The 72,089-nt window shown below is 31.2% G+C and overlaps 3 protein-coding genes and 1 long non-coding RNA gene across 6 annotated transcripts; 1 reads left to right on the forward strand and 3 right to left on the reverse strand.

The window, feature by feature from the left end:
• Positions 1-1,093: 1,093 nt before the first annotated feature.
• LOC139527834 (uncharacterized) lies at positions 1,094-10,575 on the reverse strand. Its single transcript, XM_071323511.1, has 9 exons — positions 10,479-10,575; positions 9,199-9,384; positions 7,873-7,908; positions 6,202-6,362; positions 5,369-5,827; positions 4,627-4,693; positions 3,266-3,418; positions 2,288-2,448; positions 1,094-1,318 (listed from the first exon to the last, which is right to left on the reverse strand). The coding sequence occupies exons 1-9, from the start codon at positions 10,537-10,539 to the stop codon at positions 1,214-1,216; spliced, it is 1,389 nt and encodes a 462-aa protein (XP_071179612.1). The 5' UTR covers positions 10,540-10,575; the 3' UTR covers positions 1,094-1,213.
• A 6,318-nt stretch (positions 10,576-16,893) lies between these two features.
• LOC139527835 (macrophage migration inhibitory factor-like) lies at positions 16,894-22,875 on the reverse strand. Its single transcript, XM_071323512.1, has 3 exons — positions 22,714-22,875; positions 20,723-20,892; positions 16,894-17,314 (listed from the first exon to the last, which is right to left on the reverse strand). The coding sequence occupies exons 1-3, from the start codon at positions 22,819-22,821 to the stop codon at positions 17,245-17,247; spliced, it is 348 nt and encodes a 115-aa protein (XP_071179613.1). The 5' UTR covers positions 22,822-22,875; the 3' UTR covers positions 16,894-17,244.
• A 130-nt stretch (positions 22,876-23,005) lies between these two features.
• LOC139527836 (transmembrane protein 134-like) lies at positions 23,006-41,157 on the forward strand. Of its 3 annotated transcripts, none has more exons than XM_071323513.1 (7): positions 23,006-23,292; positions 25,186-25,241; positions 28,718-28,801; positions 34,953-35,029; positions 36,262-36,306; positions 36,904-36,957; positions 37,971-41,157. In XM_071323513.1, exons 1-7 carry the CDS (start codon positions 23,128-23,130, stop codon positions 38,048-38,050), a joined length of 561 nt encoding a protein of 186 aa, XP_071179614.1. In that variant the 5' UTR covers positions 23,006-23,127; the 3' UTR covers positions 38,051-41,157. The 3 variants fall into 3 exon arrangements, with proteins under 3 accessions (XP_071179614.1, XP_071179615.1, XP_071179617.1); XM_071323514.1 differs by lacking the exon at positions 28,718-28,801 and adding an exon at positions 28,088-28,108 and having other exon boundaries at positions 23,025-23,292; XM_071323516.1 differs by lacking the exon at positions 28,718-28,801 and having other exon boundaries at positions 23,026-23,292.
• Positions 41,158-67,199: 26,042 nt separating this feature from the next.
• On the reverse strand, positions 67,200-68,575 carry LOC139526114 (uncharacterized). Its single transcript, XR_011665137.1, has 3 exons — positions 68,316-68,575; positions 67,881-67,959; positions 67,200-67,318 (listed from the first exon to the last, which is right to left on the reverse strand). It is a non-coding gene; the product is annotated as an uncharacterized lncRNA (long non-coding RNA).
• Positions 68,576-72,089: the final 3,514 nt, after the last annotated feature.

Raw genomic sequence — 72,089 nt, forward strand, 5'->3', positions numbered from 1 at the left:
AAACAAAGTAAATTACAAACAAATTCAAAAATATCTCAGTATATGTTTTAATTTTGAACCAAACATTAATTTGACCTCAGTTTACATGTCCTCTTAAAATGCTTTTGTATGCTTCGTCTGCGATAAAAGAATGACTGTTGTTTCTTTTGGTATCTGTGTGCGTCTGCTTTCCTTTCCGTACCAGTTTGTAGGTAACCTTGTAGTCACGTGAGTACAAATATTCATCAGAATATATATGCGAAATTACGATTTTGACCGAGATTTTCGCGGTTAACTATTATAAACGTAAACAGATTAAATTTTGGCTGTAGGCAATTACAATGACATTGATGAAGTTGTAGTCTCATCAACTGTAAGCTCAGTACACATGTGGGCAATGTTAATGATATGACATGTTTTGAATATATGATATATTAGGGATTTGGCCCTAGTAAAGCTTCACAGTAAAATGAACATGAGACCTGATATGATTAAGCTTTAATCTGAAATTATTATTTTGAGATATTCTAAACGGGCGAGAGTCGCACCATCCACAGCTGATTAACTTATTAAATTGAAAACAAAATATGTCATGTGCCCTCCACTGCCTGGTTTTTCCATGTACACCCTCTTAAATTACTAGTAATTTGTTCTGCTGGTATGACCTTTAATCTTCTCCTTTAAATTTTCAAGTTATAGGCAGTAAGGCTAGATTTTGTAATATCGTTAAGCCTGTTCAGGTATAGTCATATAGAAGAAATAAAACAGCTATTCCAACTACAAATGTATGTCTACACGAGTTTTAGGTTCAATCAAACATTTTCTACTTATATATTAAGAAAATGCCTGTACCAAGTAAGGAATATTACATTTGTTATTCATTCGTTTGATGTGTTTCAACTTTTGATTTTGGCATGTGATAAGGGACTTTCCGTTTTGAATTTAAGTGTTTTGGGGTTTTTACTTTTTGTATGTTTATGATGTATCCAAGTTGAAAAATCATATATAAATTTTACAGTCAGTAGATTGCTTATTTTATTACCTCCAGGCAGATCTACCTCACATTTTCTTTATTGATACTAGAAATTGTGTGCCGATAATTGAACACTCTCCCGATAACAATCCAATTTATTATTTTTATATACATGAATAGTTAAATATGAGAAATGTCCTTCGTTTTATTTACTTAGTAAACGTTCGTTCCAGGAATACTTCTAAATTATGATGATGTATTTTATTCGCTAGTGCAGTTTTTTGGTTGCAATGTAACAGACACTCCAAAATGATCCGATAAAGGAATATCCTGTCCATTCACATCAATGAATTTGTCAAATACTCTCTGAAAATAATAGAAATTATATCCAATTATTAACTAATTAGCATGTACATAGTTCCGTTCTTTTTTAATTGAGGAAGACTTTTTGCATTTTCTTGTTATACAACATGTCGGTGTTTGAAATTAAATTGGTTAGATGTGCCTATGTACTGTGGATTCTTTTAAATTCGTGGGATACCAAATTTTGTGGAATTCGTTATTGATGGAGATCCACGAAATTAAATTTTCAACGAATTAAAAATTTCCTATAGTCTTATATGCAGACTTTGGCAAAACCACGAAATCATTTATCCACGAAAATGCAAATTTTCCTTAATCCACGAAAATGGGTACCCACGAAAATAAATGAATCCACAGTATATATGTTAATCAGAAGGCAACAGTAGTTTACATATGTTCAAATCTTATAAATCAATACACATCATATAATAAAAATATAAAGATTGAAACTCGCATTTTATTTAATGTTTATTAATATGATTGAAAATGAATTGCAAAAACAATTAAACTAGACAAAGTGGTATAATAACAAAAATCTAAGCCTTGTTTTATAATGAGACCGGATAAAAAAAATCCCACTAATTAGGTCGTTTTTTATGAATAAGTATAATACACATCATTTATGATTTTGTAATTTCCCCTTACTGGTCTTTATATAACAATACATTAGTTTGATTCTAGCATCCTTTGTGAGTTTTATAAGGACGAAACGCGCGTCTGTCTTTCCATAAGTAAGCCTGATGCTGATGAGTCTATACGCGCTTGTCTTTTTGGTCTCTGCTTGATAGTTGTCTCTTTGTCAATCATACTATATCTCATTTTCTATATGATGCCAAATCTATCTGTTTTATTAAAATATATATGAACTGAGTTTTTTGTTTTGTTTATAGTAACATGATATTTTTCAAAAACAATTAATATAATGCAATATAACACAGTCTCTCTAAGTATTTACAAAAAAATATTAATTACCTCTGATGACTGGAAATTAAAACCTTTGTAAAAGATATGGTCCAGAATCCTATTTCTGTTAAGATTATTGGAGAAAATATTACCAGGTACCAAAGTTGGAAGGCCGATATGATCAACGTAAGGGTCAGAAAATCCATTTGTCATGAATTCTTTATAATTGTCTACAAAAATTGGATTTAAAAGGATTAAAATAAATTCAAACAGATGTGTTGCAAGTTTGAAACCATAATGAACGTCTTTACGAATTTGAAATCACTACTAAATTTGGTATTTCTTTTTTTTTTTTTTTTTTTTGATCACTCTTATTTTGCTTTGTTTTTGGTTTTTCTTCATGATTTTAATCTGTAGTTTCTTTTTTGTTTTTATCATTGTTTCTGTTTCATAATCTGTATTTGCTTTATTTTTGTTTCTCGTGTTTAGTGTAAAGAAAACAGCTCTGACTTCTGTTAACAATTGCAAATCTTCCATACGTTCGTACAATACTTTATACTTCGATTCTTCAGTGAGTCACTATTTGCAAACGGTTTCTGCTTCACGTTCATTTTATTGTCGTTCGCCTTTTCATGATATGTAAACCAATGGACACTGAAACGCATTCCTGATTTTGATGCTGTTCCTAACACGGGAGGTGTTTAAGCAAACAGTAAGGACATCTTCAAAAATGCAGTTACTTGTGAAAAGAATGTTTAAGAAAACTTTTGTTATAAAATTCAGGTAAAATAATGTTAATAATTTGGCATTAACATATGAATATATCTGAATACTGAATAATTAACTAGATCCGGAAACAAGCTGTTAACTTATATAAATGAAATTGCTAGTGTTTCTACCTAAAATTCGTAGCCGACTCCATGTTTTAATGAGATCATAAACTTAATCGACTCTATATCGAATCGATTTTGTCAAAATACTGTTTCATATTTGTCGCAAAATTAATAATATTTTAAATTTAATATTGATGATAACTCATAATGTTACCTGCATGAGAAGGTGCGATATGTGCCCGAAGTGGGGACTGATTGAAATCTCCCATCAGTATCAATTGCTTTTCCGTTTTAAAATATTCCAAAATTTGAAAAGTATTGTTCAAATTTTCCTCTTCGAAGCTTGAAAACAAAGGTGGCACAACAGCTATTAAAAAAAGGAGATTGTATTTATATAATAATTTCGTATTATTTATACATTTATATAATAGTCTTCAACCAAGACTACTGTTTCGCAAAGCTTCACAAAACAGGAATACGCGTAGTGTCGTGATAGACATAACCTTGCCCGTAATTAAAAAAATCGAGAGAGAAATTGTGGATGGGTAAGAGATATCTAACAAAGTAACGAGTTGTTACAACACATTACTGCAAAGCTACTGAAAAAGTATAAGTGTATTCAACATTTCGAAAAGTTCGGCAACTTTAATTGACATAATTATTGACAATCAACACTGCTGACAGTAGGTGTAACACCACTAAGTCGGGCCGGCCAGAAAGCACATACCAGAAAGTAGTACATATTTAACACAAAATAGTTCCTACGCATGAGTGTAACTTTCAAAATATGTAGAATATATAAGGTATTTTGGTATCAAATGAAAGCTGAAGGACTGGTGATCATTGTTGAACACTTTTGGACTTTTAATTTTGAATGTTAAAAAACTGCACAAAAATAAAAACAGAGGGTACATTTGTCTGGTTTTTTTCTTCAGATCTGAAGTACCTGTTTTAGTACATCCGAAGTTCCGGGAACCAGTTCTTTCTTATAATCCATTAAAGGTATTCTGATTTTTTCAGTACAAGACGCCATAAAGTGTAGTCGAAGTAAGGCGTCAAAGAAAAAAATTACAATAGCCTTTCAAGACGTCATAATTATTTGGACTTTCATTTCCATTAGAGAAATGTGATAAAGTACCTACTGAACAAACAGTGTTTCTAGTTTATCCTGCATAATGGCGATCACTACCACGCTTGATGAACATTAATGGCGTAGGGATACAGGCGATCCCCTCTATCTGGTAAATGACGACATAAAGGCGCGCTTAATTGACGAGGTTTTTTCCATTGAAGGACGAACTCGAATGTGGTCTATTGACAAACTTTTCCGATGAAGGACATAACTCGAAAGTGGTATATTAGATTATAATATGAGTCTTGACGTGCATTTAGGATGACGTGAGATCGATTCGCTCATTATATATATTTTATTGAAACTGAACTTTTGCCAGTATTGGATATAAAGATCCTAACCTTTTCGTGACACACTAGTTGCTCCTGATTATTCGACGGGCTTATGATTTTCAATAATATTTTTAATTAGAAAACACTTATACATCGTTCATGTAAACTTACGGTCAACGTAGGTAATCGAAAGCTCTGCTGTAAGATGAGTACACGCAATTTTGCCCACTTTTTCAACCTAGAAGTACATATTTTATAATTGCAGAACAATATTAACAAAATAAAAACATATAATTGTTTTTTGTTTTTTGTTTAATCTAAGGATTGGTATCGCTCTGTTTAGTATATTTCGTTTTTATGACAAGATAGATGAAATTAAGACTTACACTTAACAACCCAGAAACTAATACCTGTTGTTTGTAACGAACGTAGACAAGAAATACTTTTTTAATGGCGTACAATTGAAAATTAACTGTTCACAAAACTTTCATTTTTTTAAATACTATGGCTTTTCGTCCTCAGGAAAAGATTTCTTAACCTATTTTTGACAACACTTTTAGGAATTTTTGGTCCTCAAAGCTCTTCAACTTTGTACTTTATTTGGCCTTAATAATTTGTTTTGATTCGAGCGTCACCAGTGAGTCTGGCGCAAATAAAAAATATCAATCCTGGTATCTATTATAAGTTTATTTGGTTTGTTTTCTATTATATTTAGAAAGAGTCCAAAGTAGTGTTGTTTGGCTTCTGTCTTATTTAAGCATTTCTTATTAACGTAGACATAATTTCGTTTGATTTTTTTTTAAAGTAAAGTTGAGGGATAACGGCTATTTTTTTTTTTTATCTTAACGAAATCCTGAAACAAAACCCTAATCCATACATCGCAATACGCTATCATACGTATAACAAATATTACCTCAGCCGAAAGCACCCATCTAGGAACAAGTCGTTTAACACCAGGTAACAGGTTCTGGGTATTCCTTTGAGTCAACGGTAGTTTGCTGAATAATGCAAGTCCAGGTAGATTGATTGCATTGAATTTTCTAGATGGAGGTGGATTAACACATTTTGCCAAAACATCAGTAGTGTTGGTGCTGCTTAACAGAACACATGTTAAACATTCCTCAGAAAGTAAACGAGCTCCATTGCAGTTTTGCAAAAAACACCAAGCTTGGTCTCCCCTACTACTAGATGTATTACATTGAGTAAGAAAACATTTAAAAACTGTTTGGAAAGTAATAGAAATACACGGAGGTTTGGTTAATGTCTGTTGTTCCATTATGATGGAAGTGTCATTGTGAACTGCGCTGAAAGAGTGCGGAAACTTACTCTGTAAGGCTTGTTGTATCATAACTAAATCATCAACATACCATACCTGAAGTTAAAAATGTCTTATTGATTTTTTTATTCTTAAAAAGAAGAATATTTTAAAGCTAATAGTTAATATAGTTTATCAACCACTCATGATGACGAATTTTGAGACATTTTTATTCCAAAGATTTATATTGAAGATAAGCACTCAACGAGCTGTTACTCTAATAAGGTGTTACAATTTAAATAATGTTTAATTTTAAGTCTTACTTTGATTTGTGATATACATGGCAACCAAAGAGTTAACACATTTTAAATGAAGAGTTGTTTGTTTTCGTTTTTTTTTTAAATTTTTACTACATATTCAGACATACATCAATGTATGCCTTTAAATGAGATTGAAGATAATTTGGATTTTAGCACAACGATTCGACATACTTCATTTAAACACAAGACATCTCCTTCAGACTTTAGTAAAGCATCGACGATTAGGTTTCTCCGTTGTTCATAAAAGTGCACTGATGTTGCGAGTGCTGTATTAAATGTGACGAAATTTGTTGCAGTTATATTCTCATTATCTATGTTTCTGCAATCACCATCTGTATATGATAGAAAAACACAGAGATTTAGTTAACTTGCTCAGAACTACACACGTATTTATTATCTTTACCTTAAATGTAGTTCCGATACGAGATATATCATTCAACTGAATAGAATATTTCAATATATTATATGAATAAACAATGTGTCTGTATTCCAAAAGTGTTATTTGATGGTATTTTTGTCATAAACTTTAAGGAGTTTATAATAAATGGAATATAAGAAACCGTCAGAAGTATCTGATTCCATACCAACATTATGTTATTTATTTCAAGAGTAGTACATAGTCTTAGCCAATTCATAAAGACATTCAAACTTATGCATATAAACTCATCATAGATACAAATGTACCAGGATTGAAAATTTTATATTTGCGCCAGTTGCGCGTTTCGTCTTCTAAAGACTCATCAATGACGCTGGAATAAAACATGTTGATAAGGCCAATATTTATGTTTCTGACGAATGTTACATTGTGTCATGGACGTTTTAGACATCATACTTGGTCCTGTATACCAGTAAAATATAATATCTACAGTTATTGTGGTTTTGCATGGTTTTATTTTGGATTGTTTTGACCTAAGATAGGATTTATGAGTACTGACTAGGGCTGTGGGACGACAACCCTGCCAGCTAGTCCAAAAACGGAATTTCATGCATCTTGGTGATGATTTTACACCAGTCCTGTGCTTCTAAGAAAAGTTAGACCTTAACCCCAAGCATTAATGTTTCTTCTTCTTTTACTTGTCCAGTCTCCCATCTGAATAAAGATGATTTTTAACTGGTGCATAACTGGCCTATTTATGTAAAACAAGTTAATATAAAGTTATATACAAAAACAAAAGAGTGCAGAGAACAGACATAGTGATTAAAACTATGTACAGGATATCAATCTATGAAAATGAGAGTGGAGAATACAACATAACTATGTTAGCTGCTTTCTGGAATAGTCGAGTGTCTGTGTATTAACAACTGTTGTTGGTAATAGATTTCATTGTGTTATTGTGAATGAAAAGATATGAAAATCGGACGAGTCTTTGGATGCATAAATATGTTTGAAGGTGTTTTAAAAAAGTAAAATCACAGAAATACTGAACTGAGAGGAATATTCAATCGGAAAGCCCCTAATCAAAAGGCAAAATCAAACGAAAAATCACATCAAACGAAACAACAACTGTCGTATTCCTGACTTGGTACATGCATTTTCAAATGTAGAAAATGGTGGATTGAACCTGGTTTTATAGCGTTAAACCTCTCACCTGTATGCCAGTCGCATCAAATTCCATTATATTTACTACGATGCATGAACAAAACAGACATAATTGATAAAATAGTCAAAATATGGGTACAGCAGTCATCACTGTGATACAATCTCAAAACAAATATCATGGATGATATTTTTTGGTTGTTGAGTCTGATGGAATGAGAAATGATTAGTTTCTTGAAACATATAGAGGATACAATCAAGTCTTCAATTTCCTAAATAAGTCAAACTAAACATTTAAAACATACCTTTGGAGTCAGGTCTATTATTACCATTACCAAAATCTGGAATACACGTAATGAATTATTATGATAACGACAAAAGTCTTCTTGTTTCTTCACACAATCTATAATATGTCTACTTTCACAATAAAGATTTTCCTCAAAGGTTTTACTGATTGACAGAGTCAAAATATAATACAGGAGTCAAGTTGTACATACATGTGTATTAATCTTAATGTTATACAGTGCATTTCCTAAACGTCTTTTCATTTTTTGAAGACGTGGTCATGGTTTTGTCGATTTTCGTTTTTTGCGCAATTGTCATGGTTTTGTCACAGTCTGTTCGGGCTTTTCAATTTTGATATATTTGTTACGTCCGCCTCTTTTTACAAGACATATTTTTGGGGGGAATATGAGGATTTTGTGTTTTACGCATTTTCTATCAACCGAAATGTATTGGACCTTCGAATAATTTGATAAATGGAAAAACAGTACAGATCTCTCATAACTTGATATAAAATAATGTAAGACTCTCATGTATAACAAAAACTTTATATACTGTAAACCAACTTATTTTCGCAAGCGATTTATTTTCGCGCCTTTCCCGAGTAGAAAAATAACGCGAATTTAAATAGTCGCGAATATGTATAACTCGGATCTTTTCTTATTTAACTACATCAAGTCAATTAGATAATTGCGAAATTAAATCGCCGCGAGGCTAGTCGCGAAATAAAGTATCCGCGAAAATAAGTTGGTTTACAGTAATATACTAGAATGTTACAAAAAGGGTAAGAAGAATAGGTGGCACGGTAGTATTTGCATTCCAGAATTTAGGTTGCTCTTTTGTGTACCCTACTTAGGTAAATGTATCTAAACAGTGTGATTGGACAAAAAATACAGTATCAACTGAACATACTTTCCCAAACTGAGGGATGAATCAGGTGTAGAAAAATATGAAATAATTTTACATACAGATGAAAATGAATTTTTGAGAATTTTTTTTAATTTTGTATTCACTGCACCATAAAAGACCTAAAATTACTAGTGGCCTTAGGTTTCTAAAAATAGCAAAAAAAGTAAACGGTCATGATACATATTCAAATTCATTTCTGAATAGTAAAATGAAAGTACTTCAGTTAAGTGTGAATGTAGATTTTTTTGCAGTGTTAGAAAGTGGTGAAAATTCTAAAAAGGCTATCATTATCCCTATGGGCCAGGAAATACTACCGTGCCACCAATAGGGCCAGTATCAAACACTAAAAACTATAAAAAAGAAAACTTTGGCAGTATGAAGTTTGTATTTTGTAGATTTCGAATTATTGCTCAATGGAATCCTAAATATTATATTTTTACCAATAAAGTTTACAGGGTTTTTTCCTAGGGCACTTGATCCTATATTCAATTTGTTTTCGTTATGGTTGTGATGAGTCCCTTCTGTAGCAGGTCTTGTCGTAGTAGCAAATTGGTTAACGGCGGGAAATATTACCGCTGAATTTGTACCAGATGCTGCCGAACCAATACCAGCAGATCTTATGTTGGCTGCAACACAAAGAAATAACAACGTTATCATGCACGATATATTATTATAAAATAGCATTTGACTAATGTAAATAAACATTATATGCATAAGTGCTATATAATATATGGGTACAACGTAAATAGTTCCCATTTTAACATTAGCTATTTACGAAAATTAAAACAGTAAGGTGTGGTATAATCAATTATGTGGACATCTGTAGGGAAAAACTGCCTTGAACAATATTGTAAACTTTAAGTAATTTATAAAAGGCATCGGTAAAACATTATTGAAGAAACCCGAAATTTTATTTATATTACATTGCATGTAGGAGTGAATGTTGGAAACAAATCCCATAGAATGAAAAAAAGTAGACAGCTAATAATTTTTTTTTATATTAATGTAAATGTATAACACCATTTACGTTGCCTAGAAAGACAGCGTTAATCGGTGTTTTAAACTTGATGATGTTTCTACGCTACATCTGATCACAGCTAGAGGTATCGCCCCTCTATGCGGAGATTGTGGTTCAAAACACATACTCGTTAAACATCGATAATTTATAAGCATCACTGAATGTTTTAAATTGAACAAGAAACTTGTTTTTGTAGAAACATTAGACTGGGGTATTCTGAAAGGAGGACAGGAGCAGCCAATTGGGGTTCGTGTGCTCGGATTAGTCCACGTTGTGTTTTGTATGCATATTTCATCATGTGCAGGCTATAAGAAACATGTGCCATAGGAAAGGTCAATTTGTACTAGTAAAAGAGGGACGAAAGATACCAAAGGGACAGTCAAACTCATAAATCTAAAACAACTGACAACGCCATGGCTAAAAATGAAAAAGACAAACAAACAACAGCACACACGACACAACATAGAAAACTAAAGAATAAACAACACGAACCCTACCAAAAACCTAGGGATGATCTCAGGTGCCCCGGAAGTAAAACATGCAAAAATAGACATGTAAAATCTACAATGATCTATATCTTATATGAGTTTGACTGTCCCTCTGGTATCTTTCGACCCACTTTTATAGCTATATATTTATTGCTTATGACACAAATTCAAATCATTTCAAAAAAGGATTATAAATTAACGTTAAATATATTACCTGCTTTGCATGTTGTCCAATACAAGAAGCTGACAAAAAAGACACAGGTGAAATATTTCATTCTCTTTGAACTATGTACGTAGATTATGGCATAATGGCAATGACCTTAGACCTGTTAGATAACACTTATGGATAAAGTTACTTAAAATGATTTTCTTTTAAGATTGTCTTTAGTTCATTTTAAAACCAAATGAAACGAGTTTCAATGGATTATAATATTAAGGAATATATTGAACAAATGCAAACCATAGAACAAACGTATTTTACTTGATCTTAAATAGTCCCGTTGTGCATGTTAATGCCCCATTTATGAGCATTATGTTTTTGGTCTGTGCGTGCGTTCGTTCGTCCATTCGTTCGTCCGTTCATTCGTTCGTCCGTTCGTTCGTCCGTCCGTTCGTTCGTCCGAAAAAGAATTATTAGTGAAGTAAAAACTTCCTTTGAGCAGCTATTTTGGTTCAGTTTTGTCAGCAACAACACATTGGCAATGAATTAATTACTTGCAATTGAATAATTCGACCTGGCTAAATTCGTATGTTTTGGTGTATTTCCTTTTCATTTTTAAATCATGAATACTATCGTTACTATCTTTCCTCAGCATTTGTTTAATGTTTGATTGAATTGTTTGAATACTGTTGAAGATGAATATCATGTTATTTTACCTTGTCCTGTTAATAATGATCTTGGGCAAGTTCTTTTTACTGAGTCTATTGAAATTGATCAACATTTTAATAGTTTTACAGACATGTTAGGTAATACTTATGGATCAAGTTACTTAGAATAATGTTCTTTTATGATAGTCTTTAGTTCATTGTCTAACCAAATGAAACGAGTTTCAATGGATTATAATATTCAGGAAACTGTTGAATAAATGCAAACCATAGAACCAACATATTTTACTTGATCTTAAAAAGTCCTCGTTGTGCATTTGTTTAAAGTTTGTTTGAATTGTTTGAATACTGTTGAAGATGAATATCATGTTATTTTACTTTGTCCTGTTTATAATGATGTAAGACCAGTTCTTTTTACTGAGTCTATTGAAATTGATGAACATTTTAATAGTTTTATAAAATGTCAGAAAATGGTATTTTTATTTTCGGATCAAGGTAATTTAAGATTATGTGCCAAAACCTGTAACTAAATTCTGAAAAGACGCCGATAAGTTTTATATTGTAAATAATAATTGAATATTAATGTTGTATAATTTTACCGTTCATATTTAATATTTATTATTTACATACATATTGCTTTAGTTGATTATATATATCGTCTCTCATAAAAATCTGTACAGATTGGTTTATGTATACACAAATGTTTTAAAAATGTATTGTGTAAAAGAAGAGGGACGAAAGATACCAAAGGGACAGTCAAACTCATAAATCTAAAACAAACTGACAACGCAATGGCTGAAAATGAAAAAGATAAACAGAAAAACAATAGTACACATGACACAAAATAGAAAACTAAAGAATAAACAACACGAACCCCACCAATAAATAGGGGTGATCTCAGGTTCTCCGGAAGGGTAAGCAGACCCTGCTCCACACGTGGCACCCGTCGTGTTGTTTATGTGATTACAAATCCGTTAAATAGTCTAATTCGGTAGGTCACATTCAATGTTATACATAAAGTAAATAAAATATTTAATTTAAATGAATTGAATTCTATTCTTTTTTTTTAGCACTTTCGCGGTGTGATTGGGAAAATGTTATCGCTCAAGTTATGTTACTGTATATGGATAAGATGTGTGCGGATGACAGTGCAATCAAAGGAAGACAATTGAATAACGTATTGAAATATATAGTTGTATGTTTTACTGAGAGAAAAGGTAAATCTACACTAACTGGTAGGAAACCACTATCATTTTTTTTTAAATGCCTTTAAAGTCATAAGAAACCTCAAATTAAAAAAAAATAATGCATATGTTTTTTATAACTAAATGAATAGTTTTCATTATACAACTTGTGTACATATAGAATTTTCTGAGGAAAATTCTTTAATTTGTCCACATTTAGAAGAAGTTTACTTATTTTTAATTGCTTGCTTCCAGGAAGCAATTCGCCGAAATATTTTCCGTATGCATAGTGACCTGAGCGTAACCCTCCTCGTAAAAATCCGGTGATCGCAATACGCATGGATCTGTCATTAAAATAAACAATTATCTGATTGTACATGTTAAACACGTGCTCATTACCCATGCTTTTTGTTATTTGTTTACTATAAGGTGACAATCGGTAAACTTCGGCTTGAAAACACGGCATTTAACATGTTTAATGAGCAGCCATATTTGTTAAATCATAACAGATAGAGAGAAAAAAAAATACGATTATACCATATCTTTGCGTAAAAAATGATAAAATCGTGCACAGAGGACTAAGTTAATGATATATACATGCATTGGTTCAAGAATTGGATAAACATTATTTTTCACCACTCACTCGTTTCATATGACTTTAACAAAGATTAATATCACAGGAAATATATAATATCAGTTACACAGTGTGCTAGCGATCTAATACGATATATACTGACCCAATATTAATCGTGTTAACTTAGGTCATTAGCACACTATGTAATGATTTGACTTATCGTCTGGTATTAACACTAGTGGCATATCAAAGTGATCAAGACGTCAATATCGTTGGTACAAAGAACCTACTTCCATTGGTCTATACAAAAACAAAAGCCAACAATAACAACCTGTTACGTTGAATGTTTTTTTATGGATTTGTTTCAATCGTTCTTCATCAATTTCGTCGTCTGTTGAAAGGTTTCAGATTTTTCCTCAACACTGTGTTGTTTTTATAAAAATACATAACACCACTGCTAACCGTGTATTGCAATTAGCCCTGCCTACTAATATGGATATACACGGTCTCCACGCGCTTGTTTTTAAACTATTATATTCCTAGAAATGTATACGAGGTAATATAGTGTTTATTACTTGTCTGTGATATTTGCAAACTTAACATGATAAGGGATAGTCAATACTGTTGTTAGTTTTTATATTACATGTTTTCTTGGTTGGTCAGTAGGGTCATCTGTTTTTGCTTAGGGGCCAACTGAAGCATGCCTCCGGTTGCGGGATGTTCTCACTGTATCCAAGACCTTTCGGTTGCCTTCTGCTGTTTTTTTTTTGCTATTTGGTCTAGTTGTTGTATCTTTGCCACATTCCCCATTTCCATTCGCAATTATATCTAACCTCATATTTCAATTGAGCTTAAGATTAAACCTCTAGCGTATGAAGTAAAGGTCGTCCTAATGTGGCTGGTAAATGATGTAATTTTTAAAACTAAGTAGTATCGATTCATTTATAGCTTACCTCACCATAAAATGATTTGTCGACTCTTGGTATTAATCAGTAACTGCCCTTACATGACGATTTTCACGATTTTGTTTTTGCATTTGTACTATTCATCTTACATAGTACTATAACAGATAGAGAGAAGACTAAACAAAATAAATTATCAGATTGTCTAGATCTACAATTAGGTCAATTAACAAGGTCCAAAAATCAGCGTTATTGTCCTTACATGAATTGTTTTACCAAGTTTTTGCATACAAACTTGCTATATATAAAAGAGATAGGTATACACTTTAAAAGGCAAGAACTGCGAGTAGGACAAGATCTACAAATATGAAAACATGACTGAAATTGTCAGTAAAATCTTTGTGGAATTATTGCCCTTTAATGATGACTTGCCAAAAAGAGGCCATTATTGAAAATGTAAATTAGCGATGCCGGCTCTTTAAAGCCTTCAAATATTTATAAGGTAACTGTAGGAATTTATATATAGTAAATCTGATATGACATACGGAGACAATTTTTATGATCGGGATATTTTAGTTTAACATAAATGAGAACATTTAATGTTTGTTCACTATGTTATTTTCCAACAGTGATGTTTTGTTGGCCTTTCTTACACATTGTTACAGTGAGAATATTTCCTAAATAATTTTCCAAGACCATGTCTCTAATGAGTTTAAGATTCCAGTAAACTCACCTTTGTATTATTGATAAATTATATAGTCAGAAATTTAGTTACCACACATTACTTTAAACGTTTCGTTGTCAATATAATGGAATTTGATGCGACTGTCATACAAATGAGAGGTTTAGGTATCTATAAAACGAGGTTCAATCCACCATTTTCTACATAAGAAAATGCCTGTACCATGTCAAGAATATCCATTTGTTTGTTGTGTTTAAGCTTTTGATTTTGCCATTTGTTTAGGGACTTTCCTTTTTGAATTTTCCATGGAGTTCATTATTTTGGTGATTTTACGTTTTACGTAATTCGTTTTTCATAGATATATTGTTCCGACCTTTGGTTTAACATGTTGTAATCTTATCACAATTAAAGTTGCAAATCCTAATTGTTGATCCTGATTATAAATTCCGTAAATCAAGAAAGATTAATATTATACTATTGGTCAGTTGAAAGGTAACCAATTATAAGCATTGCATTAAAATTTGAATAGTGTTTTTATCTCTACCAACACATATTACAGTAACACTTTTCTTAAGCCTGTTTATGCTGTCTTTAAACTAAACATGTTTGATATGTATACTTGACTGACATTTTAGATCTAGTTTATCACTTTAATTATGGCTTGAAAGAGAGGCAAAAGATATCAAAGGGACATTAAACTCATAATTCGAAACAAAACTGACTATGTCATGGTAAAAAACGAAAAAGACAAAATAAAGTACGCAACATAGACAACTAACGACTGAGTAACACATATCCCAGCAAAACTGGAGGTGCTCTTATGTGGTATGGAAGAGTAAGCAGATCAGGCTCCACATTTGACACCTGTCGTGTGGCTCATGTTCAAACCCAGCAATAATACTTTATAGGTAAAAGTTAAATTAGAGGAAACCAAAAAGGGATTTTGGTTAAACTAGGAGTACTCATTGACAACATCAAGATTTTTGTATTTTGTTAAATTGTATTTATTGACTTAGGGACGACATCAAAAGATCGATGTAGGATAAAAAACTTAAATCAAATAGTTTGGGGGTAGGGGGTTAAAATCTGCAAGTTTTGTATATCTAAAATCGATTTTCACATATATCCCTATTGGTAAATCATTTTTTCCCAAATTAAGTTAAAAGGGGAATTGGGGGGTGGGGGGGGGGGGGGGGGTCAGTGAAAAAACTATGTGAATTAAGTTTTTTATCTTACATTGAACTTTTGATGTCGTCCCTTAACCATGTTTACAAATGTTCTCCAAGTGAATCTAGATCAAACCGGCTAACAACCATACTTAGGATGTAAAGATGATCTGACTACCACTATGACTAATGGTTGTAATGTTGCATATTTTCAAAGTTGAGCAATTCAGCATAGAAATCAACATTATAATGGTTTTTAAAAATGATGTACATGATGTACTCAACAGAAAATTTCGATTCTTGAGAAACTTACACTAAAAGCAAAAATGGCCAGGACAAGATCCACAAATATGAAAACATGACTAAAGTTAAAACTAGAGCCTCCAAGGACACTGCGTCGCTCAAATTATATCTTTATTTACAATTAATGCGTGAAATGATGCAACCGTTATACTTTTGTTCTAGTTTTAGAGATACAAGTTAAAAACTGCATTTTCCCCTATGTTCTATTTTTAGCTATGTCTGCCATGTTGGTTGAAAGGTGGGTTCATCGGACACATTTTTAAACTAGATACTCAAATGCTTATTTGTGGGTATTAATGGGTAACTGTAGGATTTATTTGGTTTAATGGGTAAAGGTAACAACAAATCTAAGTGTTCAGTTAAATATTTTTATTTGTGTTTTTAAAATTTTTTGTTATTGGCTTTGAACTAGATACATGTTTCATTAACAGGATTTTTTGTTTTTCTGCTTTGTATATGTTTGATGGTTTAAAGCTTTTCCGACTGATTTTTATAGTTTTTCTTATGTTGTGCTGTTACACCACAGTCCCGGGTTATGCTGATGGTTGAAGGCTCACAAACATTTCTAAACCCGCCACTTTCTTTATCTGCCTGTCCCCTGTCAGGAACCTATAGATCACTTGTTCAGTGTCTTGTTTATTGTTTGACATATTAGTTTTTCATAATTATTTTGGTTATAAATTAGGCTGTTGATTTTTTCAATTGAATTTCATATTTTTCATGTCTATGCCTTTTATAACTGATTATAAGCATGATAAGTTATGGGATTTTCTCATTGTTGTAGGCCATAACTGCTTACATCTGTTCCATTTGATTGTGGATAGTGGTCTTATTGCATTGCCAATCATATCAATTCTCCTTATTTTAATTGAGAATGTTGTTCATACCTATTCATAAGTTTGAGTTTAGAAGTTTTTATAGGTTACATTTAAGCTATCTAAATTGCTTATATATTTTCAGTCAATTCATAAGATATAAAAATAAAAAAGCTCCTTGAATTTTATACTTTAATCCACAAGTTTTTTACATTAAAGTGCAAGAATACATATTCATTTCAAATATATGTTGTTAAAAAATGCTTATATCAAAATACAGTTAGGCTGGGAAAAACAATGTGATGCATGGTAACCATGGTAACCTAAATCAGGTATAAATAGACCATTTTTACAAAAATCAAAAATCAATGTAGCTAAATGTCATGCTCTTCGTTTCTTTATCATATGATGAACTTTCAACGGTTTATTCAACTGTTTGTAGTTATCTTCAAAGCCAGGAATAACATAAAATGACACAAAAAGGTTAACATAATCTGTGTACTATTATTATTATATGTCCACATATCATTCATTGGGCAAAAGTCTTTCCATTGAGACCTACATTTCCTCTTTCCAAATCCACAAATGTCACATAAAATCTGAAAAGAAAATATTTTATAATGTTTTACATGCAAACGTAATGATATGGTCTAAAATATTCTATCAGTATAGAAAAAAAATTGCAATAAAACTTTTTATGTTCTAACAAATTTGCATTTCTTTTTTTCAACATGCATACAACTCCATTATCACAAATACAACATTTGTTTAAGTTGTCATTCAGTTTTTTTCTCATCAATCCCCAATAATTCCATACTATATAATGCAATTTTGTCTTCACATAAAATACCATTAATTAGTTCATTTTTGAATAACTGTTTATAAAATGTTGAGTTATTTGAAAATCTATGTTTTTTTAAATTCTATGTCCAGTCAATCTAGCATAAATTTGATCCTAACCTTAAGGCAATTGCAACAGAATATTTTAAAGTTTTAATCTTTAGCAGTATACCCCAAACATATATACATATAAAAATGTCCAACAAAATCTAACTTGAGAAAGATTAAAAAATTACGATTTCAAATTTCTATTGAGATTTGCATTGATAATGGGAGATAACTCTGCACAAATGTCAGAAATGTGAAAATAAAAATTGATACTAAATTATAACTTCACCTCTTTTATTCAGCAGAATGTATAGTTTTTTGATAATTTAACTATCTTAAGAGTTTATAATAATTCATTAGTTGACCATTTATTAAATTTTTCAACATGTCATGGTGAAGAATCCTAAATTTAATAAAAATAATCAAGCATATATTCTTCTTATTGAGGTTTAAAGTTTCTTTAAACAAGGAACGTGTTGAACAAATATAATTTACAGATATAAACAATACTTAATTTTCACGTTAATTTTTCAAAATGGTAAGAATTTGCAATTTTTTTAATAAAAAAAAGCCTCCAAAATATATAAAAATACCCATAACACTTTGGTTTTGTACATTTCATGAGCAGAAGATTACATAATATAGTCATATAAGAACTTATAACACCATTTAAGTATCATACTTTACATGAATTTTAAGAAAGGTAACCAAAAACTGACAGAAAAAAAGATTAATTTTTACGTAGTTATCTCCCCTTTCCTATGTTAACTTCTATATTAACTTTAATAGGGAATTGAAAATGCTGATATTGAGTTTTCCTCAAATTAGATTTAATGGGACTTTTTTCTGTGTACATAATAATTTGGAGCTTAATGCTTTAAATAAAACTAAAATAAAAACTGTTGAAATTAGTTTGAGGTTAAAACTTAGTTTGACTGGACTATTGCTTTAGCTGTATTTAGCAAAAGACTCTTCAACTTAGTATTTGATTTTGCTTTTCAACTGTACTTATGCTAACGCCCCTTAGGTACTCATTAGTCTGATGCTGACAACACACAAGTCAGGCATATCGTAAATTTGGGAAATTTTGGCATTTGGATATTTCGGCGGTTTTCTCTTGAAGGGCATGTGTTTTATTTTGGTGTGTATAATTTGAATGATTTGTCCAATTGATGTGTTAAACTTTGGAACAGTTTCAGTGAGCAAGCTCATTCATATTTGCTTTAATATACCTGTTTATTGACAAAATATAAATGACCTACACAAACTAGAAACACAACAAAGTCAACTTAATGAGGGATATGGATGCAATTGCAAATCAGGGGCGGATCCAGCCATTTTAAAAAGGGGGGGTTCCTAACCCAGGACAAAGGGGGGGTTCCAACTATATGTCCCCATTCAAATGCATTGATCGTCCAAAAAGAGGGGGGTTCCAACCCCTGGAACCCCCCCTCTGGATCCGCGCCTGCAAATAATTCCGTATCTCAGGGTTCAAAGCTGACAGAAAATATGAAAATAAAATATAAAACATTAAAATCACTTTAAAAAAGATTATTTATTTTTTAACAAATTTTAATCATTATATCTCTATTGCAGAACATGTTAATCAATTCAAGATAAAAGATTACAAGAACTGTTTTGATATTCTAATAACCACTAACAGCATCTGATTCAAGATAAAAGATAACAAGAACTGTTTTGATATTCTAATAACCAATAACAGCATCTTATCAGTGATAGCTTGGCACATTTATGACATACATGTGTGAACATGGTGAATAAAAACTCATTTTGTGTTTTCTTAACAATTTTAGAAAATTGACAATTAAGTAGAAAAAATATAATGTTTTTGTCAAATTATACCCAGTATTTATTTGCAGATTTTACTATGCATAGAATTGTATGAAATATACAGACGATATAATGTATGAAATACATATCCCAATAATTAACATTACTATATTATCATACAGATACGCAATTTCAGTGTTTCAATTTTTAGTGTAAGCTTTATTTTGGGTGTTAAATTAAACCAAAATAAAACTACTACCAAAATAACCCAATTTATGGTAAAAATAAGCCTGTTATGGTTGATGAAGTTTTTTTTATAAATATGTTTCTGCTAAAGGTTTCCCTCCCTGTCCTAAACAATTTATAAATATATTTCAAAAGGTGAACAAAATTCCCCTATGTAATTTATAAATAAAAATATAATTTAATTTTTTTTTTTTAAATCAAGTTTTTCTACCTACCATGCCTACCCTTATCTTTTTAATATTTGTGTTGCCTTGTTTTAAATAATGCATGTTTGACAAGTGAACAAACTTGATCTTCTTCAAATTTGAGGAAAGGATGTCTGGCTCTTTTTATATATTTATCTTTTCTTATTTAAACTAAGTTTGATTCATTAATACTTAACCAGATTCAGTTGAGAAAAGAAATAATTATATAAAGCCAAAAAATCATTTTTTAGACATATTTTTTTATTGTTTCCCTTTTTAATAAAAACAACCACTTATCTTTAATCAGCACAGAAATAGCTCAAACAGCAAGGTTGCACAAATGCTAAATTTTATACACTTGGAAATTTGGAACTTGTCTGAGACATTGTTGATATGAAATTATAATATAAGTTTCATAAAAATCTAGCAAGATTTGTACAATGAGAGTGCTAACGATACACTTTTCCATATATAATTAATGTTTCCAAGGAGTTTTAGTCAAGGAAAATAAATTATCCGCACTGATTTTCAAACTCTTCCAAGACATTGCTTATATAAACCTACCGTTCAAGTTTTATAAAAATCTGGCAAGAATTATACAAATGAAAGTGCTAAACAATGCAATTTTCCATAGGGCATAATTCTTTAAAAAAAAAGTTCATTTGCACTGATTTCTTACTTGTCCAAGACATTTCTGACAAAAATCTATAATAATCTGAAAAGATTTGAACATGTGAGAGAACTAACAGGGCCGGACAGACAGAAAGTAGGAAGGACAGATGCCCAGTATTTCTATGACACCAGCATGACCAGTAACACATCGCACTGGGGACAATAAAATGTCAACCACAGCAAAAGTTAGTACGCCATCATGTAATTTAGATTTATGAATTTTACCTATCTTGTGCAATTCCTAATGTTGTCTCTATAAAATCTGCAATTTCTTTAGAATGTTCCTTGTTCTTTTCTCCTAATGCTCCAATACTGTACAGTTCCACACTACCACAGGGATCAGTAGATCCCCCATGACTCATCATTTGGTCTGGGTGTACCCTGACTGTAACATACTGAAATTACAAAATGATTTTGAACAATATTGATATAAAAAAAATGAGCAAATAACATTGCTGTCAAATACCACAGGTTATTACCACTTTTTTTTAAAATATTTTTTGATGTGGTCATGGTGGTATTTGACATCAAGGTTATTGGCTCTTTTCTAATTCAATTAATTAATATTTCATTATATAACATGATATTCATCATTAAACACTATTTGAATGCATTTAAATAAGTTGGTTACGAGTTTACAATGGTATGCATATGCTATGGTAAGAGTTAGTGCTAGCAATGGTACGAGTTTGCAATGATCATGATGATAAGAGTTTGTTTTTAGAGGTACAGGTTTATATAAGTACAAGTGTGCAATGGTACGAGATAACTATAATCGTCTAGTTTTAATATTTGGTTTAAACATGTAGAACATTGTTGTTTGTACTACTTTGTTGTTCATAATATAAGTATAAAAGTGGTGGGCGTTCGCAATGAATCCGGGTCCGTCCGCCCTGATTCTGGTTCGCCCTAGTTTCTGTTCGCCCTAATACCTGTTTGCCCTGAGTCTGTTCGCCCTGATTTTATTTTTAAGTATAGTGTTGCGTTGTGTGTATATAATTGAATGTGTTGAAGTCGGTCTACAATTTCGCCGAATATTTACGATGACGATGTATCATGTTAAATTGTCTAAAGCTAGCTGCTTTACATGCTATACTAGGTTATAAGTTTCAGTACATTTCAGGACTATAAGTTTTTGAGGACTAAGTTTGTATCTGTATGTAATTACGTTACTAGGAAATATAAGTTTCTGTAAATTCCAGCACCACATTGTATTTTTAAATGTAAAACAACTGAAGACTAAATTATTTGTATGTAATTGAATATGTTGAAGTTTACATTCACCGAATATTTATTTATGATGTGTTCTGTGGTACTGCTATTAGGAAATAAGTTTCTCGGAATTTCAGCACTACATTGTATTTTTAAATGTGAAACAACTGAAGACTAAGTCACTTTTATTGTCTTGCTTCTACGAGGATAAGTTTCTGACTTATACCTGACATAAAACAACTAAAGACTAACATGACTAAGTTATTTATATATTTAACTTTATTGATACATTTTAACAATTTAAAAATATTCAGTAACAGTTATAACAAGATCAATTCCGAACTGTACGTCGCACACATTTATTTCCTAAACAAATATTTAAAAGCACTAAATAGAATTACTATTAGTGAAACAAATACCAAAAACACAGTCACACTGCTGTACATTGATCACTTGTCATCAGTGTTTTTACCCATCCTTTTTTTTATTTTTTTTTTTATTTCAAACTGAATTTTACCCATCCAAGCTGACTATTTTATTTGAGAAAAATGTTATTCTCATTATTAATCCATCAAAGACAATTTATATAACAATCAGTGGTATCAATGGTTTCAAATGACACCTACTCAGCAATCAAATTCCGTCAACAGTAATATTAAAAGTAATTATAAAATAAAGTGTAACAATGCAGCCAAGACTTTTATTTAATTAATATAAATTTGGCAAATATTCTGTATTTAACTTTTAATAGATATACATAAATTTTAATATATATATATATTTCGTTCATTGATGTAACATATACATATCATAAATGAATATAGGGCGAACGAACCCAGGGCGAACGGACTATCAGGGCGAACAAACTCAGTGCGAACGAACCTAGGGCGAACATGTAATCAGGGCGAACGATCCCGATACCGTTCGCAATTATGTAAATTGTCTCCCCTTATTTGTTGTTTATTTTGCTGATTATACATTATTAAAGGAATGACAACTCATACACTTTCTGGTTTTCCAAGTCTCTTAGCAATAAAACTTGAAGCATCTAGCAAAAAGTTTCCAGGAATTTTGTCTTTAGGGAGATTGGTGTAAATGGCAAAAGTCGGCATAATTTTTGCTTGTGAAGATCTAGATACCGCTTAAATCGCTAACAATTTTTACGCACATTCCCAAATTCAAAGAAAAACAAAGTCAAAGTAAGTTTTCCCTTCATTATTTTTATTTTCTGTAAATTTGATTTCTATTATATTCAATTTATGTCCGAGTGATTGTTTTCAGTAATTATTTTTTTCTGTGTCTGTTTGTTGACAATTTTTAATGTTGTAAGCGGGAATATTTTTGGGTGTAAACTTCTTGAACTGGTAGAAAATTGTGTTTCAAAAAATGGGCTAAACTAGGAGACCAATGAAATAAGAATGACAACATCTGAAGTAGACGTTACCGATATAAATCTATCAGATGATGAAGATAAGATAAGAGTATATGGTTCTACATCATCAGAGAATCCGTTTAAATTCAAAAGGAAATCTGGCAGCAATGTTGTCAATGTTGAAGACTCTCAATCTAGCACTGACATCCTGGTCAGTATATTCACATGAAAAGTGTCGTAATGGGGGTACTTTCATGACAAATAGCAGTAAATGTTCTCGCCAAAAGTGAAATGACATTAACAGATTTATAGTAACTTTTGTTGCTCTTACTTTTACTTCGAATTCAAGTTCATTTTTATGCCCCACCTACGATAGTAGAGGGGCATTATTATTTCTTGTCTGTTCATCTGTCCGTTCGTCCGTCTGTCCCGCTTCAGGTTAAAGTTTTTGGTAAAGGTTGTTTTTGATGAAGTTGAAGTTCAATCGACTTCAACATGTTCAAACTTGGTACACATGTTCCTTATGATATGATCTTTTTAATTTTAATGCCAAATTAGAGATATTACTCCAATTTCACGGTCCAATGAACATAGAAAATGATAGTGCGAGTGGGGCATTCGTGTACTGAGGACACATTCTTGTTTCCAACAACTTTAACCATTATTATTATTTGATTATCATGATTATTGGACTCCTAACAAATCACTATAAGGATATTTTGACGAATGATGGTAAAATTTTTATCAATTTATCGCTTTAAATGATAGCTGAAAATGACTGTTTGATGGCTAAGGACATTCCTTAGTAACCCTCATGGAACATGTAGTTAATTCATTGATTTGTTGCCAGAAAGTGTTAAAATTTGTGAATTGCAGTGATCTTCGTGACCTGTTATATTATGACAACTTTCAATGTCTCTTTTGCAATCATGAATTTAGATGCAGTCATGCATCATGATGTCTTTTTTTTCTTTTTACAATTTGCTGACCATCCTATATATAGCAAAAAAAATATCTATTTTTTCCATCCCTGTCCTGGCTGACTAATCATCCTTAGGTGCAGCAGGAGCATGATTTTATGAGTATATACATGTATGCATAGTCCAAATACAACATGTACAAAATGAAATAGTTATGACATGAAACGCATATCAATTTTTTTCTGTTAATTTTTCTAGGCATACTTATACTAGGACGTCAAGCATGTCAACTAAAATAGAATAACCCTTCAAGACATCAATTGTTCAGACTTTGGTTTAACCACAAAATAATATGTTAAAAAAATACAATAGAACAACCATGACAAAGTTCTCTGATATAATATCTACCTCAAAACATAAAATTATACTGCATAAAATTGAGAATGGAAATGGGGAATGTGTCTAAAGAGAACAATCCGACCATAGAGCAGACAACAGCGGAAGGCCACTAATGGGTCTTCAATGCAGGAGGAACTCCCGCACCCAGAGGCATCCTTCAGCTGGCCCCTAAACAAATATGTATTCTAGTTCAGTGATAATGGACGTCATGCTATTCTCCTAATTATATACAAGAAACTAAAAATTAAAAATCATACAAGATACCAAAGGCCAGAAGCTCCTGACTTGGTAAAGGTGCAAAATTGCGGCTGGTTGAACATGTTTTTTGAGATCTCAACCCTCCCCCTATATCTCTAGCCAATGTTGCAAAAAAAAATGCAAAACAAAACGCGCAGTAAAACTCAGTTTAAGAGAAATCTGAGTCTGACATCAGAATATGAAATTAAAGAAAATGAAGAAAATGACAATAATACATGTACATAAATGTACAACTGGTAATGATTACATGATTTAGCAAAGGAAATTCCTGCCTAAATGTACATATTTTTTAAGGTGTCTATCATTTATATGACATGTACACAAAATCTAGAGAATCCTAAAAGGATTTTAAAACAAAAAATAGAAACTTAGCATTATCAGATCCTTAGTAAGGTGGACACAGTGCAATGCAGTGAGATTCTGTATTTCAATCGACTCAATTGTTTTAATTCCAGGTATGGATTTTCATTGTTAAGGGGCTTTTTGTCATGTTTGTGTTGTAATGACAATTACAATTTCTTTTTCAGTATGATGATGATGCACAAACACAATCTCTCATATCAAGTTCTGGATCTAAATCAAGGTATTAAAGCCAAATTATACATGTGTAAAGATATATATATATTTTCAGCTCTATAAAAAAACATTTTTCATTCACCATGTTCACAATGTACATTATGTATGGAAAAGTACAAAATGTACATGTAAGTTACAAGACAAAATTAACATACATGTTCACAATGTACATGATGTATGGAAAAGTACAAAAAGTACATGTAAGTTACAAGACAAAATTAACATACATGTACCATTTGTTTTGGCAACTCTAACTGTAAGTGGTATAATACATGTCACTACATGTATCATTGGACTGAAACTTTTTTTATTTTAAGTTAGTATTTTTCAAAATTAACTCTGGCTACTTTTTACAAAAATTTCTTGACACACGTTGCTTTTCAATATAATTTACATATATTCTACAATGTATTAATACCTTACATTCCTTACAATGTCATAAATCAAGCTTATAGTAAAGTTTGTTCTTCAAATCATGTAGTAAGCAGTCATGGTTGTGTAGAAAGTTTAAATGTATACCTTTTATATGTCCATATTATTATTTTCGTGATATTTATAAAAGATAAAAGGTTTCTTTTTCTATCAAAAATCACTCTTTTATTGTACTTTTTCAAGTGCACCTCTATAACTATGACTTCAGGATGTACTTAGGTGAGGTTTTGAAATTTGTGTCAAATGTTCGGACTCCTTGGTGTTTTTCCAAACAATACAATGCAAAATATTTTGCCCCATAACACCCATTTATTTGTTCATATAAGACTTACTTAGGTAGTACATAACACTACAGGGAGATAACTCTGTAAAGTCAGCTAAACGTTTTAATTACGTTGTGTTGCAAAAGGAATATTAAGCTTCTCAATGATCAAAATTGGTGTTTGTCAAATTGCTATATATAACCAGTGTAATTTTTGTCGAGCCTGCAACTTTTGTTGCAGAAAGCTCGACATAGGGATAGTGATCCGGCGGCGGCGTTAGCTAACTTCTTAAAAGCTTTATATTTTAGAAGGTGGAAGACCTGGATGCTTCATACTTTGTATATAGATGCCTCATGTTATGAAGTTTCCGTCAGTCACATGTCCAATGTCCTTGACCTCATTTTCATGGTTCAGTGACCACTTGAAAAAAAAGTTCAGATTTTTTGTAATGTTGAATTCTCTGTTATTATAAGTAATAGGATAACTATATTTAATATGTGCGTACCTTGCAAGGTCCTCATGTCTGTCAGACAGTTTTCACTTGACCTCGACCTCATTTCATGGATCAGTGAACAAGGTTAAGTTTTGGTGGTCAAGTCCATATCTCAGATACTATAAGCAATAGGGCTAGTATATTCGGTGTATGGAAGGACTGTAAGGTGTACATGTCCAACTGGCAGGTGTCATCTGACCTTGACCTCATTTTCATGGTTCAGTGGTTATAGTTAAATTTTTGTGTTTTGGTCTGTTTTTCTCATACTATATGCAATAGGTCTACTATATTTGTTGTATGGAATGATTGTAAGGTGTACATGTCTAGCAGGCAGATGTCATGTGACCTTGACCTCATTTTCATGGTTCAGTGGTCAAAGTTAAGTTCTTGATTTTTGGTCTTTTTATCTAATACTATATGCCATAGGTCATCTATATTTGGTGTATGGAAATATTTTATGATCTTTATGTCAATCGCGCAGGTTTTATTTGACTGTGACCTCATTTTTACGGTTCATTGCACTGTGATAAGTTTTTGTGTTTTGGTCTATTTTTCTTAAACTATAAGTAATAATGTCAACTATATATGTTGTATAGAAGCATTGTTAGCTGTACATGTCTGTCTGGCATGGTTCATCTGACCTTGACTTCATTTTCAAGGTTCATTGGTCTTTGTTTAATTATCTTGGTTAATGTTAAACTTATGTGACAGTTGTATTAAAGTTTAGCTTTATACTTAGGACTATCAACATAATATCAATGATTAGTATAGAAGGCGAGACATTTCAGCGTGTGCACTCTTGTTCTGACAAAACGGTTAGTTTAAATTCATTTAATTTTTTATATTTATTGTTAAAGGATCAAAAGTAAATGTACTTTCACAAAATTTTATGAAAATTAAACGAGCAAAATTAATTTTAGTGAAAGTGTTGGGTACCACCTTATTAGCTCATGAAAGGTCATTTACCAAAAATTTATAGGATTCTTGATTTTCTTATTTCTGTTTTGAGACCCAAATAATACCAATGCAAATATAAGGTAAAAGTCCGAGTCAGCCTTTTCCCACTATATTTTAAATCTTGAATATGTCAAAAAGGAGGTCCATGACCTATCAATATTTTTAGCTTATCTTTATCCTTAATTGATGCTCTACCAGCTTATAGTATCAATTTTAATTTCTTAATTTCTTAATTTTTACCTAACATGCCTAACCTCACCTAGGTTTGTTCGTTTGTCCCGCTTCAGGTTAATTATATATAAACAGTTAAAGTTTTTGGTCAAGATAGTTTTTGATTAAGTTGAAGTCTAATCAACTTGAAACTTAGTACATATGTTCCCTATGATATAATCTTTCTAATTTTAATGCCAAATTAGAGTTTTTACCCCAATCTCACAGTCCATTGAACATAAAATTGAGAAAGGAAATGGTGAATATGTCAAAGCGACAACCACCCGACCATAGAGCAAACAACAGCCGAAGGCAACCAATGGGTCTTCAATGTAGTGAGAATTCCCGCACCCGTAGGTGTCCTTCAGCTGGCCCCAAAAAATACATTTTTGTAGAAAATGATACTGCGAGTGGGGCATCTGTGTATTCTTGTTAATTAAGCAGATATTATATTTCGTGTTTTAATTACATGATTACCCTTCCTAATTATTTTTGAAGGAAAGTTGTAAAAAGTATTTGGTAAGAAATTTGTTAATTTTCTGATGGGTTTATTTATACAACAAGTTTTATAATTCTAAGCAGCCGTAACCATGCAACCCTTACCATGCAACCCTTCCAAATTTGTATCACTGTCAGATATGTAAGAAATGGAAAAGTTTGAGTGAGGTAGAAATTATAAGACCAATGTTTATAAAAAGAGGTCAAGCCGACTTGTAAGCTTCTTTTTAATTTTACATGCTTACTATGAAATTAACATGCCCTTAAATTAATGTAATGAGAAAAAAAGGCTGGGCTAATTGGCAAGTTAAATTTGGGTCAAGTTTAAGCTTGTCTGGCTCTTTAAAATGTGCTAGCATCTGGTTAACAAGAGTCTTCTAATTTCTACTTTGGCAAATTAGTCATCAATGAATTGTCTGATGATATTTTTGGCACAGAATAATGATATTTGAAAATTAAGCTTATTTTCCATTTCTCATTCTGGTCAGTCATGAATATTTACCTGTATTCAAGCAAGCTTTTAAAGATTTGGTGACCATATCAGACAATCTTGCTTCGGCCTTCCACCTTTTCTTACCTTACCTTTCTTCTATTCTCCCTTATTTTGTTTCATCACTGGTGATTTTGTAGTAGGAAATCTGCAGTTTCTAACCTGTCTGTAAGCAGAACTGACGAGAATGTTAGTGTCATATCCTCAAGGTCATGGAACTATAGGTAAGGTCGTTCCCAGCTTTGTACATTATATATCAAGCCCTTATATCATGTATATTACTTTTGCTTTGTTCTTACATACTGCATGTAGTGTAAAATTACTGGTAAATATTCAGGTACATTTTGTAAATGATAATTAGAGTGTATTGATTGTATGCTAATTTCAGTTTGGAGATTAAAAAAAAAAATTAATTTCAGTTGTTAAAATGGTAATGAATTATTTTTGAAGACATTTTATTTTGTAATCTTGTAAATTTGGTTTATAATCTCAAATTTCAACTTTGACCAATATTTGCAGGAATTATAAATACAATCAATATTTTCTCATATGAAATTTCCAGTAGTTTTACCACAGCATTTATTTATAATTCAGCTTCTTTCTTTACAGCAGTTTATACTACAATGTACATGTATTTTATTATTTGGTTAGTTGTTATTAGCATGATAAGTGTTACTATTACTGTTTTTCAAAAACTCATTTCGTAAAAGCGTAAATTAAACTCTTTATATCTTTTAATTATGAGTTATCCCTCTTTTGTAAATATTACTTATATATTGATGCTACAGATCGTCTCATTTTTTTTACCACAGAACATGCAGAATTTAATTTAAAATTATCTTTTGATTAAAATTTTATCAATTCATTCTTAACCTAAACATGCTAAAGTCACAATGCAATCATATGCTAGATTCAAAATTATAATAAAAAGCAATGTTAAGTAATAGTAAAAGTTCAATGATAAGTTAATATTGATATTAAAAGACCTCCGAACAAAAAGGGTTGTTCAGATCTCCGAGCCCGAAGGGCGAGGGGATTTGAACAGCCCTTTTTGTGAGGAGGTCTTTTAATGTCAATATTAACTTAATCATTGAACTTTTACTGACTTACAAACCGTCAAAAATATAAGAAAAGTACATAAAAAGCACTTGCTGAAACCTAATTCCCCTGAACTGGACGAGTCTAAGTATGTTCAACTTAAATGATAGTTAAACTGTACTCAGACTGATATATACAATTAACAGTTACCAAATTGAAATGCAAACGGACCGTTTTAATAGAATTACATCATAATTATCTATTTATGATAAAAAAAAAAAATAGCATCTAAATAATACAAAATGATAGTTTTACAAAATTAAGGGGTAAATTTATATTTTTTCAGCCAACTTTTCAAAATAACGATTTCTTATTTAATAAATCAGGCAATCAAAACCCCAAGCAGACCTCATTTATAACTGAACAATGAATATTATGCCCAAAACTTCATGCTATATATACTTGATGTTTTTGATCTGTCAGTAATCATGAAATAGATTCGTAAAGATCAGACCTTAGAAAACAGTAAGTAAACTCTTCTAACAATTAGCTTTTTAAACAGCTTGTTTCAGAACATCTAATCGGACAGACCTAGATGCATAAGGTCCTTCACAATATTCATCCGGTAAATGTTCCTTTTGTTTCTGATTTGGTAATTTTCCTACATTACGTTACATGCGAATACAAAATGAATAATTTTGTCTATTCAGTCCAATTAATTATTAAATAGTTCTTGCTTTATTTGTGTTTAAAAAAAAAAAAAACTATGCATGCAAACTTCAACATGTTCAATGAATAAAACCGTATTAAACTAGGTTTCACTGGCCCGATTAAAACGTGTGAGGTGAGATATGTTTGCAAGTTCAATGCATTATATGAAAACAAACTCTTTAATCTAGTCGCCCGTTATTCCCTTTTCATGTCTAACACCTGAAAATTTGTTTATCTTTCTTAGTTTTATCCTTGCCTGACAAAAAAAATCATATGTTCTAAATCGTATTAAAACAAAAGATAAGAACCATAGTAAAATAATATTTAAAACTTTTTAATAAGCAGTCAGTTATGTGATAAACTGAAGAGACCCCCTCCGCTCCCGATTTTTTTTTAAATGGAAATTGTAAATTATAGCATTTTACAAGATCTTGTCTTTGTGTGCTAAGTACTAGTACAGAGAAAGCTATTAAGTTGATTGACTGTTGGTTGCTTTACGTCCAGTAGCAAATATTTCATGCATGTTCATGACTATAACACATACATTTTAAATACAATAGGTCGTACAATAGGAGGTCAACAGTGAGGTTGGACGTGAAACTTTTAAAATACCACTGGAAAATGAGGGTATATTGAATAAGGACAGAAATTTAGACTTGAAACAGCTGGCAATATTTGGACCACTCGAATATTAGGTGTAAGAGTTTTTAATTTGCCAGGAGCGTTGATCCATAAAATCTACCCTGAAGTCGATCATCCATGTTTACGTGTAGTTTACAAAATCATTTCAAGCATCTAAGTTAGGTTAGATACTTTAAGTTCGCTTTAGTAACTGTGATAATTCTGTGAAACTGTATTGTGTATTGTGCTTTAGTTTTTGGTATGATATTCTGTACTACCAATCTCTACCGCTCTCCTGGTTGGTCTCGTGTGGGGGCGTTCGCCTCGAGAGCGGGAGGTCATTTGTTCGAATCCCGAACGGGTCAAACAAAGACGTTAAAGACTGGCCGGCTCAGAGTCGAAAATGTGTCCGGGTCGGGTGACTTTTCTTCCTGCGAACTAATATCTTGTGAACTTACACGATAAAAAAAACCGAATCAGTTTGTCAGTCTGGTAAAAAACGAGGTTAATACTCTTATATTTACATCTAATCGTCCTGAATATTAATTTTATTTGCCGCTGGTCGTCATCCATTATCATTATTTATTTTACCGTTTTATTATACAATGAAGTAGTTTTCTTTTACTGGTTTATATTACAACTTCTTAAATTTTCACCGATCAAAATTAAAATATGGCAGGTGAAATTTTTCAACTAAACACTTGTGATTGTTGGGATATCTTTGACGGTAAATAATATTAAATCAAATGTGCCTTTTCGGATATATATAATATTTGACGGAAAATATTATTGAATTAACTCAGTATACCTATTATTTAGTCTGGGGTCAGTTTTGAGCTTATCATTCTGTATACGCGTCTTTCTATAAAAAAAAAACGAATGTTGACTCTAAATATTTTTGTTTATCTGTGTCTTTAGGTTGCTGTTGCATTAATTTTTACCTTTATCTCCTTTTTATTAAAGAGGGGTTCCCAACCCAGGACAAAAAAGGGGGGTTCCAACTATATGTCCCCCCCCCATTCAAATGCATTGATCGGCCAAAAAAGGGGTGTTCCAACGCCCGGACCCCCCTCCTGGATCCGCAAATGAAATGATTCGATTGGGTATAGAAATATTGAAATATTGACATCTCTGGACCTCTCCTGTCCCACAGTATACCCTTGATAAATGGGTGCGTTCGTTTAGCTTATTGGTTATATAAATACGCAGCTTTGTCCGATCAAAATCAATAGGAATGTATATACGATGCCTGGTGCAGTGAGAATTTCACGCTATCTTTAGAATTAAACATTAGAGGGAAAGACGATCTATGCACGAGTTGAATGATTGAAATGTGTAAGCAACAAGAAAGGTCAGCTAAATGTTTTCAAATAAGTCGCATGACTGATTTTAATAACATTTTTTGTGACTTTTGCTAGAACAATAGTAGACAATATAAAAAAAATGAAACGCCCAAAATATTAGTTGAATCTTTTTATAAATTGTTGTCAACCTTTTTTTATCATTTTTTTTGTTGTTGCTTTTATAACAACTATTATACCAGTCTGAGATATAAATAAACTTGAAACAGCAAATGTTGTCACCTAGACGAGACAGCCGTCATGGTACGCTTCAATATTTGAGTTATAGCCACTCAGTGAAGATTGTTTTTCTGTTCTAGTCCCTCCCCTATTAGTTTTGCTGGAAATTATACAATGTAAAACCTGATGTGTACTACGACAACATTTTTTTAATGTTAAAAAAAAAGATTAAATGCAAAGAGAAAAATTGATGGAAGAAATGTTAAGATTTACGCATAAAAATTCAAATGTAAATAATAATATAAAAAATGGAAAAACTGTTTGAGACTATAACCAACTGAGGACAAATGATTATACATCACTAAGTGAAGCTAATTAATTTATTGCTCCTTTGTGTCCAGTGGCAAATATGTCATGCATATTCACGACTAGATTCAAAGTGGATCAATCGGAATCAAATGCTAACAAATTTAGAGTGGCACTTTTTACAATAAAGCAGAGCGTTCGCTAGAGGTAAAACGTATGCCGTAATAGAATAGATTTGAACCATAATGATAAAACTCGAAAGTTAAGCTATTAGCACTTCTTCTCAATTTTTTTCTCCGCGGTAAGCGAAAGCAATAAACAAAACGTCATGAATTTACGATCAATAACGGCTTCTATAAGTAAATGAGATATGGACTTTTTTTATAAATAAATTCCTATTGCAGCCAGCATCTCCCGCTTTGGGACAGGATATTATTTCCACAAAATACCGCCTGATTATTGATCGGAGATATTTAAGCAACCAAAAGCTCTTTGAATCAAACAAATTCTTAAATTGTAAATTAAGGTATTTTGCTGGGTGTTTTTTCCCGATCCTATTGCGGACCCCTTGATTTTAAGAGGGCGTATCTAATTAGTCATGCCCGATTAACTTTAAGTAAATTGAACCTCAACTTAAAGACTACATCGGGTAAATAAGTTTGAGGTACAATAAGTAGACAATGAGATCGTCCCAGGTTTCTTAGATAATTATTTTGCGTTGAATAACAATGAAAAATGCACGAGCAGGTTTGTAAATATCATTAAAGTGTTGAAGGACAGAACCTCAATGAATTCCTTGATTCTTCAATCTTTTTAACACCAATTTTTGGGGGGAGAGTGGTTTGCTTGGCAAATTTTGCTGTTTCTATGACATATATAACTTTAAAACTAAACATTTTATGAAAAATGTTAAATAAAACGAAAAAAAAACAAACACAAAATAGATAAAATTGATTTTTTGTATCATTTCTGAATCATTAACACATTTGTTCATGTTTTAAATTTTATATTCAGTTTAGTCATTTAAATTGATTTGGTGACAGTTACAAATATGAAAATTTTTATACTACAACATGTATATATATGTAAATTATGAGGGTCTGGATACTTTTTACAGAATATAGATTAATCGGCAAAATATGCAGAATAAATGCATATGAAGGATAAAAAAAACACAAAAAAAAATATTAAAAAAATTAAAATGAGAAGAAGGATATGTGGTTCTGATAGAAAGATTTAGAATATAAAGGATAGAAATGATCAAAGAAAAAAATAGAGAAAAATGATTCAAAGCATGTAGGAAAAGAAGGACCCGCATCCAGATTCTCATTTATATGTTAAATTATTCTGTGAATGTCTGATCAGTATGATACATTAGCATATAGGATCATGTAAAATAACTGTGCTAGTCTATTGTCTGAACATTTATTAGCTTCAGTGAAAAAAGTTATTCTTTTAATACATAGGGTAGTAATTGGGGTATTTTCTGACTAATAAGGATAAACAATTTTGCTGACTCTGACTTTAACAGTCTTTTTTGGTGCATGACAATAAAGTGTACATTTTCATTACTCAGATATTTTTTTCTTAAACTTTTTTTGACAAATCACATTAAATTCTTTCCAAATATAACAGAAAAGTAATTAATTATTCAATATCTATGATGAGAATTGTTGTATGATTATTGTTGGTGGATAATAATGCTTTTAAAATTGTCAAAACTATCTTGAAAAGAAAACAATCGAAATCAGTGATATTTTAATCATGTTAGTGAAGATCAAATAGCTATATATAACTGAAATGTATTGAAATAGATTTTGTTTTTACAGTTCTTCTATAAAAGCATGCAAAACAAAACATTGATCAACTTGCTTGCTATATTTACTTGGTAGTTTGCAAACAATAGGTAGGCAGAGTTTCAGTCTGTTTTTATATATACTGGGATTTGATTGGACAATAAGAATTGACATGAAATGAATTAATGTTTATTGTCCAATCATATTCCTGTAAATAGTAAACAGATTGAAATAGACTACCTACCTGTTGTTTACAAACATCCAAACAAATATAGCAAGCAAGTTAATCAACTGTTTGTTTTGCATGCTTTAATAGAAGAACTGTAAGTACATATCTGTTATGAACTTCTTTTATTTAATTTTTTAATTTTATTGTATTTTAGGTGGTGGCAGCATCCAAAGGTTCGTGAAAACTGTCGAGTTGTGATCGGGGCTTTTGTTTTAACTTTGATAGGCTTATGTAAGTAAAGACTAAGTACTGTGACATCATTTATATTTTGTGGGTACCAATTTTTTAGTTGATTGCAGAAAATCTTGCCTTTTCATGGATATACAATTTCATGGTTCTGCCAAAGTCTGTTACCATGATAGAAATTTGTATTTCGTTTAACATTTAAATTTATGTTTACCTGTATTCAAGAAAACTAGGAAAATTAGTATCCATCCAATAATAATTAATCCTCATAGTCATACTTTTGAATTTATGCACTTTACTTTAAATTTCCTATGTCATAATGCTTATGATATTACATCACAGTTAAAGAGGGACAAAAGATACCAGAGGGACAGTCAAACTCATAAATCGAAAATAAACTGACAACACCATGGCTAAAAATTGTTTATGACCTGTGTAACCCATTCCTAAAGAATAACTCAAGATTAGTGTATATTCTGTTAACATGTATTATTGAACAAAAACCAAAATACACCCAAAGCCATTTTTTTATGAGGCTTAAAGTTAGTTTTGTACCAATTGGGTAGAATTTTTGTACAATGTATTTAAGATATGATTAATATTTAGCATGTTCAGATGAATTCTAGTTTGGTGTTAAATGTTAGACCTAAAAAGATTGTGTGTTGTCATGTTGTTAATATTTTAATTGCAGGACTAAGCAAGATGATTCAGTTGGAATATTATTTGAAATTATTGGTAATTGCATACAAGTCCAAATATACTGACATTGATTTATGGAACACTTACATAAAACTTTGCATAGGAACTACTGTAAATTCAGAAATTATTGTGATGTTTTTATTATTGCAATAAATGCGACAGGATCATAATCGCAATAATTTGCACTTGCATTTTGAAATTTATTATATGAATTAAACACAATTTTTCTCAATATTGCAAAAATGTGTAAATCGCATTTAAGTCTAAAAAAACAAAATCACAAGAATAAATGCACGCAATAATTTCTGAATTTACAGTACATTTAATGTTGTCTTTACCATGCTTACTGTAAGTATTATAAGATTGGTATTTCTGATGATCTAAGAATCATTCAGTGTTCTCCCCAGCCCCTTTAATTTTAGCATCATAGTAATAGGATGCTATCAGTGCATTGATTTTCTTATAGACTTTGTTACTTTTTAAAATTCAGAAATTATTGAGATGTTTTTATTGCTGCAAAAAATGAGACAGGGTTATTTTAGTAATATGATTAAAGTTTAAATTGAATTTTTTTTCAGTATTAGTAATTACCGGTGTTGCAATAATGATCTCACCATTTAGAGGTAAGATATTAATATTTAGTAGTTATAATTGTTCTATAAATAAAAGCAACAGTAGTTAGTATACTGCTGTTCAAAAGTCATACATCGATTAAATAAAAATAAATGTGTGTCCCAAAGTTATCAAAGGAAACACAAGAACGATAGTCTATGAGGAAAACAACAGAACAACAGAAACACTGAACTGTATAAAAAAACACAAATATAGATAGAAACCTACTATTTGATAACAACTGCCATATTTCTGACTTTGTACGGGACATATATAGAAAAAAAAGATGGGTTAAGCCTGGTTTTATGGCTAGCCAAACCTCCTTCTTATATGGCAATTTAAAAAAAAAACACTAAATGAACAACATTATGTGATAGGAATACAGTACAAATAAATGAAATCTCAGGACAGAGAAATACATGAATAAAAATTACAATAGTACATTATTGATTACAACATGTAAACTACAGAATAGCCACGGACACCTTTGATGAATATACAATGTATAAAAAATGGATAAAATCGTTGAGCTGATTTTTAGTGAGTTATCTCCCTGTAGTGTTATGTACAACCTTAAATATTTTTTATATATTTGATTATTACTTCAGGATGGCATAGTTTAGTGTTCTTTATTGGAGGGTCACTGTTCCTCATACCAGGCTGTAAGTAAATGTACTGCTAAGTCAAAAATGTATTTGTGGGTCTCATTGGGGTCTAAGTGTGACGCGGGATTTCTGATTTTTTTGTAAGCGCGACACGTGAAAATCAAATTATTGTGCAAGAAATGAGGTCTTGCAGGACCCGGGAAATGACAAAATATGAGAATTGGTTACGTACATAGTGTAAGCGGGATATGGGAATCTGACAAAAAAGTAAACGGGATCTGGGATCGGAACCCCCAATGAGACCCCCTCATTTGTGCATATATTATTTGAATTTTTAAACAATGAATAAAATTGTCAGATTAATTATTGAGATTTCAAATAAATCAGCACAGAAAAAGTGCATTCAAGCTTTAAATGCAAGTTTTTTATAACCTTTCCTGTCACATTCTTTTCTAGAATAAACACATTTGTATGAGCTGTAGAGATCAATTTCTGTTGCATCAGTAGGAGGGTTGACTGCTGAAATCTTTCAATGATTGTTGCTGTATTAACCATATCATGCATTTAAATAGAACAGTAAAATGTTTGGATTTAAAAAGTTATGTCAACCTTTCTTTGGTAGTAATACAACAAAACTTGGAGATATGTCAGATGTTTCTCAAACTGAAAAATAGACTATTTAGCATATGCATTGGGGATTTGTTATTAGAATATCTGATATCTGAAGTGTGTCTATTGATATCAGAAATAAGAAGTTGTAGTATAATTTCCAATGAGACAAACACTCAACAAGAGACCATAGAAGTTAACAACTAAAGGTTGACTATTGACAATGTTGTCTTGACTATTTTAGTTTCAAGTGGGTACCATTTTTTGTGGATTAAAGAAAGCTTACATAGATAACTATATTTGTTGTTTTTCTGAAGTCTGCATTCAAGTCTATAGAAAAAATGTCATTTGTTGAACATTTAATTTCTTGGTTCATCTATACCTGTTAAATCCACAAATATTGGTATCCAAGGAATAATAAGGAACCCACAGTATATAATGTTGTTTTTTGTGTATTTCAGTGTACCATGTGGCGTACATATATATGGCAGCTACGGGTAGAAATGGTTATTCATTCCACAACATATCTGTGTTTAGCTGATACCAGTCAAAGTCTGTGTAGTTTATTCTCAACGAATGGAATCAAAAGATTAGCAAACTTGATAAACCAAAATATACAGGATATCTATAATATTTAGTTGGAACGAAATGTGCAGTATTTACTAGACGGTTATTTCTGGTATAATCAGACTGATACATGTATGAAATCTCACTCGTTCATGAACTGTAAATTCAGAAATTATTGCATTGTTTTTATATTGTGAAAAATGCGTCAGGGTTATAATCTCAATAATTAAACATGCATTTTGACTTTTTTTTTAAAATTAAACCAGATTGTTCTCAATACCGCAAAACTTAAAATTGCATTTTAGTCTAAGATGACAAAATCGCAATAATAAATGCATGCAGTAATGTCTGAATTTATATATAGTTACTCAGATATTGTTTCTAAAAAACATGTATCACCATGGTAATTAATTAGATATGAATATAGTCACTACCTCTGTAATCTATGTGAAATCTTTAATCTGCTTTGTAGTATTTGTATTATGAGTGTATAATTTTTTAATAAGGACTGTTCCAGAAAATACTATCCCCCCACCCAACCGTCCCCCAGAGCCAGCACTTTTTTATCACCACCAACCAAAGAAATCAAAATACATTAGAACAACACTCCCTTTGCATTTTGGTATTACAAATTTATACAACCACCCACCACATAAAATTACAAAAATTTGCCTTCCCAGGGGGTGTAGTATTTTCTGGAACAATAAAACAATAGGTCTGTCTAATATACCATAAAAATACGCTAAGATCTGACAAGTTGTAAAAAGGTTCATGTGTGATGTAGTTAATTGTATGTTTTACTTTTTACACTATGCATATATTTGATGAATTTGCAGTTTTTGTATTGCCTATACAGATTCAAAATGTGAGACACAGGTATACTTTATCTGGCAGAAGCATCAACAATGTATTAGTTCGTAATAAAGTCAGTTTATTGGGAACCCTTTTGGTAGGTCAATGATATTTGGTATGCAGCTGTATATAAAGCATTGACACATCTCATTTCAACGGAGATTGATTGGCCCTTTACCTTCAGTCATGGTTCATTGACTTTAGATATTTTGCATTACTTGCGTTTGGATGTTTAAGTATTGATATTTTGATTTTCAACATTTGAATTTCACTTTCAAAATAACAAAAAGGCGAGACATATCTCTGCGTTAACAGTTTATTACAGAAACATTCAACAATTGAACCAGATTATTTAAAGTTTAATACATTGATTGCTTGGGTTATTTGTATTGATTTTTGTTTATTTTTGTTTACATTATAGAAGTTTTGTTATGTTTGTTATTTTACAATTTTAAACAAGTTAATGAATATCTGAAATTTGAATATTTCAAAACAGGGTATGCCTATAAACAATTGATGACATAACATAACATAATAAAGAATATACCTAACAGAGATTTAATGTTCAAACAGTTCAATCATTCATTCATTTGTTTCATTTATTTATTTATTTATTTATTTATTCATTCATTCATTTATTCATTTATTCATTTCTTCCATTCATCTGTGTTCACTTTACATTCTAAGATCCTAAAAATATAAAAAAAATTGGATAAATGTTTGGTGTTGAAGTTTTTTTTATGGGACTCTGGATTGGGTTTATAGATACCCAGATAATGTGCATCCAAAATAAGAATACAGAAAAATAGGTAAAAAATAGAATAACAGGGTGTTTAAATAAAACAATGGAAAACTTGGACAACTTTTAGAGAAAGATAACCTTAAAATCAAAGAATACAGAAATGAAGGATCCTCTGATATATGTATGTAATATGATATTAACCAGTATATAATCAGGTTACCCTCAAGAGATTGAGTCAACCACAGACACTTCCTAGAATTATTACAATCACTGTTCATTAGCCATTAGAGTGCTAAGACAGGGTTAATCCCTATGAATGGTTATTTTAGTATCATGATTTTTTCAGTTAGGTCTTTAGATAAGACAGTTAAATTTTAGCTTTGTTTTTTACTTATGTTGAATGACCTTGTTAGTCTTCATGTAGGGTTAATTTCGTAGTTTAGATAAAGCAAAATTTGACAAACATGGGAATTTTTCTTGTATACATTTTTGTGTGTGCAAGAACTGGTTATCATTACACAAGTTGTTATGTCCTAGCTATAGAATTGGTATATAGTTATAATTTACACTTACACATTTTAAAGGACTAAATTTTGTTCCCGAACTATTCATTTCAGCAACATTCATGAGTAGACCTATACATGTCAAACTTGTACCTCTCAATATATGAAGACATAATAAAAAGTGTGAAAAGTGTGAAACTAAAAACACGTGTCAATAAGGTATCTGCAAAAAATAAGTAAGTTTGCTGTACATGGTATATCGCATATTTTTTTAAATACATGAAAATCAAAATTATCCTTTCCTTAAAATATTTGAACAATTTTATAGATAGTTACATACTATTAGATACTGTGCATGTGTAATTGTTTATAGGATTGTTGTTAGAGAGTTCTTATTTATGCTATACGTATCCTATAGAATTTTACAAGAATATAAAGGATGTTATTAGGTGACCTAAGGTCAAGAATTCAAAATTGATACTTTAAGCTGGAAGAGATTTTTAATTAAGGATTAAAATAAGCTTAAATTATTGATAGGTCATGGAGCTCCTTTTTGAGATATTTGCTTTATAAAATATGGCGGGAAAAGTCTGACTTGGAATTTTACCTTATATTTGTATTGGTATTATTTTGGTTTCAAATCAAAAGAAAGAAAATCAGAATCTGCTTTAATTTTGTCAAATGACCTTTTATAAGCTATATATTAAGTCAATGTTAAACGATAAATAGGTGTTATGGGGCAAAATATTTTATTTTGTATTGTATGGAAAACACCTAGGAGTCCAAACGTTTGACATTTATTCCAAAAACTCACCTAAGTACATCCTTAAAGTGACAATATATTTATTTGTCATTATTGATATAATGAAATTCAGTATACAATTTACATCCTGCATATGTTCAATTAATACCCTCACATGTTTATGTATTAAGTTTATTGTTTGCTATTTCATATGTTACTATTAATAAAATATTTTATGAACATACATTATTGATATTGCCTAGATAAAAAAAGAAATATATATAGGATGGGCCTTTTTATTTTTATATACACGGATGACCATATCTCTTTTTATTCACAAAGTGCAAGATCAACATTTATTGATATGCACCTGTTGTCTGTTATTGGTATTATAGTTTACCATTTTCTGCCCTTTTCACTTCTCACATTTTTTCTGCCCTTTTCACATCTCACATTGTCTGAATGCCCTTGATTGATTTATTGTTCCTTGACGGGGTCAAAAGGCAAGTCATATGTATGCTGTTGTCTGCGTCGGTGGCGTCGTCATCAGCAATGTTTTAGTTTGTAATTAAGTCTAGTTTATGGTGAATCACAAGTGGTAGGTCAATCTTATTTGGTATGCAGTTGTATTAGCATTGGCACAGTAAACTCATCATAGATACCAGTCCTAAATTTTATATATACACTAGACGCGCGTTTCGTCTACAAAAGACTCATCAGTGATGCACGAATCCAAAATAGTTTTAAAAAAAAACAAATAAAGTACGAAGTTGAAGAGCATTGAGATCCAAAATTCTTAAAAGTGTAACCAAATACAGCTAAGGTAATCTATGCCTGGGGTAGAAAAGCCTTAGTATTTCAAAACATTCATAATTTTGTAAACAGTTAATTTATAAATATAACAATATCAATGATAATTCATGTCAGCACAAAAAGTGGTAATACCCTCGGAGAAATAAATCTCCACCAGCAGTGGCATCGACCCAGTGGTTGTAAATAAACTCATCATAGATACCAGGACTAAATTTTATATATACGCCAGACACGCGTTTCGTCTACAAAAGACTCATCAGTGACGCTCGAATCCAAAATAGTTAAAAAAAAAAAAAAAAAAAAAAACCAAATAAAGTACGAAGTTAAAGAGCATTGAAATCCAAAATTCTTAAAAGTGTTGCCAAATACAACTAAGGTAATCTATGCCTGTGGTAGAAAAGCCTTTGTATTTAAAAAAATTCATAATTTTGTAAACAGTTAATTTATAAATATATAACAATATCAATGATAATTCATGTCAGCACAAAAAGTGCTGACTACTGGGCTTGTGATACCCTCGGGGAAATAAATCTCCACCAGCAGTGGCATCGAACCAGTGGTTGTAAATAAACTCATCATAGATACCAGGACTAAATTTTATATATACGCCAGACGCGCGTTTCGTCTACAAAAAACTAAAGGACTCATCAGTGACGCACGAATCCAAAATAGTTTTAAAAAAAACCAAATAAAGTACGAAGTTGAAGAGCATTGAGATCCAAAATTCTTAAAAGTGTAACCAAATACAGCTAAGGTAATCTATGACTGGGGTAGAAAAGCCTTAGTATTTCAAAACATTCATAATTTTGTAAACAGTTAATTTATAAATATAATAATATCAATGATAATTCATGTCAGCACAAAAAGTGCTGACTACTGGGCTTGTGATACCCTCGGGGAAATAAATCTCCACCAGCAGTGGCATCGAACCAGTGGTTGTAAATAAACTCATCATAGATACCAGGACTAAATTTTATATATACGCCAGACGCGCGTTTCGTCTACAAAAAACTAAAGGACTCATCAGTGACGCACGAATCCAAAATAGTTTTAAAAAAAAACAAATAAAGTACGAAGTTGAAGAGCATTGAGATCCAAAATTCTTAAAAGTGTAACCAAATACAGCTAAGGTAATCTATGACTGGGGTAGAAAAGCCTTAGTATTTCAAAACATTCATAATTTTGTAAACAGTTAATTTATAAATATAATAATATCAATGATAGTTCATGTCAGCACAAAAAGTGCTGACTACTGGGCTTGTGATACACTCGGAGAAATAAATCTCCACCAGCAGTGGCATCGACCCAGTGGTTGTAAATAAACTCATCATAGATACCAGGACTAAATTTTATATATACGCCAGACACGCGTTTCGTCTACAAAAGACTCATCAGTGACGCTCGAATCCAAAATAGTTAAAAAAAAAAAAAAAAAAAAAAAAGCCAAATAAAGTACGAAGTTGAAGAGCATTGAGATCCAAAATTCTTAAAAGTGTTGCCAAATACAGCTAAGGTAATCTATGCCTGTGGTAGAAAAGCCTTTGTATTTAAAAAAATTCATAATTTTGTAAACAGTTAATTTATAAATATATAATAATATCAATGATAATTCATGTCAGCACAAAAAGTGCTGACTACTGGGCTTGTGATACCCTCGGGGAAATAAATCTCCACCAGCAGTGGCATCGAACCAGTGGTTGTAAATAAACTCATTATAGATACCAGGACTAAATTTTATATATACGCCAGACGCGCGTTTCGTCTACAAAAGACCAAAGGACTCATCACTGACGCACGAATCCAAAATAGTTTAAAAAAAACAACAAAAAAGCCAAATAAAGTACGAAGTTGAAGGGCATTGAGATCCAAAATTCTTAAAAGTGTTGCCAAATACAGCTAAGGTAACATATGCCTGTGATAGAAAAGCCTTAGTATATCAAAAAATTCATAATTTTGTAAACAGTTAATTTATAAATATATAACAATATCAATGATAATTCATGTCAGCACAAATAGTGCTGACTACTGGGCTTGTGATACCCTCGGAGAAATAAATTTCCACCAGCAGTGGCATCGACCCAGTGGTTGTAAATAAATTCATCATAGATACCAGGACTAAATTTTATATATACGCCAGACGCGCGTTTCATTTACAAAAGACTCATCAGTGACGCTCGAATCCAAAATAGTTAAAAAAAAAAAAAAAAAAAAAAAAAAAGCCAAATAAAGTACGAAGTTGAAGAGCATTGAGATCCAAAATTCTTAAAAGTGTTGCCAAATACAGCTAAGGTAATCTATGCCTGTGGTAGAAAAGCCTTAGTATTTAAAAAAAATTCTAAATTTTGTAAACAGTTAATATATAAATATAACAATATCAGTGATAAACTCATCATAGATACCAGAACAACTTATTTTCATGAAGAGTGTTTGGTCTTGCCCCCTCAGTCATGATCTATACATTTTGAAACCTTTGCTTATTTTACTTGTTTTAGTATCTGATTAGGTCGGTTCAATGAAACCCTTACGAAAAGGCACATTTGAATTGGTATACAGTTGTATAAGCATTAACACGTCTCATTTCCATGGAACATATTCTTGCCCCCTCAGTCATGGTCTATCGACTTTTGATTAGTTTACATGTATAAGGTTTTGATTAAATCAGTTTATAATAAGATAAACTCCTGTTGTTAAGTCAATGATATTTGAAATGCCAATTTATTGACATTTCCTAGTATCGTTTCCATGGAGATTATATAGCCCCACCCCCTCTTTTTTATTCATTGACTTGAAAACTTTTACATAGTTTACAAGTTAATGTTTGTGTTCAGGATTATTTAAAGGGGACGACATATAATAAGTCAATAATACTTGCATTTGGTAAGCAATTGTATCAGCGTTTGGCACATCTCATTTACATGGAGATTATTTAGCCATGCACCTCAGCAATGATTCATTGTATTGACTTTTAATATTTGCATAACTTTTGCAGCTTGTTAAAGTATTGCTATTTTAATTTCATTATTGGCATAATCAAAATTACAAAAGGGCGAGACATAGCTCTGTAATAACAGTTTATGACACTTAACTATGTCAAAATGATTGACGTATGAGCTCATCTTGGATTTGATGAAACTATTGATTGTTGTTTCGGGAGTAATTAGACTAAAATAAGTCCCGGTGAGGATTTTTCACCTAGACAATCGGTCGACATTTATCTCTTTTTGTGGAATAATTTTGACTTCGCGGCATCATCTTACGAAACGCGTCTGGCGCAAACACCAAATTTCAATCCCTTGCATCTTTGATGAGTTTATTTTCAACCACTGGGTCGATGTCTCTCTTGTGTTATCATTAGTCTAGTAGTCAGCACTTCTGTGTTCACCTGAAATATCATTGATATGGTCATGATTATAAATTAACGTTAACTAAACCTCAGAATTTTTGAAATGCTAATGCATTTCTACCTCAGGAATAGATTGCCTTAGCTGGGAAAACTTTTCAGAATGTTTGGTCATCAGTGCTCTTTGGCGAGTAATTTGTTTGGTCTTTTATCCCTTTTTAATACGATCTCAAAAATTTGGGGATCGTATAATGGTATGATGTCGTCAGAAGACACATTGCATGGTTTCCGGATAATAACTTAAGTTTAAGTGAATAGATCAATTACTAGTGTGTAATGTATGAATCTCTCTGAAATTTTATCACAATGTACCATATAACAAAGGGGAGGCTGGGATTAAGTTTTGGGTTAATTGCCCTAAATATGTAGGAATTAGGGGCCAAGAAAGGGCTAAACAATCAATCATGAGAATAACTTGTGTTTAAGTGTATGTATCTTTCTGAAATTTTACTACAAGGTTCAATACTACAAGGTCAATTTAAGGGGTAATGTTCCAAGGGGGTTTCAAAAAGTTTCGGGGGATTTTTTGTTTACCATTTTTTAGGGATTCCTTATTTTTTCAAAATTTTTAAAATCCGAAAGTTTCAAGAAGAAATCTTCAATTGCACAGTATTGTGCAATAGATTTGTTAGATCTTTGACCACATTAATTTTGTTACAAAAACACCTATATTATGTCAAAAATTTGATCACAATCCAAATTCAGATAGTATCAAGCTTCAATATTGTGACCAAATTTGCCCCAAATGTTTAGGGTTCGACCACTGGGGTCTTATAAAGCTGCGCCCTGCAGAGCACCTGGTTCATTTGAGCGTCTCTGATGAGTCTTTTGTAAACGGAACGTGCGTCTGGCGCAAATATAACATTGAAATCCTGGTATCTATGATGAGTTTCTTTAAAACCACTGTGCAGATGCCAGTGTTGGTTGTCTTTCTATTTACCGAGGGGTATCACTAGCCCAGTATTCAGTTCTTCTATGTTGACATGAATTATCATTGATATGGTCATAATTGTTAATTAACTGATAAAGCTTTGAAGTTTTCAAATGTTGATGCTTTCCTACCTTAGGCATAGGTTGCTGTATTTGGCAAAACTTTTATGAATTGTTGGTCCCCAGTGCCCTTTGGCTTCGTACTGTGTTTAGCCCTTTAGTCTTTTTTTTTTATTCGAATGCCAATGATGAGTAGACGAAACGTGCGTCCGGCGCAAATACCAAATTTCAATCTTGGTATCTGTAATTAGGTTATTAACATAAAATCCATCATACTACATTTTTGTGATGATGCTTACATGTAAAATAGCTAATGAAATATCTATCAAATTCAAATGGTTACTATGCATGTATGTTAACAATTGGTGAATCATCGCTTTAAACTTCTATTCATACTCATCATCTGTCGTACCTTTCCCTATAATGGTTTACTTTTATAAATTGTTACTTCAATGGCAAGTTGTCACATTGGCACTCATACCACATCTTCCTATATCTATCAACTGATTCGTTTTACTCGAACTTTCTTACGCAGATGGTTTATAGTAATTGGGAGTCTGTCAGTTCGTTTTATTTGTTTGTTTGTCTTTTTTACAAATGTTGGAAATGCAACTGCTGAACTGCTTTATCAAATTTAATTGATCTTTCACAGAATCTTAGCTAGATTCTCTAATAGCAATTAAATGAAATTTTCACAAACATTTAGCACCTGCTATTTTGTGTTTTTGTTAAGTCAGAATTACTTTTTGTGTTTCCATAAAATACAAACGAATGGAGTTTGCCTGCCATAATTTAAGGGGTATCAAATTTGCTCTCCCAACCCTTCATTAAACCTTTATTACAGCTTATTGAATCTGTTTCACAATCTTAAAGCTATCAAGTTACTGTACACCAATTTAACTCAAAGTCTCATATTTGAATTCTACGAATACACAAATTACAAAAAGTCAAAAAGAAACAATTGACAAAAAATAGCTTCGCTGTAATGTATGAAGTTTGGTGTGTTATTTAGACTTGCATATATAACTGGTCACATTACTCGATATAATGGATATAGGAAGATGTGGTACGAGTGCCAATGAGACAACTCTCCATATAATTCACAATTTATAAAAGTAAACCATAATAGGTCAAGGAACGTACATTCATTTTATAGGATGCACACATTTGTATATCATAGTTTTACCGCTGAAGCAATGATGTATTGTGGGCCACGTCAAACAACGAAATGGCTATTACTGGGGATTTCGTTGTTTAATTTTCTCATATCACTTGGAGTCCATGGTCTGACTTCCTTCATCCATCGCTTGTCATCATTCGTTCGTCGTCGAAGGTGTCTTCCGATAACTTTTACAAAAGATATCTCTACTCTTCAACTACTTGGGATGAATCTTTAACTGAACTTAGCCAGACTCATTTTAGGTTGAAAGGGTACCCCATGACCCCGCCTGTCAAAAATGATTGTTGAAATGGCTAAACATAGAAAATATAAGTTTTGTATCCTGAAAACCTCTGACAGAGAAAATAGTGCGGTAGCATAAATTTTTAAAATGTTCTAATCAACCTGTTGTCCATTTACGTCTAAACTGTTAGACAACTTCTTATAGCAGTCATATAATACTACTTTGCACGTCATTTTTTTTTAATCAAAATCAATTTAAATATACAAAACATTTAACGGGTTTTTTGTTAAGTGAGGTTAGAAAAAATACACCAATATGTTACATTCATGTTAAATAAAAGTTCATTGCGTCCTCAATATAAGAAAATAAATCACGCAATGTTTTTCGAAGTAAGGTTAGAAAAACTACCCCAAGAAGTTACATTCAAGGCCAGTAATAAGAATTTATTACGGCTCCAATATTAAAAAAGAGTTCACACTATGTTTTTCGTAGTGAAGTTAAAGAAAATTAACTAAGATATAGCTATATATTCAAGACCAATAAAATTTCATTGAGGCCCAAATACAAGAAAAGAGACCACATTATGTTTTTCGTAGCCATGTTAGTGAGATTAGAAAAAAATACAAGCAGGTTAAATAAAAGTTTATATCGTCCCCAATATAAGAAAAGAAATCACATTATATGTTTTTCTTAGTGATGTTAGAAAAAACACATCAAGATGTTACTTTCATGGTCAGTAAAAGATTGCATTCACAATAAAAGACAAATTTAACAAAATATTTTTTTAAAGTGACGTTGGACAAAAGCACAATGTATCGACAATTAATCGTGATTGATTTGTGGCACTGCAAATCAAGAATTCAGATTTTTTTCAAATTTCCATTGTATTTGATTTAATATCTGAAATCTAGGTAGGATTCTCGCGGTTCTTTTTTTTTAGACAAATTACTAATATGTTTACCATCATAGCACTTACTTTCATTCTAGCGTTAAAGTTCTATGCAATGATACATATGAATGGGATGATCGCTTTGGTCTGTTTCACCGTCCAATATTGTTTGTCGATTCCTGAAGGTTAATATTTAAATATCAAATAATTAGAAGAGTTGTTGTTTGTTTAGTTTTTTGTTCAAGATAAAAAAAGAAAAAAAAAACAAAAAAAAACATATGTAATGTGACTTCATTTTATTTCATTCCAAGGTTTCTTCTTTCTTTCTTTATTGGTCTGTTACAAATCAAGTTCCTTTAGCATCATTTTAAGATCTGAAATTGAAAGGAAATATTTGTTTGGTTTATGTTTCAGGATACATCAGTTACATTGATAATAAAACGTTTTATATGACAAATTTTAATGAACGATCATGCGAATGTTATTTGTATTGGTGCATATTTTGCAATTGTCTTATATCCATTTGAATACCTTACATGTAAAACTTTCCCCCATTGCCCATGAGTAATGCAATTTCCGACATTAAAGGAAAGGTAAACAGCAGGCCATTTTTAAGATGTCTACAGAAAGTGTTTCGATTTCCTGTGGCAAAACATTTGCAATTTGTGATATTTTTCCACCACATGACTATTAAAATTTATTTAACAATGACAAATGTAACATTTGAAAACAGTTGGCATAGTATTGTCAATCATGCTCATTATCATATACACCATTTATAACACCAATCCTATAAAAATATGGATATATAGATTAAAGACTCGTACTTGCAATTTTCCAGGCATACTCGAAGATCCTTTCCTGCAATATGACAGAAACAGAGTTCATCATTTTATATTACATACACTGTTTTTGAAGTACATATGATGTTATTCTTGGAAACAAATTGTTGCTAACAAAAAAAAAGCTTATTGTTCATAAAATATATTAGAAAAAATAAGAATTCAATATGTTTTGTGATGAAATATTTCTTAGATATAGGAAGATGTGGTACAAGTGCCAATGGGACAACTCCCCATTCAAGTCAAAATTTATACAAGTAAATGATTGTAGGTCAAGGTATGGTCTCCCTATGGTCAAACCGAACAGCAAGCTAAATAGGGCCCCCCAAAAAACTAGTGTAAAATCATTCAAACGGGATAACCAACTGTCTAATCTATATAAAGACATTATGTTTTATTAAATACTTTGTTGTATTTACAACAATCAAAGTTTGTAATTTCATGGAGTCTTGGTATTCTATATCCAATTCCAGACATACATATAAGAAGTTGTGATATGATTGACAATGAGACAACTCTCTATCCAAGTAACAATTTGTGAAAGTAAACTATTAAAGGTCAAAGTACGGTCTCCAACACGGGGCATTGAACAGCAAGCTATAAAGAGCCCAAATAATTGCTGTCGCCAAAAAATCAAACAGAAAAACAATTAGTCTAATCTATATAAAAAAAAAGAGAAACGAGACACATTTATGAAACAAATTAATAAACGACATCCACTGAACATCAGGTTCCTGACTTAGGATAGGTGCAAACAAATGCAGCGGGTTTATACGTTTAATAGGTATCAGTATGTGTTTCAAACAAATCCAACAGAAGAATTGTAAAACTCTCACCTGTAACGCCAAAGATAGAACACAGATGTACACACCCACCGTTTATTTGAGCTGTAATATAGAACAGATAATTGTATATGAGTACAGATTCATACAATTTTGACGTAAAATACATCAACAAAAACAAAAATCATTGACAACATTGTCGTGAATATACACATCCTAAATCTTGGCTTGTGCCTGATTTTTGTAATTTGCAGATCCAGTAGAAACATGCACAGATGTTTAATACTACCCTGAATCACGTGGTACGACTGAGTAACAACCTGTCCAAGAAACGGTTTCAACACACATGTATGAATCATAATGACCTCCCCCCCCCGTCAGAAATAAACATAGCAAGAAAATCAAATAAAGTTCGCTGGAAATTAACACAAGGTTCAGACTCATCTAGACAATAGGAATTTTACTAAGAATCTTTACTTCGTAACTTTTTTTAAGTGTATTTAGGATTTTGTATTGTCCTGTCTCTACTTTTCAAATCGTAATCTTACAATTCAATCAAAATGATTTCTCTGTTTGGATTTGAAAAAGGAGAGCAACATTAACTGTAACATTTCGAGCATGTATTAATGATTATGCATAGTATGGATGAATGAAAAAGTTTTATAACTTTCCTCAGTGCAACAACGCTTTTTGTTTTACTAAACTTCATCAGATTCCCTTAATCCTAAACATTTGAAAGCAAGAGATGAATAAAACGTAGAAAGCTAGGAACTTTAAACCAAACGGGAAATGAATAGCAAAATCAAATGCATCTATCATATTTATATTGACTGCGGGTGTTAACATCTTAGTTTCTTAGAAATTTCCTTCTTTATCGATGGAGGTTTTAAAATATGAATCATGTTAGTATCATAAAACTGAAAACCGAATTTTCTTGGAAGAAATATGGAACTAAAAGATAAACCATCCATATGAATTTGTGTACTCAATCAATTCAAAATAAAAAATATCCTTAGTCACGTTCTCATTTTGTGTCGTACGTATTTCCAAATTAGATCATACTGATCAATTATCAATTAGATATCTAACTCTCATATCTTTTTAAAATCAATAGCAGCATTATGTTTTCATTTTTTTTTATCATAAAGATATATTTTCATTATCATACCAGGTCTTTGCTGAATATGCATTTATAAATTAAGTAGAACTTTTAAATATTTAAGCAATTTGGATATTTCACTTACAATAACAAAAGATTCGAATGCAATCACCCAAGGAACTACCTGTAAAATACCAATGGTAATCTTTTCAAAATAACATACGGATTATAAAATCAAGACTAGCAATATATTTTAAAGCTAACATATGTTTTTTTTATGAGAAACCGATCTTTTGTACTGTACATATGCTATACAATTATATGCATTCTCCGTGTTAGAGAAAGAATACAAATAATATTATTTTCATCCATAAATCTAAGCAATGTCGTTTCTATGATGCTTCATTATTCAAACAATTTCCTTTAAGGATTTTCGCTCCTCTTGTTATTGATTTTATATCAAATATTCGGAATCCTCTGGTTGTATCCATGTAGTGCCATTAAATAATTTTCCTCGCTAATCGCTTCTTTTCTTTTCATACTTTGATTACAAATAGTTACAAAAAAAGTCACATTTGAAAATGCTATAAAATCGTTGTCATTTTTTCGTAACTTTTCAAAGAAAAAGGTCGTAAATGTTAAATTTAGGAAAAGTCAAGATAGAATTATTTCCCTCTAAATTGTCAATGGATTATTTCTCAAAAACCACCACACGGACCCTTCTTTTTTTCCTGCTTTTGTAGTATCTTTATTTATATACTATTAACCTATCAAAGTATTTAAGCAAGTTTGTTATTTTTAAACAGATTAACGCACATCCTTAAAGCTTGTCGCCATTGTTTATCTGTTTTATGTATAAGAAGACGAGACTGCTATGTGTTTGCTCTAGTTTATTTTATTTTTTGTTATTCATCTGTGCATATGTATGTTAAAAGAACTCTTGTTAGTGTTTTGTCTGCAAATCATTACTCATCGATTTCCTGGATGTTAGAATAAGATTTTAAATTAAATATCTCTATTATGGATCACATGATTTACGTAGTAACAAAAGACACTTACCTGATGGAAAAAATACCTGGCAGATTTTTGCACAATTTTGTGGATGCCCTGGATATATGAAATAGTGGGATATTCATTAATGGTTATACATTATTTGTACACATAACCGTAAAGAAGTTTTTGAAAGATCTATTAAGGTCCTTTTTGTATTAAACCCTAATGCCATATGTGCTAGTTGCCTAAAAATGTAGATTGCGTAAAATTTGATGATACTTATTCGAGAAACAAGGGAAGTGTATAATGTACAAAGAAAAAGACGATTCAATTATCATAATAACTTTTTATGCAACGACCGTGAAATAAGTAGTCAAATCCTGATTTTTGTTTGATTTTAATAGTTTTTATGTAACATGTGTAACTACATTATGGAGAGCATGAGCTCAGAGATGTTATATTTTAACGGAAAATAAAACATTGTTTTAATGCCTCTTCGTTGTTATATGCCCATCAATATTAATGTAATCTTATGATACATCGATGTAATGTAATATATTCTATCATTTCGGAAAGTATATCTTATTTTATTATTGAAAAGATTGGGATGAAATTAGAATATCGCATTTTTGTTAAATGTTCAACAAACCCAATAATAAATGAAGACAAACACTTCTAAATTTATATTAATATAAAACTCCCCGAATCTTAATCAGTCGCAAAAAATTATTTGGATCATCCGAAATTGTATTAAACTTTATTGAATTAGCCAATTATTGACATTAACACACTGATTTTAAAACTAATCTATTTGAACATTGATTCTAATGAAAACTTAACATAAATAAAAATTAGAAATAAAAAGCCTGACAATCTGTCAAATAACTAGCTTTATTAGCCTTAGACTTAAATGATTTATACATAATGTGAAGAATTATAAAGAAACAGTCATTGTAAAACATATGACGCCTCCTACGAACAATGCATTAATGTTTGAGCGTAAATAAGACGATTATAATCATATGCAATTATTAGAGCCTGGATATGTAAGCCTAAATTTACGTCTTTAAACTGTCCAGTAATATAACTAACAATGTAAGTAACAGTAATTGTATTGGTAAAGTATTACTTACGTTGACCCGAGACTTGCTGAATACATGACATAACTAATAATATCGACATGATAGCAAACATGTTCATGACGTCAAAGTTGCTGAAGTTTTTGAACGTGAAGTTATACACAAAAGTATAATTATCAGAGGAGTGTTTTGAATTTATACTTCATTTCTGCTGTAACATGTTGTCTTGTTTTTTCTTAGTTCATTACAATGTAGGTGTTGAAACAAAAAAAAACAAAAGAAACTTGTTTTTACAAGAAATATGTCACCATAAAAAAATGACTGCTTTTAAAACAAATATATAAAATCAATATAAATCAATAATTAGCTACTTAATAAACCTTATTTTTATAAGTGAAAGGAAAACAACCTGGTAAAATGTCTGACCAATTGTATGATACCAGCAGTTAGTTATTTACATGTAATTAGAAACTATCATTTGTCTTTGTTTTTTTTTAGTTATATCTTTCTTTATATAGACATATATATATACCTTATTGTAACAAAGTCAACCCGATACGACTTACAGTTTCATATAATTACTCTCAAAAATATAATACTAAAAATAAATTGAGCATGAGCGTGTACACTGTATATCTATTTTATATGAATTTAAGGCCCAATGACCCTGCCTTTATAACAGATACATCGACATCAAAAATGACCTTGCTAATACGACAACCATGTCTTAACAGCAAATATATCAACATTTTGATCTCATATGTCACAACACTTAGAAAATCAAACAGTAAATTTTTATTTTCGATCTTTTAAACACAATGACGGTATCTTTTAGATCAATTAAAATGTTTGGTTTCTTTTGATTTTACACCGCGTAGAAAACAACCCAACTTCATTTTAAAATATTCGGGATGGCATAATTTCCTACCTTTTTTCAAAATACATTTAATAAGAATTTTATCATTTGTGCTTGTAAGCATGTTTTGATTATTTAAGGACGTACTAAGATAAAATTTAAAAAAAAAATAGAATACAAAATTGATACTTTAGTGAGAAGAGCGTTTAAAAGTTCAAAAACACAATAGCCTAAAAGTATAAATATTTCATGGAGCACCTTTTCGAGATATTCGATTTTAAGAAATGGCTGAAAAAGACTTCCTCTGACTTTTATAATTTCGTTGGTATTATTTTGGTTTCAAATCGAGAGAAAAATCTACAACCGGCTTAGATTTTGGTAAAAGCTATTGAAGTCACTCGAAATCGACCCGAGTCTTAAAAAATGAAATAAACATAAACAATCAATGTTATGTTCTTAAACATGACATATTGAAATATGATTAATGGCAATCTTGAACTTGTGGATAGATATATCTAGTTGTTTTCTAATCTCCATAGTTCTCATCTCTTTCACCTTTATTGATACATCGATAAGTAGAAAAAAAATATAGTGTGAACAAGAGTGAAGGAACGACAATAGGAACTGGTGTTACTATTCAGTAAAAATAGTTGTATGATATAAAACAAAATACAATATTACAATTGATTAATAATGGTTATTACAAACCTTTCTTAAAAAAGAGGGGCAAAAGATAACAGAGGGACAGTCAAACTCATAGATCGAAAATTAACTGACAACGCCATAGTTAAAAAAGAAAAGACAAACATACACAAGACACACCATAGAAGACTAAAATCTATCCGTTTATACATTCAGAAAATTATTAGGAAACTCAGATTCCAACTTATTTAAGTATAACATTTAAAAAAAAAAACATTCAATCACGTTCTATTGTTTAGGGCATATTAAGCTTCTCAATGATTAGAATTAGTGTTTGTCAAACTTTATATTTGTATCCAATGGTATTTTCCGATATAGTGTGTAGTCGGAGTTTTTTTAATAAATTCTTATACATTTGTGAAAGAGTCAAGGTAAATATTTGTTCAACGTTTGAAAACAAAACGAGCCAAATTATTTGTTGTCAAGGTGTTTGTTACAACCTTAACTCCGGTATTAATAATTTGTATCTCTTTTTCTATATAAGGTCTAGTTATTCAATTCAAAAACTTGTGGTAAGATGTTTTATCAAAAATAATTGGACAATTCTTATCATTTCCTAAATTCATATAGCAGAAATCGACAAAAAATATTGGACAGTAAAACAGACCAAAACGATCATCCTATTCAAATGTATCATTGCATAGAACTTTAACGCTAGAATGTGAAAGTCATCGGTGAAATTAACTTTCTAGATTTTGACCTTTGATTTTACCTCATTTGTATACATGCTACAGCCATGGGACTTTTTGCATTACGTTGCAAGACACTGGACTAGAAAAATCCAAACGGAAGTGACCTTGTGTTAACCGGAAGTAGCTATTTTTTGTACTTATTTAATGTTTTATAAGTTGTGAATTGGATGGAGAGTTGTCTCATTGGCACTCATACCACATCTTCCTATTTCCATTATATCGAGTTATGTGACCAGTTATATATACAAGTCTAAATTACACACCAAACTTCATACATTACAGCGAATTTTTTCAATTGTTTCTTTTTTATCTTTTGTAATCTGTGTATTCTTAGAATTCAAATATGAGACTTTGATTTAAATTGATGTACAGTAACTTGATAGCTTTAAGATTCAATGAGCTGTAATAAAGGTTTATGAGGGGTTGGGAGAGCAAATTTGATAACCCTTAAATTATGTCAGACAAACTCCATGCGTTTGTATTTTATGGAAACACAAAAAGTACTTCGGTCTTAACAAAAACACAAAATAGCAGTTGCTAAATTTTTTACTACTTTCCGTTCAAGTAACAATTTATAAGAGTAAACCATTATAGGATAAGGTACGGCAGATGATGAGTATGAAAAGAAATGAGAATTGATGAGTCACTACTTGTAACATAAATGCATAGAAACCATTTGAATTTGATAGATACTTCATTAACTATTTTACTTGTACGCATCATCATAAAAATAGAGTGTGATGGATTTTATGTTAATAACCTTATAACAGATACCATGATTGAAATTTTTTATTTCGCCGGACGCGTTTTTCGTCTACTTATCATTGACGTTCGAATAAAAAAAGATTAAAATGGCTAAACAAAGTACGGAGCCGTACGGCAATGCGGATCAACAATTCATAAAGGTTTTGCCAAAAACAGCTAAGGCAACCCATGCCTAAAGCCCTAGTCCTACTAGACCACGATTGCACCACGCTCTCCACGATCTAAAATAAATTCAGATCGTGGTGAGGTCGCGGTATGCATGGTATGAGCTGCATGAAAATGTAAATTTTCGTTGCTTTTACGATGCTATTACGTCCTCATTACGCTTCTCCCGTTACGATTATAACATGTTCTCACCGCGCTTATTCTGCGACCTCACTACGCTTATCAAGACCTTTCAATGCTCATTAAGTTCTCACTACGACCATACAACGAGTTTTCCGATTGCAACACAATCTTACTACGCTTTTTCTGCGATTATTTCACGTTCTTACCAAGATTATACTACGTTCATACGTTCTTACTACGTTCTCAGAAATAACGTCAATATCGTATTTCATATCAATACAGTTCCATTCCTTCTATTTCTGATTGATACGAGGATTTCTCGGAAACAATACATTCATGCCATCAAAATCTACTAGAACACGTGGGCGTGGTGTTAAGGGTTGGTGTAGAGGCAGAGGGAGCTCTGATAGTAACGAATCCTGATCAAGCACAGATGTCGGTCCAACCAATCCAACCTAAATTACAACATATTGCTGGTCCATGTAGCTCTAATAACGATATTTCAGTGAACGATAGCAGAGATGACACAGATGTGTCAATAGATATCAATAGATATAGGAATATGTGGTATGAGTGCCAATGAGACAACTCTCCATCCAAGTAACACTTTATAAAAGTAAACCATTATAGGCCAAGGTACGGCCTTGAACACGGTCTAATATATATATAAATGAGAAGCTTGGTTGAGCCGTTAGAGAAAATGGACAAGAATTCCTAATTACATACACACAAACAAAACCTGGAGAGATTTAATATATTTTATGTGGAAATGACAATGAAAATGATGGTCGTAGTATGAACGTAGTCAGGTCGTAAGAAGAGCGTGATGAGAACGGCAAGGGCGTGCTAGAAGCGTACTATGGTCGTGAACAGCGTGGTATAGTCGTAGTGGAAGCGTAGTTGGGTCGCGATGAGAACCTGATGGTCGTAGTGAGGTCGTAATAACGTCGCTGTGAGATCGTAGCGCAGTCTCTTCGGAAAAAATCACGCTTTCGCTACGCTCTCGCTACGATGTTACAGCGACCTTTGCGATCTTACTACGATCTTAGTGGGCTCGTACAACGACCTGATTTCGCCACGACCGCACCACGATTGTTTTGAACGTGTTCAAAGTTGGCCACGCTCATTACGATCTTGAAGACCTCAACACGACCGTGATACGACCTTACAGCGATCTACACGATCGTACTACGATCATCAAAATTTGCATTTGTCTTACAGATCCAAGTGCGATCGTGGCCTAGTGAGACTGCGGTATTAGGCAGAAAAGCACCAGCATTTCAAAACTTCAAAGCTTTATCAGTTAATTTACAATTATGACTATATAAATGATAATTCATGTCAACACTGACATCGGCGCAGTGGTTTTAAAGCAACTCATCATAGATACCAGAATGTATATGTTGTTTTTGCGCTAGACGCGCGTTTCGTCTACAAATGACCCATTAGTGACGCTCAAATGAAAAAGGGATAAAAGACATAAAACAAATTACTAGCCAAAGAGCACTGATTACCAAACATTCTTAAAAGTTTTTTAAGCTCAGGCAACCTATTCCTGAGGTAGAAATGCATTAGCATTTGAAAAATTCAGAGGTCTTGATAACAGTTAATTTATAATCATGACCATATCAATGAGAATTCAGGTGAACACAGAATTGTTGACTTCTAGACTTGGTATAACCCAAGAGTGGTATCGACCCAGTGGCTGAAAATGAACGCTTCTTAGATGCAAGGATTGACATGTAGTATTTGCGTCAGACGCGCTTCGTAAGATGAAGCCGCGAAGTCAAAATTATTCCACAAAAAGAGATAAATGTCGACCGATAGTCTCAGTGAAAAATCATCACCGGTACTTATTTTAGTCTTATTACTCCCGAAAAAAAGCAATACTTTAAAATGTTTCAAAAGTTATTCAAATAATCAAAGTCAATGGACCATTACTGAGATACATGGCTTAATAATCTCCATGTAAATGAGATGTGCCAAAGCTAATACAATTGCTTACAAAGTACCATTGACTTATTATAAGTCGTCCCCTTTAAATAATCCTGAACACAAACATTAACTTGTAAACTATGTTAAACTTTTTAAGTAAAAAAAAATGATAAAAAGGGGATGGGGCTATATAATCTTCATCGAAACGATAATGTCAATAGATTTGCATTTCAAATATCATTGACTTAACAATACATGATAGCAGTTTATCTTAAACTGATTAAATCAAAAACTAATCAAAAGTAGGTAGACCATAACTAAGGGAGCGGGACTAAATATTCTCCATAGAAATGAGACATGCTAATGCTTATACAACTGTATACCAAAAGAAATGTGCATATTCTTAAGGGTTTCCCTGAACTGACCTAATCAGAAACTAATACATGTAAAATATGCAAAAGTTTCAAAGTCAAAAAACCATGACTGAGGAAGCAGGACAAAAACAATCATCATGGAAATTAGATGTGCTAATGCTAATACAACTGCATACCAAATATAAGGCAGACATTCAATCAACCAAGAGCATTCATGAAACTAAGTACACATGTGTCATATGGTATGATCTTTCTAATTTTAATGCTAAATTACATGTTAACCCAATTTCACGGTCCATTGAACATGAAAAATGATAGTGCGAGTGGTGCATCAGTGAACTTTGAACACATTTTTGTTTATCCTTCATTGCTTGTCATTCTTAGTCTGTCTTCATAGGTGTATTCCGTTAACTTTTACAAAAGACATCTCTACTCTTCAACTACTTGGGATGAATCTTTTACTGAACTTAGCCACACTCATTTTAGGTTAAAAGGGTATCCCATGACCCCGCCTGTCAAGAAAGATGGCTAAAATGGCTAAACATAGAAAATATAAGTTTTGTATCTTGAAAACCTGTATGACAGAGACAATAGTGTGGTAGCAGAACTTTAAAAATGTTCAAATCAACTTGTTGTCCATTTACGTCTTAATTGTTGGACAACTTCTTATTGCAGTCATATCATCCTACTTCGCACGTCATTTTTTAATCAAAATCAATTTAAATATAAGAAAACTTTTTTTTCAGTGAGGTTAGAAAAAATAATACTCCAAGATGTTACATTCATGTTAAATAAAAGTTCATTGCGTCCTCAATATACGAAAACAAATCACACATTATGTTTTTCTCAGTGACATTACAAAAAATACACCAAGATGTTATATTATACATGTTATATGCTGGCTCCAATATAAGAAAAAAGGCCACAGTATGTTTTTCGTAGTGAAGTTAAAGAAAATTAACTAAGATATAACATTCAAGGCCAGTAAAGTGCATTGCTTCCCCATTATAAGAAAAGAAATCAGAGTATATGTTTTTCATAGTGAGGTTAGAAAAACACATCAAGATGTTACATTCATGGTCAGTAAAAGTTTTTTTGTCGATTCCTGTTACTTATTTGTTTTAAGAATTAAGGAAATGATTAGATATGTCCAATCATTTTTGATAAAACATCTGACCACAAGATTTAAATTGATTATCTAGACCCCATATAGTAAAAGAGATACACACTATTAATACTGGAGTTGAGGTTGTACCAAAACACCTTGACTACAAATGATTTGGCTCGTTTTGTTTTCAAACAATGTTGACCAAATATTTACCTTGACTCTTTCACAAAAGTATAAGAATTAAAACAAAACTCCGACCACAAACTACATAAGAATATTCCATTGCATACAAATATAAAGTTTGACAAACACTGATTCTAATCATTGAGAAGCTTAATATGCCCTTAACAATAGAACGTGGTTAAAACGTTCAGTTATTTTTTTTTACAGAATTATCCCTTGTAGTTTTATGTAGCATCTTAATAATTTCAGCTTTTATTAGCACGTCAAGCATTCTGAACAATGAGATTGAATACTTTCCATTATTTGGGTCATAATGTGCTTGGTACTACATTAAGATACTTGAGGTAGCTGTTGCTTTTGTTTGGTTTCTTTATACATGTTATACTTAAATAAGTTGAAACCTTAGTTTTCTAACGATTTTCTGAATCTATAAACGGATAGATTTTAGTCTTCTATGATGTGTCTTGTGTATATTTGTCTTTTCTTTTTTAACTATGGTGTTGTCAGTTTATTTTCGGTCAATGGGTTTGATTGTCCCTCTGTTATCTTTTGCCCCTCTTTTTTAAGAAAGGTTTGTAATAAACCATTATTAATCAATTGTAATATTGTATTTTGTTTTATATTATACAATTATTTTTACTGAATTGTATCACCAGTTCCTAATGTCGTTTCTTCACTCTTGTTCACACTGTAATTTTTTCTACTTATCGATGTATCAATAAAAGTGAAAGAGATGAGAACTATGGAGATTAGAAAACAACTAGATATACCTATCCACAAGTTCAAGATTGCCATTAATCATATTTCAATATGTTATGTTTAAAAACATAACATTGATTGTTTATGTTTATTTAATTTTTTAAGACTCGGGTCGATTTTGAGTGACTTCAATAGCTTTTACCAAAATCTAAGCCGGATGTAGATATTTCTCCCGACTTGAAACCAAAATAATACCAACGAAATTATAAAAGTCAGAGTAAGTCTTTTTCAGCCATTTCTTAAAAGCGAATATCTCGAAAGGATGCTCCATAAAATATTTATACTTTATTAGCTTATTGCGTTTCTTAACTACTTAATGCTGTTCTCACTGAAGAATCAATTTTGAATTCTAATTGTTTTTAAAATTCAACTTAGTACATCCTTATATAAGCAATAGTCCGAACATGTTTGCAAGCACAAATAATAAAATCGTTGTTAAATGCATCCGAATATTTTAAATTCAAGTTGAAGTGTTTTCTACTTCAAAATTGAAAGAACCCTAAAGCTTAAATTTATCTTAAAGATAACGTCATTGTGTTTAAAAGATAGAAAATGAAAATTTACTGTTTGATTTTCTGAGTGTTGTGACCTATGAGATCATGCAAGATGTTGATATATTTACTGTTAAGACAAGGACATTGTTGTCTTATAAGCAATGTCATTTTTGATGTCAGTGTATTTGTTTTAAAGGCAGGGTCATTGCGCCTTGTATTCATATAACACAGTGCATACGCTCATTTCTAAATCTATATTTAGGATTATATTTTGGCGAGTAATAATATGAAATTGTTAGTCGTACAGGGTTGACTTTGTTACAATAAGGTATATATATATGTCTATATAAAAGAATAAAGAAAAAAAATAGTTTAAAGGAGAATGAAACAAAACTGAAAAAAATCCAAGATAAATGATAGTTTCTTATTACATGCAAATTACTAACTGCTGGCATCATACAATTGTTTAGAAACCAGGTTACCAGGTTGTTCCCCTTTTACTAATCCAAGATAAATAATAGTTTCTTATTAGTGCTTATAAGGTATATTAAGTAGGTTATTGATAATATTGATAAATTTGTTGTAAAAGCAATGTCATTTTTAATGGTGACATATTTCTTGTAAAATCAAGGTTGTTTTGTTTTGATGAAACATGTTATAGCAAAAATTAGGTATATAAAGAATGATACTGATTTATTAATGTAAAAGCAAGTGGTGACATATTTGTTGTGAAAGCAAGGTCGTTTAGTTTTTGTTTTTTTTCAACACCAAATGAACTGAGAAAAAAAACATGTTATAGCAGAAATGAAGTATGAATTCAAAACACTCCTCTGATAATTATACTGTTGTGTATAACTTCACGTTTAAAAACTACAGCAACTTTGACGCCACGAACATGTTTGTTTTCTTGTCGATATTAATTGTTTTGACATGTACTCAGCAAGTCTTGGGTGATGAGAGTAAGTAATACTTTATCAGTATCAGTACTACTACTAAGATTGTTTCTAGTATTGCTGGAAAGTTTAAGACGCTAGGCTAGGTTTTCATCTCCAGGTTCTTATAATTAGACATGCTTCGTATCTTCCTATTAACCTGTATATAGTATTGCATTGTATATAGTGAGCCTCATACGTATTATTTCAAAATATGAGTATGTACTAGTTTGCATTAGGACCAATGTTGATAGTTTGGTTCTTTTTATTAACTTATTTAATTAGTATTATACAAAATATGTTGATCGAAACAATTAGTCTAACTGACTAAATTTCCCAAAGTTTGCATTGTATGTAAAATCATAATGGATTGCCTGTACTTATCATTGCGACAAACGAAAGTTGGGCAGAAATGCATTCAATATATCATTTTTTTTTAAATTATTGCGGTATTTCCTTTTAGTCCAATCATTTGCAACATCTTAAGCCTTCCTGAATTGAAAGAATAAATTTCAATTAAATAGATGTTTCAAAAGATTCCGTTATTTTGAAGGGCATAATACAATAAACCGACATTCAAAAATGTTATGTTATTTACACACAAAAAATGGGAATTCGATAACTATCGTCTTATCTATGACATAGTTACAGCACAATATTAAGAATTAAAAAAAAAATATATATTAGATTGATTGTTTCATGATAATTGCATAAAAAGTAATTATAAGAATCAAATACTTTTTTTTCTGTGGTTGCATTTTAAACACTTCACGTGAATAACTTCAATCAAGTTTGCATGCTATCAACATTTTTAGACACCAAGTACAGATTTTGAGTTGAATACAAAACTGTAAACAGGACCAATTCCAAACATCTCTTTATTTGTATGTTAATATATGATTTATAATTAGTAGTGTACTAGTACATCCTTATATTTCAATTATACAGTAATTCCACAAGATTGTGTGAAAAAATGCAGAGAATCTTATCCAGCAGGTAAGAGTCTTTTGTTATTATAGCTCAATAATTAAAAGATATATCTTTTTTTACATGCAATGACACATGCATATTATGTAGAAAATTTAAAGAACTAGAGTAAAGAAATGAGAAGGTGTTGTAATAGTTCCAAGGAGACAATTCTCCATCCAAATCAGAATTTGTGAATTAAATCATAATTAGTCAAGGTACATCCTTCAACACAGAGTCTTGATATATCTATACATAACAATTCTCGTCTTTGCTTGAATGCAAAATACAGGCAATAGCTACAAGCTTTAAGGAAATCGTTTTAACATCGACTTACACATATGTAAAATATAAAAAGAACTAAGAATAGATATCAGAAGATGTGGTATCAGTGCCAATGGGACAACTCTCCATCAAAGTCGCAATGTTTAAAAAGTAAGCCATAATATGTCAAAGGATGGCCTTCAACACGAAGCCTTATTACATAAACATAAAATGTATGTCTTTGTATAAATAAAGATAAAAACAATAGGTACAACATTTTAAAGACATTGTTTGGCAATTCAGCATCAGGCATATGATGAACCAATGCTTGTATTTTACATATTTACATTTTTTTCATTCGGAAATGAATTTAGATGTATAACATTTATACAGTATAGAAGATGGGTTCCACGTTATAATAAAATACGTCGGAGTTTGCTACTCTTGTTTTCAAATATTTTGGCCTCGAGCATCACTGAAGAGACAAAAAATGACGCCTGAGTTTTATTTACTTCTCTTGTGAATATGATTCTGATGACGTTTAATTTTATTTTTCAGGGAGTGTTTCTCCATCCTTGAGTGAATGAATTAGAATACTTTGTTATCGTAAGTGAATTATCGATGTTGCTTCGATATAAGAGTAATACCAACATTTTATTCAAATACATATTCATCAATGACTTAGTATAATACTTTAAGATATAATTTTATAATCAAAAACATGCTAATGTTATTGATTTTAAATATATAAGAGTTACAAATTTAGGCTCCTAATTTTATTCAGGGAAACGCAGTATTCAGAGTTTCGTTACAAACATGATTTAAGACATATTTATGTTTTTGCAATTCGCCGTTGAAAAGTAGGAAATTGTAAAGAAACCTATGTTCCAACTTCTCAAGTCAAAGAAGGCATTAGATGCATTTGGATTGAACAAATATCATTTCGTGTTTTATCGTTTTACTATCTCTAGCTTGCCAATGCATGTACAGTGAGTCTGACAAGTTAGCCGAGAATATTCTTAGGACGTTATAAAGTATATTTTTATAAATTCAATTTTGAAACATCGTGCCTTCATATTCGTCATTGTATTAAGTTTTCCATGTTGTGTTTTGTGTACTATTGTTTTTCTTCTTCTTTTCTTGACATGACGTTGTCAGTTTATTTTTGACAAATGACTTTGAATGAACATTTGTGGTATCTTTCGCATATCTTTCTTAAAACATGATACGAATCCATTCATTTTTTTTTTACTGATCAGTCAAAATAGAAAAACAGAACCAAAATTTTGAGGATATATGTTCACGACTATCTTATCAATGAGTTTTGTATGCGTTCGTTATGTACATCAATATCATTGAATCCCCTAACCTAATTCAATATTTCTTCTATATTATAGAAAGCGTTCCAGGTGGGTGTGTACATGCCTGTAAAATCATTGGTTTAACGGTTGAGTGTTTTGCAATTATGTTTGGTGCAGTACTATTTTGTACAATTTCATGATTCGACGTTTAAAAAAAAGGTACATGTAATATCGCAAAGTCTTAGACTTTAGGAAATACATGTAATATAGCAAAGTTTTAGACTTTAGGAAATATAAAAACATTCCGGAACAGTTCAAATAAAAAGTTACCGGTTTATAATTTCGAAGTTCATTTTCCACTGCCTTTTTTTACGAAAAGATTATTTCGTGTCATGAAAATAAGATATATATGTTTAAAAAGTATATCAGTGTATTTTATATGCTTTCTGGTTTAATAATTGCAGGAAAGGATCGTCGGGAATGCATTAACAAATGCAGGTAAGAATGTTTAATTGATAAATCAATACATGTATTAAACTGTATACCTAACCAAAAAAATCTTTTCATTTACCTGAGTATATTATTGTATATGGCACCTTTTTGTTCAAGGTTATTACCGGTTTTTTTTTAATTTGCGCAACATCTCACAGCATTATACTACTGTTACCTTTATCTATTCACCCCTTATTTTAATGATTTTGTATTATCATTCATATATCAAATCTTTTCTTACAGTGATTTTATAATATGTCTTTTGATTGAGTTAGGCATTTTCAATTGATTATTTATAGTGTGTTTTTCTATGTTGTAATGTTACATTATTGTTTCATATAAGGGTATTGGTTGCTACCTGGCCTTAGTCAGGAACCTGGTGTTCAGCGGTTGTCGTTTGTTAATTTGGTTTATAAATGTTATCGTTTATCGGTTTTTATGTGAGTTAGACCGTTGTATTTTTCCGTTTTAATGGTTTTACACTAGTCATTTTTGGGACCCTTTATATCTTGATGTTCGGTGTGAGCAAAAGCTTCGTCTTGAAGACCATACTTTCACCTATAATGTTTACATTACAAATGTTGCCTTGGATGGAAAGTAGTCTCATTGGCGATCATAACACATCTTCTTCTATATATTTACTAGTATTGGTGTAATACATATTATACTGAAGTATAAATCAAAATACTATAACAAGTGTTTTCAAATTTAACTTTTGTCATAAGAGAATTCATTTTTGACTAAGATGGATATTTTTTTTAAATTTTGTTATTGGCTTTGGGCTAGCTGTGCAATGATGTAGCAACTCAATGTTTTGTAGAATGTATTTGTGCCTTTGACAAGTTTCGCCTTTTTCAAATGCTTTTTATAGTTTATTCCAATGTTGTACAGTTACACCACTGTCAGGGTGTCTGTTCACTAAGAGTTTGGCGCCTTCTAACTAGTGTAACGCGTACGATGTCACACTCTTTAAATGCCTTCCCAAGTCATGAGCCTGTAATTGAGTTGTGGTTGTTGTTTGTTGCTGTTTATCATACTTGCTTTTCATTTATTTCAGTAGAGTGTTGTTATGTTTCACCACTGTCCCAGGTTAGATAGAGGGTTTGGTGCCATCAAACATTGCTATACAACATCTCCCCTTTTAAGGTGTAATACCACCATTGATTTTTCCCTATTAGTCTTTGTTAAATTGGCACTTTTAAAAAAATCGTACAGTATTTACCTTTATTTCAACCAAAGAAATACTTTGCATGTGTAAAATTCAATCCTTTCCAGTGATACAATGAAAATTTCACACTACATTTCATTGCATATAAGAAAGTAACCACCGCCGAGGGTAGACAACCCAATTTTTACACTGTTATTTACTGGTTACCTGCTTTGGTAACTATGTAACCTTAACGTTCCAAAATATTTTATAAGACCATCAAATAAAAAAAGAATGATGCTTTCAGACACCCAACATACATATTTACGACTCAGAAAAATTTAAGTGCATTGAAATGCAGGGTTAATTTTCTACAACTGTCAAATTCAAGGGAATATTTTTGTAGGCCTACTTTCGTATGCAACCGGATGTGACGTACCATGATTTGGTGGTATTACACCTAAAGAACACCTAAATGTCAAATAAACTTAATGCAATTTTTTCCCCTCCAATTGCAAGTTATTTCAAGCATAACTGTCAAGTTTTGTCTCAGTCAGAACTATAGTTTCAGAGAAAATCACTATAACGTAAGGCCATATCCTACGGTAATTTCAGTCCAATTTCTTCGAAAAATCCTAATTTCAGTGTATCATTATAAAATGCAGTGTTGACTAATATCTGATCATAAACTCATGATATATGCATTCAAACAATTAAATAGAATACAAAAGACAACTTTAAGATGATAAACAATTTTATTGCACCTTTTAGAGTTCATTTGAAGGTCTGTTTTGGTCTGTTTTGGTCCATTTTTCCTCCTTCCTTCCTTTTTCATCAAAACTTGATATCTTTTGTCTAAAAAATAAAACAAATGTGATTATTTTCCCACAAAAATGAAATAAATGTAATGTTAAATCAATAATTAAAGTGTTTTAGCTGAAAGAACTGTCTCTATAAATGTTAACAGTCTACACGGAAGTTTCTATAAGCCCTTATGTGTAACTTGAGTTTTTGGTCTGTTCCCCTAGTGTGAGAAATAACGGTTCCCTTTCAGTCAATAATTTATTGCTACTGGTATCAAAGTCTTTTTATTTACTCATAACAGTATATTTCTAATAGATTTACACAAAAAGTCCACTTTCTTGTATTTTACATAGAAAATGGGGAGAAAGAGTAATAAAAAAATACCTCAAAATGTTTTTAAAAAGGGTTATGTCCCTTGGAATGCTGGTACAAAAAATAATTGGTAAGAATTATAAAGTTTAAGTATGTGAGACTAGATTCTGATGTGTATAAATCCAGGACAAATAAGTGTTTAGATGAGTTATTGTCTGTGCAAAATGTAGACTGCACAATGGCAAATTGTAAACTTTTGCGGCCAAAACAAAAAAAAAACATGATGATAGTTGATACATACTTTAATGCTGAAGTGTCATCTGCAGACCAATTCACATATAAGATTTTTCAACAGAATGCTTTTCAGAACATGGTTAACACTGAAATAAAAAATTCACATGTTGTATAAACAAAACAAAAACTGTAAGGGTAAGTTAAAATTTAACACACTAATCTAAATACAGCTTCGTCTGTCCACCCATTTGACTAAGAAAACACCCGTAAACCCCCATTTCAATGCAATTTTACCTCAAACGTACTTTCTGTGTCTAAATCCATTCCGAATAGTCCATGTTTACAATGTTTGAACTGGTTTATTAATAACTTTTAAAAATGAAAGTACAATAGGGTCACGAGTGCACATTTAGTTTCCCTAAATAGGTGTAATACCACCATTGATTTTTCCCTATTAGTCTTTGTTAAATTGGCACTTTTAAAAAAATCGTACAGTATTTACCTTTATTTCAACCAAAGAAATACTTTGCATGTGTAAAGGTCAATCCTTTCCAGTGATACAGTGAAAATTTCACACTACATTTCATTGCATATAGGAAAGTAACCACCGCCGAGGGTAGACAACCCAATTTTTACACTGTTATTTACTGGTTACCTGCTTTGGTAACTATGTAACCTTAACGTTCCAAAATATTTTATAAGACCATCAAATAAAAAAAGAATGATGCTTTCAGACACCCAACATACATATTTACGACTCAGAAAAATTTAAGTGCATTGAAATGCAGGGTTAATTTTCTACAACTGTCAAATTCAAGGGAATATTTTTTTAGGCCTAATTTCGTATGCAACCGCATGTGACGTACCATGATTTGGTGGTATTACACCTAAAATGGAAAATATCAAACATTGTAAAATGTTAATTCAAAAATACTGAGATATGAGGAAAATTCAAAACCAGAAAGTCTCCAATCAAATAGCAAAATCAAAAGCTCAAACACATCAAACGAATGGTCAACAACAGTAAAATTCCTGACTTGGCACAGGCTTTTTCTTGTGTACAAAATAGTTAAATAACCCAGTTTTTTGCTAACTAAAAGGTAAAATTACCTCTCTCTTACATGACAAAATCTTATTACATATGAAACTATTTCTAATGTTTTGCTTATCACATTTTACGGAATCATTCATTAGAATTTTGTTTTTGAAACATTTTATTATTATTAAGGTAATAATGTTTCCAGAAACCAGGCAATTAATTTTTTTCTATTTCAGATTGGCGAAAAGACCTTAAAAGAGACACTTGAAATCTTAAAAGGAAATAAAATGAACTCACCTTCCGGTTATTTCTTATATTTTACTTAACCTTGAAAATAACAAATAATTATTTGATACGTAAATATAACATATAGTTGCTGACGTCATTTTGTCAATCATACAAAATCTTATGTCTATAAAAAAAGGCAATCAAAACGTTATATAGTGATTTATAGCTTTATGTTTCGTATGATCTGAAATTTGAAATCAAAGTCTTTAATGTTTTTGTGTAGATAGAGTGCATTTAAAAGTATTTAAGACATTTGAATTTGGTCATACATTTATACACAAAGTTTCAAGTAATTTACAATTCAAATTTGGTTTGTATTTTGGTTACCGTTGATGTCGATATCTAGTGATCTGAACAGGTCACTGTTGGTGAAATTTTATCGTGTTGTCAGTGATAGAAACGGTTATCAGAAAACTATCAATACGAACAACTTTTTTGATAGTTTAATACGTTAAATAATTGGTAATATCATAAGTCTATAGTAATGGTTTAAAACATATTTGTAAAAGATGTTATTAATTAAAATTGTTCTTTCAGTGTTTTCCGAGATTTTGATTTCAGTGTTAAGTAGCATTAAAGAAACAATGCTACTAGAAGATAAATAAATCGTATTTTTTTACTTGAAAGGGGAGATTTGATAAAATTCTAATGCTTAACGAGAAAAGTATTTTTTTCGTGAATAAAATTCTATACATTTTAAAATGTAATTGAAGTTTAAAATAAAATATGTTGGATTATAATTGATTGACCTGATAGAAAATGCGTATTCAGGACATGACAAAATTGTTTATCATTTTCTGGGTGACAAAGAGGAAGAAACTAGGCAATGCAGCAAAAGATGAGATTTGAAAACATATGTATTTACATGTGCAAAACCGATTGAAAATGAGAAACAAAGATGAGGTAGATTCTAAAGCGGACTTGGAGACACGTGAATAACCAATATATCAAACCGACATAGTGAAACGTAATTAAATAGATTTATTAATCATCACAGTGTCAAATTTTATAGCTTTGAAACTTACAAAGCGTTTCTAGGTAAACATTTAGATATAGTACTTTACCCATATCCTATAATATTTCTTCCATTTTTTTTACAGACTTTGTCTTATGAGACATAAAAATGCTTACCACTACATACACCAAATACTCTACATTGGAATTGGTTTCTTTTTCTTAATATTTGTTTTAGAGAAAACGAGTTTATTATTTCAACACACAATTATCTGTTTTTTTGGAATTATCACACGATAAAAAATTTGTATATGCGCCAGCCGTGCGTTTCGTCTACAAAAGACTCATCAGTGACGCTTAAAATAAAAAAAAAAGTTAAAAATGCCAAAAAAGTATAAAAGCCCGTTTCTATGTATGATAGCGTTTATTTTTGTTGCTGTTCAGTGTTTATGTTGTTACGTTGTTTTATTTGAACAAAAAACCATCAAACAACTCTAAAGGTAGGAACGTAAACAACATAGGGAGTGAGAGTATTTTATACAAATATCTAATTTATATTTTGACTTAATATAATAATGAGTTGTATTTCTTTATAATTTGTTTGTAAGACAACAGCTATTATCTCCCATGTCTAATGTGACTAAATGCGCTTTGAGATACAACCCCTCTTTATCACTATAGTTTATTATAATGAAAAGCAAGAAATTAAATGATATTATTGTATTTCCTATTCTCCTCGACTGTTAAACATCATCAGGGCTTTTACTCTTAAGCTTGATGTGGACTTCGTGTTGCTAAGTCTTTCTATGAGAGTTTTGGTATTTTGGTTTTGTCTGCTGGTCTTTTTTTTTTATCCGTGGCATTGTCAGTTTATTTTCTACTTTACAGTTTGAATTCCCTTTGGTATCGTTCGCCTCTCCTTTGGTATCGTTCGCCTCTCCTTTGGTATCGTTCGCCTCACCTTTTAAAGCTGATCATGTCATGATTTGATATAATTAAAAATTAGAATGCTCTTGAAATTTCTAAAAGTCTTAAAGGTATAGCGGCTCAATTTACTAGTATAAACTTATATCTTCACTTAAAAGTCTAACAACTGGCATGCATTAATACGTATTATCCATAAATAATGAACATTCATTAAACATCGGGATCGATGTGTCAGTACGCAAACAGATATTCAAACAAATCCATAACTATCTGAAATTCTTTCATCCAATATTTATATGTCAATAGATTTAAATCCTTGTTTTTCAAAAATCGGACATTTTAACAAAATTATAATACCGTTATATTATTACACTAAGTTTTCCTTGCAAAGTTGAAAAAATCTATGAATAAAACATGGGCATTAAACACTGCGACCGATGTGTCAGTACTCGAACAGATATTTGAATACAACCTGCACTATTTGAAAAAAGTTGACTTAGTATCTTTTCTATCTAAATTGATTTTTTTTTCTGGTTTTGCAAAAATCATATTGGTTTGTAAGAACTATAACACCGTTATATCATTATATGCAGTAGTGTTTGTAAAGGAACACTCAAGGTATAGTAAGAACTTATTTATAATAGCAGTTGGTCAAGTTTACGTCATGCTAATTTGGTCTTAGTTGCAGGACGTTTTGTTAATTAGTTATTTTTGGCTTTGAACTAGCTTTCAGTAACTGTGAGTACTCTTAGATCTATACTTTTTATCTTTTTGTTGTCGGGATGTACTAGTATTAATTTTCGTTAGGTTAGATGTATTTCTATTTCTATCTATTAGATATTTAAGCCATTTTCAAACTGATTTTTTTAAAGTTTGCTCTTGTACTGTGACATAATTTTTATGTTAGGGGTTGAAGGGGTTGGCGCCTACGAGATAGTTTTACCCTGCCACATTCTGTATGTGTCTGTCATAAGCAGGCAAGTATAACAAAAATTTAAAAAAAGTAAAATTACAAACATAGTGAACTCCAAGGAAAATTCAAAACGGAAAGCCCCTAAAGAAATGGCA

Source organism: Mytilus edulis, chromosome 6 (assembly GCF_963676685.1).
Source record: "Mytilus edulis chromosome 6, xbMytEdul2.2, whole genome shotgun sequence".
Taxonomy (NCBI): domain Eukaryota; kingdom Metazoa; phylum Mollusca; class Bivalvia; order Mytilida; family Mytilidae; genus Mytilus; species Mytilus edulis.

Bases quoted from the DNA above. Each gene is read 5' to 3' on its own strand.
- LOC139527834 (XM_071323511.1), bottom strand. From the start codon at position 10,539: ATGAAATATTTCACCTGTGTCTTTTTTGTCAGCTTCTTGTATTGGACA. The intron at 4,694-5,368 runs GTAATATTTGTT...ATGTACTTCTAG, and splicing joins GATGGGTGCTTTCGGCTGAG to GTTGAAAAAGTGGGCAAAAT. The intron at 2,449-3,265 runs GTAACATTATGA...CAATTTTTGTAG, and splicing joins TATCGCACCTTCTCATGCAG to ACAATTATAAAGAATTCATG.
- LOC139527835 (XM_071323512.1), bottom strand. From the start codon at position 22,821: ATGCCGACTTTTGCCATTTACACCAATCTCCCTAAAGACAAAATTCCT. The intron at 20,893-22,713 runs GTATGAGTTGTC...TTGTAATTTCAG, and splicing joins GACTTGGAAAACCAGAAAGT to TATGTTACAGTCAGGGTACA. The intron at 17,315-20,722 runs GTAAAATTCATA...TTTTCTTTTCAG, and splicing joins TTAGGAATTGCACAAGATAG to ATTTTATGTGACATTTGTGG.
- LOC139527836 (XM_071323513.1), top strand. From the start codon at position 23,128: ATGACAACATCTGAAGTAGACGTTACCGATATAAATCTATCAGATGAT. The intron at 25,242-28,717 runs GTATTAAAGCCA...GTGATTTTGTAG, and splicing joins AGTTCTGGATCTAAATCAAG to TAGGAAATCTGCAGTTTCTA. The intron at 35,030-36,261 runs GTAAGTAAAGAC...ATTTTTTTTCAG, and splicing joins TTTAACTTTGATAGGCTTAT to TATTAGTAATTACCGGTGTT.